General features: G+C 37.7%; 1 long non-coding RNA gene and 1 pseudogene across 1 annotated transcript; both read left to right on the top strand.

The window, feature by feature from the left end:
- Positions 1-42,419: 42,419 nt before the first annotated feature.
- Positions 42,420-49,520, top strand: LOC127492978 (uncharacterized). Its single transcript, XR_007922849.2, has 4 exons — positions 42,420-48,034; positions 48,470-48,588; positions 48,676-48,762; positions 49,463-49,520. It is a non-coding gene; the product is annotated as an uncharacterized lncRNA (long non-coding RNA).
- Positions 49,521-61,297: 11,777 nt separating this feature from the next.
- Positions 61,298-67,706, top strand: LOC127492976 (large ribosomal subunit protein eL19-like; annotated as a pseudogene).
- The last annotated feature ends 4,383 nt before the right edge of the window (positions 67,707-72,089 follow it).

Here is a 72,089-nt window from a genome sequence, read left to right as displayed (position 1 = left end):
CTGTCTCTCTCTCTCTTTCACTGTCTATAACTCTACCTGTCAAATAAAAAAAAAGGACACTAAAAGCTACTCATAACCAAAAAAGAACAAGGTGGGTGGGTGCATTGGTAAGGATACAGATGTTTCTGGTTGACTAATTTGGGAGTTAAGGGATAAAAGAAGTGTTGGTGCTATGGCATAGTAGGCTAACCCTTTGCCTGTGTCACTAGCATCCCATTTGGGCAGTAGTTCAAGTCCCAGCTGCTCCTCTTCCAATCCAGTTCTCTGATTATGGCCTGGGAAAGCAGTGGAAGATGGTGCAAGTGCTTGGGACCCTGCACCCACATGGAAGACCTGGAGGAATCTCCTCGCTCCTGGCTTCAGATCACCTCAGTCCCAGCCATTGTAGAGATCTGGGGAGTGAGACACCGGATAGAAGTTCTTTCTCTCTGTATAATTCTACCTGTCAAATAAATAAATATAATCATTTTGAAAAAGATAAAAGAGTTCAGGATCTTGAGCTGGGGTTGTGAAAAACAGAAGAGTGAAGGAGTTGAGGATTTTAAAATGAAGTATGAAATGGCTAAAAGAGAAGGAATAAATTTTTACTTATGATGCTTAAGTATTTATAGCTATATTTAAAGTTCCAATAACTACATTGTGAGAGAAACAACCAAAGATACAACTGACATTAACAAAATCATTTGAAATTACCCGATTCCTGAGATCCTTATCACAGATGTTTATCAGAAATATATGCAACCTTCAAAATTTTTTAATCACATTTATATGGATGAGTATAGTTCTAAATTCTTTATTGGATGAAGACATTTCAAATTTTCAAAGAGATAAAGAAAATGAAAAACTTAATAAATATTATATTTTAGAATTCTAGCTATCAAGTTAAATTTCCAAAGGAAATTAAAAGCTCTAACAGGAACATTTCCCAAGCTAGGAACCAGAAAGGAAGATGATCTTCACATGGTAAATAAGATATTTTCATTTCTGCACTAAAATAAGTACCTTTCTCAAAATTACAAAGAAGATTTAAACAGTTACATCTAGATATTTCTATGGCATGCACACAAATATGCTTAATTTTTATTTTGAATTGTCTTTGCATTAGTTTAATAAAAAAATGAATAAAATCAGAGTCTTCATGGACTTTAGACTTTGACAAGGGTCTTATAAGCATGGAATAGTAAAATACATTCTCTGGAGTGTAGTTCTCTGCTCCTAAAATCCATCTTACATATTATCCTATTTTAAAAAAAAAAACTAAATTTCATCCAAATATCTTTGGCCAGGCATATCTATATCTATCAGTGCTTTGTCTTACTCCAACATCTTCCTATAACTTTCCCTTACAAATGAACTTAGAATTGTCATATTGCAGACTTACCTTATCTCATATTTATTTTGCTCTCTGTGATCTGACCCATCACACATGCCTCCCAGATACAATTACTAGCCTGTATGTGACCTACCACAATATAGTACCACCTTGATAGCAAATATAAAAGGCATTACATGGTTATATTGACTAATTATTCACTACATTATGCTCAGTGTTATTTCAAAAATTATGTTCTATCTTTCAGATAAATTTGATGCTATTTGGAATACCAGGATTTCTTTTTTTTTAAGATTTATTTATTTATTTATTAGGTAGAGTTACAGACAGAGAGGAGAGACAGAAAGAAAGGTCTTCCTTCCATTGGTTCACCCCTGAAATGACCGCTACAGCTAGCGCTGCGCTGATCTGAAGCCAGGAGCCAGATGCTTCCTCCTGGTCTCCCATGCAGGTGCAGGGGCCCAAGCACTTGGGCCATCCTCCACTGCCTTCCTGGGCCACAGTAGAGAGCTGGACTGGAAGAGGAGCAACTGGGACTAGAATCCGGCACCCATATGGGAGGTGGAGGATTAACCAAGTGAACCACAGCGCCAGGCCCCAGAATACCAGGATTTCAAAGTAATTCAGTTTCCATAAATAGGTAAAAAGTAACAAAATAATATTTTGATAGTCCTCAATAAGAATTGCATTATATAGCTCAAAACTAATATATCTGTTTGAGTTTATGTATTACTACTCTAAATAAATAATAGCATTATAATGAAAACATACCAGCGTACCCCACCTATTTAAAATATAGATGAAATCTATACGCCAATGTCACTTTTTTTTAAAAGATTTATTTATTCATTTGAATGTCAGTGTTAGGAAGTGAAAATCTCTCTAAAGAGAGAGAGAGAGAGTGCAAGAGATTTTCACTTCCCAGATAGCCTCAATGGCCTTTGCTGAGTCAGGACAAAACCATCAGCCAGGAGCTTCATCTGGATCTCCCACATGACTGGTAGTGGCTCAAGCACTTGGGACATCTTCTGCTGCTTTTTCCAGGTCATTAGTAGGGAGCTGGATCAGAAATAATCAGCTGGGATACCAACCAGCACCCATACGGGATGCCAGTTTGCAGGCAGCACCTTCACCTGCTATGCTACAAAGCTGGCCACCAATGATGCTTATTGACTACTTTTTCCCACTTTGTTTAAATTTTTAAATTTTTAGTTAAATCTTCCTCTGGAATTGCATTCCTATAATTCTCTGTCCTCCATCGTTGTTTGGTATCTAGCAGGTCTTGTCACATTGGAAATATTATTGATAATATCCACAGTCAGCCCTAAATATTTATGGGTGGTGGATCATTGGATTCAATCAATTATGGATCAGAAATGTTTTATAAAATTGAATCTGTGTTATAAATTTTCAGAATTTTGTTCTTTTCTTTATTTCCATAAACAATATACTCTAGCAGTAATTTGTGTATCATTTGCATTGTACTAGGGATTATATGTAATCTAAAGACAATTCAAAATAAATAACAAGGTAAGCATAGGTTACATGTGCAAATAGCATGTCATTTTATATAAGGGATTTGAGCATTCATAACTTTTGATGTCTGCAATGGGATCTTGGAACTGATTCCCCATAGACACTGAAGAACAACTTTATTTGATTTTTAATGTTAATGATTAAATTGTTGGGATCAGAATATTTCTGAGCCCATAATATGTGGTCAGTAAGTGTTATTTGATAAATTAATGAATCCTCAAATATGTTAATTTTTTTAAATTTTTCTCCAAATTTGATATACATTTCTTCAATCTGTATCTCTTATACTAACTTGTAGACTTACCACTTTTACAAAGTTTTTTTCAAATTTTGAAATGCTTCTAAAAATATGCACTTAATACACTTGTGCTCTCTTTTGGTTCCATGTTAATTGGCATGACTTGATCTGTTAAAAATCTTTGTCTTCCTTACACAGACTAACATGTCTTCAGAATATGATCAAAGAAATAACTGACATCTACTAGTAAAGTTTATAAGAGTGACACACAAAGAGGAAATAATATAGGATACTTTTGATTACTACCCAGACATTCTCTAAAAATATCACTCAGTTAAAAAAATGATTATGATAAATAATTCAATTGCTTACAAAGATGTGCTCAACTTATGATAAGGTTACATTCAAATAAACCACTCATAAAGTGAAAATATACGTTTAAAATGGATTTAATATAATCACAGCTTATCAATGCCATATGGTAATTAAATTGTTTACTTAACCTTGTGTTTACATGACTGGAGTAGCAGCTTGCTATCATTGCCCATCATACAAGAATGTATTATACTACATATTGCTAACCTTGAAAAGGAGAAAATTTAAAAATTAGAAGTATGGTTTCTAATGAATGCACATCATTTTTATTCCCTAGGAAATTTGAACAATCATAAACTAAACCATTGTAAGTCAGGGGCCATTAGTAATTTCATTACCCTAACATACTCTGACAAATAGAGAAATTGTATTATTAATGGAAATGGAAATGAATAAAAGACACTATTCTTTAGCATTCATGTTGACAAAAAAGAAGCAAAACTCTATATGCTCTCAGCTTGGCCTTTCGATGTCTTCCTATATTTCAAAAGAATTGTTTACATGTAAACTGTAGCAGCAAGGATCAAGAATATTTAATACTTGCAATTTTTTTTTTACATTTGAGACCAGATTAAAATTAGAAATTTGAGACCAGCTTAAAATCAGAAACCAGAATTGTTTTGCTCACCTTCATCAACTGTAACAGAAGGAAATACTATGTTAGGCACATTCTGGGACATTAATGGCATTAAATCTGTATTGGTCCAGTGACAATATAATTTAAAACAATAAAATTCAAAAGTATGTTTCTTTTTTTAAAGATTTATTTATTCATTTGAAAGTCAGAGTTACACAGAGAGAAGGAGAGGCAGAGAGAGAGAGAGGTCTTCCATCCTTTGGTTTACTCCCCAGTTGGCCACAGCAGCTGGAGCTGTGCCAATCCAAAGCCAGGAGGGAGAAGCTTCTTCCAGGTCGCCCATTTGAGTGCAGGGGCCCAAGCACTTAGGCCATCCTCCACTGCTTTCCCAGGCCACAGCTGGATCCAAAGTGGAGCAGCTGGGACATGAAGCGGCACCCATATGGGATGCTGACACTGCAGGCGGCAGCTTTACCTGATACACCACAGAGCTGGCCCTAAGTATGTTTCTAAATCACAGAAAAATATCCCTTATACAAGAAAACAGCACACACTTAAGCATTGAAATCTTCTCACTGTTCTATATATCCATATCCAGGTGCTTCAATCTTTAGTCTGGGTGATTCCTTACTGAGTTGAAGCCACTAGTACACATTTCACCGTCGGAAGGCAGTAAGAAAGCAACAGAGAACTTCCTTTGAACTGAAATCTTGACTATGTGTGTGTGATCTTTGCACTGGTTATTGAATAATGATGTAAAATGAGGAAAACTTAAATCGTCAACTCCTATAGTAACTTATGATCATTGTTTTGATTTCTTTTTCAGGCATTTCATCAATCTCTTTGTCTTCACATCCTAATCTTGAATGTTGTATTCCTTTTGAGGGGTCATGCTGTCTTCCTTATTTTTTCTTATGTTTCTGTGTTTATTTCCAGGCACTCATGGAAACAATTGTTGATTTTCCACTCTGATGGATTTTATCTTCGAATTATACTTCTGTGTTTTCACGGAGTTTCTGTTTCTTCAGTGGATAGCCAGAGGCATGTGCTGGGTGGAGCAGGAAGCTCTGGTCAGTGCTCAAGGTGGGGATGAGAATCCAGGGCGATTGCACCCAACTTGAGCATTGTAGATCTCCTCCACTGTGAGCAGTGGGGAGGATTTGATCACATCTGCTGGCATAATCACAACCTCAGCTCTTCTCTTCCTAGATGATCAATGCCCTGGTTAGCCCACAATGGATACAACCCCTACCCATTCAGATGCATGAACGAAACAGAAGATCCGTGCAGTTTTTGTTATCACCGAACCTCTGCGATGATCCACCACAGTCAGTCGGGAAGCTCTGAGAATCTGAAGCCAGGCACAGTGATCACCTAGCTATGCCCCATGCCCTTTCATGAGTCACAGAGTTCCCACAGTCACAGTACACAATGTTCCTGCACTGATGGGGTGCAGAGGATCCGCTCTCATCTCTGAAAGCAGAGACATTCCAAGAACCAGCCTCCTGTGGGTGTTCTGCTAGGCAATTTGAGACTTGGAGCCTGCAATAGATTGAAGGGATGGGAGCACCTCATGGACCAAAGTGGGTGCTCAGCCCCGTGTCAATCTCTCTACCCTAGCCAGACTCAAAATTGGTGGGGAACATAAATTTTTCCCTCTCACAAATCCCCTCGTCATGTGCACAAGAGAGCCTCTGTAGCCTGTACTGCCATTAAGATGGTGTTTCTCCCTGCTGGTCACTGGGCACCCTTGTGAGGTGATGGAGAGAAATGTTCTTTTCTTTTTCTGGATTAGGTCAGCACCCTGCCCTCCCTGCCAAAGATCCCATCAAAGTCACTGTGGTCACAAGGTTCTCCCTCAGAAAATACCACCAGTGACATGGGCTGCCACAGTCTGCTCTCACCTTGCTCCAAAAGCCAGGCATGGCCTCCAGCCCCCTGCTGCGAGAGGCGAGGCATTGGTTGTGTCCCCACATGCTGCTGATGTCTGTACTTTCCACACAGCTCCACAGCATCGCACTGCTTTGTGTAGAATTTCCGCTCTACACATCTCTCCACCCCTCCCTTGGAAATGGACTTCCTCCACTGTTCCTCTGTTATCTTCCCCTGGTCAAAATCAGCACGTCTTCTTCCTATTCTGTCATCTTGGAATCTCTTCTTATAGTCTGTTCTAATTTAAAAGTGAGAAGTATACTCAATATTAATTTGAATTTTGATACAAACAACATTTTGCTTTTGAAAATGAAAGGCAATATATTAACATTTGTTTTAAAAATTATTAAATTGATTTCTTAAAATTTTATGGAAAGTAAGACTGGCATTGTGGCATAGCAGGTTAAGATGCCACCTACAGCAACAGCTTCCTGGCTACTCCACTTCAGATCCAGCTTCCTGCTAATGCACCAGAGAAAGTAGTGGGCTTCTGCACCCATGTGGAAAACCTGGAAGAAGCTCCTGGTTCCTGGTTCCTGGTTCTGGCCTGACGCACCTCTGGCAACTGAGACCATTTGGGGAAGGGAACAAGCTTATGGAAGACCTCTCTCTCTTTCTCCCCCCCCCCCATAATTCTGCCTTTAAAATAAATAATATAATTCTTATTAAAAATAAAATAAAAATAAAGTTATATGAAAAAGAGGCAAACAGTCTTAGACACAGAAGCAAATTCATTAATTCAACGGAAAAATAAGTCGTATAATTCCAATTTTTTGAAGGTGAACCTAATTGGAAAAAAAAAAAACAGAAAATAGGATAGATAGTACAAGTATACATCTCAGTAAGAATTTCAAAATTTTATCTCTTTTTATTCAAACATGGAAGTTGGAAATAAAACTGACACATAAGTTAGTTCTGTTAGACATGTTTTCATTGCAAGCTATAGAATGACTAAAATTGTTTCAACATTAGGGGGTTATTACTGAATCTTACCTATTAATCTTCTGGAGAGAGAGGACTCTCATCCCTGTTGGGTTTTCTAAATCTCTCTCTCAGGGCCAGCATTGTCATATAGTGAGTAAAGCAGCCACCCACAACACTCAGCATCCTATATAGCAACCAGTTCTTTTCCTGCCTGCTCCACTTACAGTCCAAATCCCTGTTAGTGGCCAGGGAAAAGCAGTGGAAAATGGCACAAGTGATTGGGGCCCTACCACTCATGTGGGAGGCCAGATGAACCTCCTGGCTCCTAGCTTCAGCCTGGCCCAGCCCTAGATGTTACAGGTTTCACCTGTCTGGGGAGGGAGTCAACCAGCAGATGAAAGATCTCTCTCTCTCTCTCTCTCTCTTTCTCTCTTTCTCTCTCTCTTTCTTTCTCCCCCTGCTCAACTCTGCCTTTAAAATAAATAAGTAAATTTTTAAATATGTGTGTATATACATATATATATATATTTAAAAATACTTTTTGGAACTCATGAAACAGGTTGGAAAAGTGGCAGGATATAAAACTAACACAAAAATAATTGCCTTTAGAAACACAGACAATGCCATCACTGAGAAAGAACTTCCAAGATCAATCCCATTCATAATAGCTTCAAAAATTTCAATACTTTGGTATACATTTAACTAAGGAGGTCAAAGATCTCTATAATGAAAATTACAAAACATTAAAGAAATGGAAGAAGACATAAAAAAAGAAAAATCTTTTATGTTCATGGATTGGAACAATTAGTGTCAAAAAATAGTCTTTTGAATCCTTTATATATAGAATCATGTCATCTGCAAATAGGGATTGTTTGACTTTCCCCTTTCCAATGTGTATCCTTTTGATTTCTTTTACTTTCCTAGTTGCTCTGGCTAAAACTTCCAAGACTATATTGAATAGCAACAGTGAGACTGGGCACCTTCTCTGGTTCTGGATCTTAGTGGAAATGCTTCCAACTTTCCCCATTCAGTAAGATGCTGGATGTGGATTTGTCATATATTGCCTTGATTGTGTTAAGGAATTCTGCATCCAATCTGCTTAAGGTTTTAATCATGAAGGAAGGTTATATTTTATTAAATGCTTTCTATGATTCTTTTGAGATAATCATATGGTTTTACTCTTCAGTTTGCTAATATGATGTATCACATGCATTGATTTGTGCATATTGAAGCATCCCTGCATACCATGGAAAAATCCCACATCACCTAGGTGAATGACCTTTCTGATATCTTGTTGAATTTGTTGAATTTGAATATATAATATTTTGTTGAGGATTTTTGCATGTATGTCCATCAGGGATATTGGACTATAATTCTCTTTGTTGTATCTTTTTCTGGTTTGGAATTCAGGTGATTCTGGCCTTATGGAAGGAGTTTTGGATGATTCCCTCCCTTCCAATTGTTTTCAATAGATTGAGAGGAATTGGAATTAGTTCTTCTTTAAATGTCTGATAGAATTCAGCAGTGAAGCCATCTGGTCCGGGGCATTCCTTTGTGGGTAGGTTCTTTATTGCTGACTCAATCTCTGTCTTGGTTATCGCTCTGCTTAGGTTTCAGATTTTTAGTCACAGCCTAAACAGTAGTTTTCTAGTTGAATTTGCCTGACATTTACTTTTCTGAATAACAGGATCAAAGTGTGGTATGGTTAACAGAAATAATGAAACAGAAACACATGCACCTTGAATAATATCTTTATATAATGGTATTTACTATAATCTTTTTCTATTTACCAAATTCAACATCATTCTAACATAAGTTCTTTTGAATTAAATGTGTTTGAAAATATTTTAATAAATGTTATGAGAATTTAAATGAACATCTTAGGTCCGGCGCTGTGGACAGTGGGTTAATGCCCTGGCCTGAAACACTGGCACCCCACATGGGCGCCAGTTTGAGACCCTGGCTGTTTCACTTCCAGTCCAGCTCTCTGCTGTGGCCTGGGAAGGCAGTAGAGGATGGCCCAAGTGCTTGGGCCCCTGCACCTGTGTGGGAGACCCAGAAGAAGCTCCTGGCTCCTGGCTTTGGATCGTCGCAGCTCCAGCCATTGCAGCCATCTGGGGAGTGAACCAGAGGAAGGAAGAATTCTCTCTCTCTGCCTCTCCTCTCTGTCTAACTTTGACTTTCAAATAAATAAATAAAATAAATAAACATCTTTGACATAGATATAGAAGTCCTTTGCTAGCTTAACGTAGCTTCTGGTATCTTTGGTGTAATAAATGTAGAATTTGGGGTACTATTTTGAGATCCTGGGGGAGTTTATATGGTATTACTGAAATTATGGAAATATAGGGAATAACAATATAAAATTAATTTAAGATAAAAAAGTAGGGATGTACATTGCACAAAACGTTAGATCTTTTGTGCATGTTAGAATCATAGTAGGTAGAGATTTCTATTAAAAATCACATTTGATTTATAGCAATACCACTGATTGGAAAATGAAGTGAAAATCTGACCTATTTCAAATGACTTGAGTTCATAAAGTTACACATTAGAAAATATAGATTTACTTTTATTGCTTAGCATAGGAAATATAAAAATTATTTATTATGTTAAATGACATTTAGTTTCAGGTCACAATTATATAAAATAATAAGAATATGCTTTAAAAGCAACAAAATAGCATTCAAAATATAATATTGTTTAAAATGGAGAGGAGGAGAAATTATACACAAAATGAGGAATAATGGTAGAAGTGCTAACCTGGCACAGAAAGATTTAGCAGTCATTCCAGATTGTAGTCAGCAGAATTGATAAGAAAGAAAATATATTGCATGGATTAGAGAAACTGCATGGTAATTCTCTAACTGTACTATTCATCTAAAGCTCGGCACAAATGCTGAATTTTGAAAATGTTTATAAAGAGAACATTTAGGAAATGATAAGCACGCTTAGCTTATGTAGCACAATGAAAAGAACACGAGACAGCAAAGAGAGGAGTGCATGTTCTTGGGGTTACAACAATGTCACTGCTGCACCAGAGGCCATAGCATCTGGTCATCTCATTTGTTTCAGCCAAGCTGTCGTCATTTGTCAGATAAAAACCTTTGCAAAATTTTATCACAGTTCTCTGGCAGTCTCAGAAATTATGGTGAATTGAATTAGAAGTACATGGACAACAGACAGACTACTAAAATCCACTGTAATATGTTTTAAATGTGAGTAAAGGTTTTCTACAAAAATTGATAAACTATTCACTGCATCTGCTGATGATATATTGAGGGGAGGAGGAAGGGATTAATCAGAAGAAAGAGGTTAAGTTAGGCTAATGATTCGCAGTCATCACTGCTTTAGAACCAACTGGAGGCCTCTTACAAAATGCAATCCTTTGGCCTTCACCCCAGGATTCCTTTTCATATACTCTGGGATTTATTCAGGCATCAGTGTATCTTAACAGTCTTCCAAAGAAAGGGCCATCAAAAGAGATACTTTTCTCTGAAGGAAGGAGAGAACTTGCACTTTGCTTATGGTCCAGTCTAAATAGTGACGGAGTTTGTGGACTCAAACGGCTTCTGTAGTCTTAGCAGCTCATGTCAAGTGCCTCAGGTGATCACTGACATCATAAATAAGAGTGTCAATTGTTGATTTAACAACAGGAGTCACTGTGTACTTACTCCTCATGTAGGACCTCTGTCCTTAATGAGTTGTACTATGAGAATTAACAGTAAAATTTGTCTTCAAACAGTACTTTATCCTTTGTGTGTTTGTGTGGGTGCAAACTGTTTAAATCTTTACTTAGTATACAGTTGATCTTCTGTATATAAAGAAACTTAAAAATGAATCTTAATGAAGATTGGGATGGGAAAGCGAGTAAAAGGTGTGACGGGAATAGAGGTGGGAGGGTGGGTTTAGGTGGAAGAACTGCTATAGTCCAAAAGCTGTACCTATGAAATTTATATTTATTAGATTAAAACTTTCTTTAAAAAAACAGTCTTCTTAAATGCTTCTAATATTGATATATTCATGGAAATCTCTGGATTAGTCATATTAAAATATTACTTACCAAAAAATATTACTTACCAATAAGGTTATAAATAATCTTTCACTGATCTAAAAATATTAAAAAATCAATTAACTATATTATGAACATTATAACCTCAATAAATGTTAATATCTATGGAAACCCTGATATATTTACTAAATATTGTTATGGGTGCCTTAACACATTCCCTTAATTAATCTCTCAGCTGGGATGCATTGACTTTATTTTTCCATGTTTAAGTAAGGAAAATCCAACCTCAAAGATTTCATAAATTGCAGGGTTCTGTACCAACAGTGCTCTATTCTATTTGATTTTACTTTCAGTTACAAAATGCATTTGCCTCCACTTCAGTATCATCCTGATGTAGTTATGATGAAAAAAAAAAAAAAAGTAATGGAACAATGTCAGTTATTTTACTATATCCTATTATCAGCCAGGATTATATTAATATAAAATGACTACTTAGTGAATCCAATTTAAAATATGGTTTCACAAGTTGTAATATCTATGCCACAATTAAGTTCTTGGGAAAGTTTGCTTTTTCTGAGAAATATATCTGTATTTTTAATTGCTACTATAATACCTTAGAATTCCCATTGAGTTTGCTGTTCTGGGAACTAGAACATAAAACCACTATGTTCTTTTTCAAACTTTCTATTGGAGCCAACATTATGGCTTTAGCTATATCAGAAACTCTCCTCTGTATTGTTTCATGCAGTCCCTGTGCTATAGGCATTTTATGACTCTTTGAGATTAAGATATTTCAAACTTCAGTGACTATATGTTTCCACCGGGATATTGGAAACAGACTGCAGAATCTCCACACACAATTCAATTTTTAAAATAAAATTCCATAAATTAAGGTTCTCATAAACCTGTGGAAATGCTGCTGTTCTGAGCAGCTGCCTTCTTGCATTTGATCCACATGCTAGGCAGACTTCATAGGGATATGGCATTTAAACCTGGATGCCCTTAATTAGCATGAAGGTTGCGAAAAGATCATGCCTTGGCAAAGAGATTATGCCTATTAAAAAATTCAGACAGAAGATCAATATGTAATCACAACTTGAAGTATACTAATCAGAATACACTACCTTGAAGAAAATATCAACTAAATCTATTTACTATATAGCACAGCTAGAGTCCTGTCTTTAGAAGGAGGCTACAGACTGAATTGAGATCATGGAGTAATTCAACCTTCAGCTTCCATTTCACACACACACACACAAAATACACTGTAAAGAAAAGTCCTTTCACAGGACATTCATTGTAAAATCAGAATTAGTTGAACCTAGGGTGATGGGTTATGTAAATTTCCACTTGAGCCTCGAGTGTTTAAATGGACATGAACGCACGTTAATTGATTCATTTCAACTATATGCCTTCAGTAAGAAAAGGGAAGCCCAGAGGAGACCTTCTAGAAACCAAGAATTAGACAAAGACAATGATGACTTAGGGATGATCCTGAGAGAAAATGTGTTTTTATGGTTGTTTTGTTTTCCTGTAGGGATCAAAAATACTACTTTCAGCCGGCACCATGGCTCACTAGGCTAATCCTCCATCTAGCGGTGCTGGCACCCTTGGTTCTAGTCCCGGTCGGGACTCCGGATTCTGTCCCGGTTGCCCCTCTTCCAGTCCAGCTCTCTGCTGTGGCCTAATAAGGCAGTGGAGGATGGCCCAAGTGCTTGGGCCCTGCACCCGGCATGGGAGACCAGGAGGAAGCGCCTGGTTCCTGGCTTCAGATCAGCGCAATGCGCCGGCCATATAGGCCATTTGTGGGGTGAACCAACGGAAGGAAGGCCGTTCTCTCTGTCTCTCTCACTGTCTAACTCTGCCTATAATATATATATATATAACTTTCAAATAATTTTAAGTACCATCAGAAAGAAGGCCCTCACCAGACCTTGAATCTTCTGTAACTTGATCTTAGCCTACATAATCTCCAGAACTGTGTTTAAAAAGTTTTTGTTGCTTGTAAATCGCCAGTTTACATCACTTTGCTGCAGAACTGAAAATGGACTAAGATACTGAGCCACACCAAAAGCAGGCACACTTTTTCTGCAGGATTTTGCATCTACTGCTTCCTTTACCTAAATTGTTCTTTCCTTTCTCCCTCTTTCATGTTCTATTACAGTGTTTTCTCATGGATGTCTTTCCAAGTCATCATAAATTGCCAATCTACTGTAATGACATGTAAACATAATGTACCCCTTCCTCCTATTTATTTTTGTTCCTATCATATAATAATTTAAAATAACTGTCCTCTTTTGGAAATGTAATTTTGATTTGGATAAAGTATTTGGTTTGTTGTCCACTGCAATATCACCAGGATCTAGAACAGTACCACTCATAATAGACACTCATTAAATATTTTTGAATGAATAAATGCATGATAGAACGTTTGTGCTTTTTCTTATTTTGGGAGGGATAGGGATAGCAAAAAAGATCAATGTTGGAGAGTTCATGATTAATTAGTCTACAGGGGAAAAACTTTAAGAAAAAAAAGAGTCAAAAAGAAGAAGGAAGAAGAAAAAGTTAGGCTGAGTCCTTCACTTTTCAGCCAACTGAGCTGCCCTAAGATATTCATATAGAGTAAGGGTGAACTCAGATTTTCTTCGCTCCTTCCTAACTCTCTCCACTTTTAGTGAAGTCTATTCCCTAGACTCGAGCTCGACCAATTTTCTATTCCTGAACCTGTGCAGTTTCTTAAGATCTTGCTTTACTGTGTATTACATGAGCTCTGGACATCAGTTATTATTTTTCCAATACTTATTACTGTAATTTATTGCTTCTGGTGATCTTAGTATAATCACATTTTACAGGGTACAGTTCCTAGTCGTTTTATGGGGGCTCATGAAACAAGATTTCTATTCATTTGTGTGATTATGAGTTGGAAAGCCAACCAATAAGATGGAAGTTCTACTTGTAGTAGCATTTTCTCCTTTCTATTTTTGTTGTCTTTGTTTAATATTGAAATATTAAATCAATCAATATTGAAATCAGGAATCTGCAACTGCAAACTTAGGACAAAGACGTTTTCCTGTCTATACTTCCCTCATGCTTACCAATAGAATGTGCTTTCTACTCCAAATTTAAAATAAATAAAACTACTATTATATCGGGGCACAAGAAAATGATTAACAAAACTCTCAAACCTCAACAGTGGAGATGGTATTTCAGAAAAATGTGATATTTGGATTTGAAAGTTGCTTTATTGTCTCTTTCATATGAGATGTAAACAATCAGTCAGAAATTCTCCAGGAAGGAATGAGTGAACCCTCTAGGGTCATACACCATGACATATGCTTTATTAAAGGAAAATTATTTTTTAAATTCCCTGGAAAATTCAAAGGAAAGCATATATAATTATTTTATCCATTAAAGAATTACTGTCTATTCACATCTTATTTTATTTTCCCATTATCAGTATACAATATCGGGACTAAGTTAACACCTACTAATCTTATGTTGAACAGCAAACATTTTGTAAAACACATATCATTCTAGTTAATCTTCTTAAAAGATGTGTCATATAGATTATATTGTCCCATTTAGAACTAATATAGTCCAAGTAATTAACCCAAGATTACAAACTTAAGTGGAGAGGCAGGACTTTAAATCAATCAGTTTAAACTGCAGAACCTCCAGACCAACTAACTAGTGTACAAAATTACAGACTTGAGTGAAATTTCACTTACCTACATTAAATATTAGGTCATACATGTGTAAAGACAGATGTAATTTGAAACTTCAGCTGATTGTTAAGGAGTATGTTTCCTGTTCCTGATAGGTGCACTTGTTTTAAAAACATGCACCAAGGCTCTGCATTACCACAAACGGAGCCATCATCCTATCCCCAGAGTTGACCTTGTTCTAAATTCTACCCATGCTTCTTTTTGTCTCCACAGAAAATCAAAGAGAGCTTATTAACGTGAGAATTAAAAACTTTCTTGTCCCTTTCTTAAAACTCTTCAATCACATGCAAAAACAGTGGAAACCTATCATGGCCACAAATATGGCATAAATTGAATCCTTGTTGTATCTATCACACTCTTTGTGACACTCCTCTCTCCTGCAGCCCCAATTACAAATTTTGTATCTTCTTTCAACTTCCAAATGGTTTAACTTCCTCATTGCTTCCATATGCTGTTACATTTCCCTAGAATTTCTCTTTGGATACCACATCTCTTCAGATTACGTGACTGATTTACTGACTCCAGATTTCAGTTTAGATATCAGCTCTCCAGAAGGCCTCCCATGTCTTCTCTGTCTAAAACATACATCCTATTTCCCTTCTGCTCCTGATCATTTGCATCTTTATACTAAGTTTATTTTTTCATGATACTTATTATAATTCATAATCATTTTGCTTATTTTTTAATTTATTAATCTAATAACTGCATGAGAATAGTTATTGTGTCCCAGAAAAGTGGAGTTCTTACTGAGAATTAAAATTATGCTCATCTCTTACCTACACATCTTCAGTGGCATCAAGAAACATGTGGACTTTTAGAATGGCTACAATGCCAACTCCATGAGAATAGTGAACATGTCATTTTTTGCTTGTGCCTCCAATATTTATCATGGGATCTAGTACACAGTAGTAGCTCAGTAATCATTTGATACATATATCACATTTCTCCCCAAGTTAAAAGAAAAATGTCTTTCAATTTCAAATAAGACAAATTTCAAATTGTTTATCCCAGTCTTCAAGATGTATCCAAGTTTTTATAGGTACCCAGTTTCTTTTTCTCCTAAACCCATTCTAAATAGTTTAAAAAGCCAACACCAAGCATCTCCGTCTGTTCCTATCTTGACATCTTCATTTAAATCATTCTATTTTGCTTAAACGCCCTCTACTTTCCAAAATTAGTCAAATTTTAGGTACATCTGCCCTGACTTTATTTTATGTAAGGTATTTATTTATTTATTTATTTGATATGCAGAGTGACAGACACAGAAAAGGAGTGTCTTCCCTCTGCTGGTTCACTCCCCAAATGGCAGCAATGGCCAGGGGTGACCAGGTCTCAAAACCAGGAACCTGTAACTCTGTCTAGGCATCCTGCATGGGTGTCAGGGGCTCAAGTACTTGGGCCACCCTTTGCTGCAGATGCAACTCAAACTGGTGTGCTCATGTGGAATGTAGGCATCACAGGCAGCAGCTTCACCTGCTATGCCACAAGGCCAGCCCCTACTCCGGCTTTTGGAAGATTTTCTTCTTTCTTCATTATCTCCTGTTTCTTCCAAGAAGATTAATTGACTCTAATGGAACTTGGACTTCAAAATATCTATTTTAATACAGAGGTGATTAAAAGCAGTGAAGCTAGAGAAAACATTGTTCTACCTAACACTCCCATTTACTACCTGGGGATTTTTATTTTCTCATCAACAATAATGAAAATTATAACTTTTCCTACTTCACATATTTAAAATAAACTTATAATACATGTAGCATTCAGGATCATGATCATTAGGGAATGGTAAGTACTCAAAAATACACATATTTAAAGTTTTAACACAACTTGCATTCATTTAACATTACATTTATTTGGCTATATGCCTTACAGCTACCAAAGGATTGCAAATTTCCTAAAAATCTAGGAAAATTAATTATTCTGATCATTTCCCCCAGTTTCTTGTGTAAAGAAGGCATTCAATTAATAATTGTTGACTAGACTGATTGCATTGATTAAAGAACACTTTTTCAAAATGAAGTTTTGTCTGTAAGTGCGCTTCTTGCAGAAACAGGAAAAACTATAATTAGCTCTTATCTTGCACAAGATTCATAAACCTAAATTGCTACACAGTTCTTTTTCTTCTACCAGTGTATGCTGTATATAATGTTTTAAAATAATTAGAAGCTCTTGGAGGTAATCAGCTTTTCTTCATGCTCAATCTAGAATATTTCAAACAGCATTTAACTGAGTGTTGTGGGTGGGATTTTGCATGATGTGAGTCCTTACTGGAAGTTCTTATCTGATGGATTTTCAGTTAGAACAGTGGCTCCTACATACCACAGACTGGCTAAACGAGAATCACCTAAGGCGATTATTAACATCACAGCTTGCTGGGCCCCTTGCTGGACCCACTCATCAGAATCTCTGGGAGCAATGGCCACAGAAATTACACTTACTACCCCAGGAGTTTCTAATGTGTAGCCAGTAGTAGAAACTCTCCTCTGGAAAGCAATTTAATGGAATCATCATGTACAAAATAAAAGATGGTAGACCTTTGTAAGATTTATTTATTTATTTGAAAGTCAAAGTTGCAGAAGGCGGCGGGGGGGCATAGACATACAGAGAGGACTTCCATTCACTCACCAGATGGTCTCAAAGGCTGAGGTTGGGCCAAGACAAAGCCAGGAGCCAGGAGCTTCTTGCCAGTCTCAATTAAATGATAAATTCAAACCCATGGTTTTCCATTTTAAAATTGATAAAGCCTTTTAAAATCCTTGTAAAGATAAATAATTAAAATATGTAATTTATAGGTGCAGGTATCGTGGTGCAGAGGGATCAGCTGCAATCTGGGATGCACATATCAGGTTCTAGTCCTTGCTACTACTAACTGAAGGGCCAGTATGCACAAGAAAAGTTGTCAACGTTATCAGCGAGTAGAGAAATGAAATTCAAAATCACACCAAGATACCACTATATAAACATCAGGCTTGCTTTTTTTTTATTTTTTTAAGATTATATTTATTTATTTTAGAGGTAGAGTTACAGAAAGTGAGAGGAAGAAACAGAGAAAGGTCTTCCGTCCATTGGTTCACTCCCCAAATGTCCACAATGGCCGGAGCTGCGCCAGTCTGAAGCCAGGAGCCATGTGCCTCCTCCCAGTCTCCCTTATGGGTACAGGGACCCAAGGACTTGGGCCATCTTCTACTGATTTCCTAGGCCAGAGAGCTGGATTGGAAGAGGAGCAGCCGGGACTAGAACCAGCGCCCGTATGGGATGCCAGCACTGCAGGTGGAGGATTAACCTACTTAGCCACAGTGCCGGCCCCAGCTATGTTATTTTTAAATGTGGAAAGTAACAAGTGATAGGGCTGCAAACAACTGTAATGGGTGAAAGTTATGTCATTGTAGAATATCAAGTTTTTTCAGTAGTTGGGAGAGAGGTGAGGTGCTTTATTTTCTAAATCCTTGGTTATTTCCACCAATATTGTATCTTTCTAAAAATTATCTTTAAAAGTTTGGGTTTTAGAATGACATTATTTCATCCAGATACTAGTTTCATTTGATTTTCCAGGTCACTGGAAATATTATAGTTTTACATCACCTTAATATTATTCCTGGAATTGAGACCTCTGGGCCTACTCAGATGACATAAAATTGAGCTGCATTCTGTGTGATGTATTGATTTCTACATGCCTTGGGTAAAACCTAAGGCACAAGGTAAATGGTGGTAGTTATATCACCAGAACCAGAATATTAATTTTTATCCACCTAACCCAGGATAAAATAGTCACAAATACTATGCTCAGTTTTCTAGATTTTTGTAATTATGCCTTATCTGACATCTCGGTCTGATAATTTTCACCATCTTATTCAGCATCACAGTTCTTTAAATCAAATTTTTTTGAATTCCAATCTTCTTGCTGTCCTTAAACAGAGTCTTAGTTTAACTTGGGCTTTTAATTATTTATTATTTCAATTTATGCTAAATCATCAAAGGTTAAATAAATTGCTTAGCCCATGTATGCAGATGAAAATAATATAAAATGATATGGTCATGCAAAAGTGAGTCATCTCATACCTGCTAGTTTTCCATATAAAGCCGTCACTGAGTGCTATTTTGAGAATTTTATTCTATTAATCAGAAATGAATATATATTACGGAAGTATCTTTTGCTTGCTCTTTAGTTGTGCTTGCTCACGGGTTTGTGTGCATGTGTGTGTGTGTGTGTTGGTAATTTTGCTGTTATTTTTTTCTATTAATGGTCAACCCACAAGGGTTTATCTCAACACCTGTTGGTCTCCTTGAAGGTTATTTTAATGTTTAGCATTTCTACTTTAATACATGAACATCTGGTAATGGTTTGCTTTAGAAATCCTCTAGCCAGAGTTCATTTATTTGTAATGTTTTACTTTCTAAATTCACATCAACCTCCTGAAGTATAGATTAGCTATATTTTAACTTAAGAAACAATTCTGATGAATCTATACTATTCAAGATGATAATCAATCAACAGGATTCATTTGGTATTTATTACATGCTCAATATTCTGATGGGCACGCAGGCAGAGAAAGATACATCATTTAATCCACGTCCTAGAGAAGTTTACAACCTGGGTGGGAAAAAACACTTAAACCCAGAGTGAACAATACAAGATAGTACATCATTTAAAAGTTTATGTATGGTGCTAAAGAAAGGGAAAAAAGTGAGAATTAAAGAACAGAGAAAAGATCTCAAGCAGTATAACTTGAATTTCGTATAGGTTTTCAGAAGGTGAAAGTTAAATTATGTATCATGACAGTCAAGGAAAATCAAAGTATGTCATCTCAAGACACTATAACTTATTTTTTTGCACAAATTTATACCAATTGCTAGCGCACAACCTTATGTAGAAAAACTGGGCAGTGTTATGTCTTCTAGGTCAAAAACATGGAATTTGAATTTTCTTAAGCTAGAATAATGTCCTATAAACATTTTTAAACTTTATTTCATTTGTTTGATTTGCAAGAATTAGGTAAAAATATCTGACCCATTAAATGTAAGCCTCAATTTTTCTTTCAACGTGCTAATAAAATTTCATCCTATAAAATGTTTACCATTTTAATACAAAATAATAATATCTCATTTCATTTAGCATTTCCCATAAATAAATTTAAATAGATTAATTAAAATATAGGATACAAATTTATTTTTAAGTTGGTAATTAATTTGCCCTTCTTCTTCTTTTTCTTTTAAAGATTTATTTTAATTATTTGAAAGACAGAGTTAAGGGAGAGGTAGAGACAGAGAGGTCTTCCATCCATTGGTTCACTCCCCAGATGGCCGCAGCGGCTGGAGCTGCGCCCATCCAAAGCCAGGAGCCAGGAGCTTCCTCAGGGTCTCCCATGCAGGTGCAGCTACCCAAGGACTTGGGCCATCTTCTACAGCTATCCCAGACCACAGCATAGAGCTGGATCAGAAAAGGAGAGGCTAGCAGTAGAACCCGCGCCCATATGGAATGCTGGCATTGTAGGCCAGGGCTTTAACCCTCTGAGCCACAGCACTGCCCCCCCCACCCCCCGCTTCTTCTTGATGCTGTTTGATTTTCATATGACTAGTGCTGAAAATAGAGGTTAATCAGTAAAGTGCTTAGGTAAGCTAATTCCATGGCATTTTCTTCATCTAACCAATAATTTACTATTTACACGTATCTGAGCTCATATTTAAATTTAAGTAGACATTTAAATTACTTTGTTTAGAAGCTAACATTTTGCCACAGCAGGTTATGCAACTGCAGATGGGTTAAGTTACCATTTGCCTCACAGGCATCCCATATCTGAGTGTTGGTTCAAGTCCAGGCTACTGTTTTCTGATCTGGTTTTCTAATGTGCCTGGAAAGGGTACTTGGACCCCTTCTTCCCATGTGAGAACTCAGAATGGAGTTCCTGGTCTTGGCTTTGCATTTGGAAAGTAAATAGCAGATGGAAGATTCTTTCTTTCTCTCTCTCTCTCTCTCTCTCTCTCTCTCTCTCCCCCTCCTCTTTCCCCCCTCTCTCCCTCTCTCTCTCTTTCTCTATCTATTTGTTGCTCTGCCTTTCAAATAAATAAAGATATCTTTTGAATATTTCTTGTTTAATAAGGAAGGATAGTAGGAGAGTAATTTAAGGAGATTCAGTCCTCTTTCATCTGAAAATTATATTTTAAAATATATTTGAAAAAATCATCCTCTTGCTCTAAAAAAATAATATTGTCACAAAATATTAAGCTAGAGAAAAATATAAAAGTTAAAGGCTTCCAGGATATGAAATAGACCCATATTCCAGTGTTCCATTAAAAAAAATCCTATGATGCCTGGCACTCTGAATTTTCAGTATACTATATCCAAGACTCAGAATCTGCAGAAGAAAATTGAGGAGTGGAGTCAGTTCTCATAAATAAATTTATTAAAAAAAAACCTAAAACTTGAGGCTGTAATTTAAGAAGGATATCCATTCAATCACTAGCAAAGTGATATATGTGTTTTCTATTTGATAGAACCTATTCTACAGTGAATTCACAATGGCACATTGTAAATATGTGTATATTTCCTAACCTTTGGGAATATAGTTTGAAAGCTGAAACCCAGACCACCTCTCCAGCAGCCTGCAGTCATGGCATTTTACGATGGAGTGATAGCATAAACTCACCGCAATTCTGTATCTTGATATATGAAAGCACAGAAACTAGATTTCACCAGTGTAACAAAGCTGATATACTTTTCGACAAACGATTCATTTCAGCTACTCTCAACGGCATAGCCCAGAATTACAGTTCATTAATTTGTGATGGGAGTTATGTCTTTTTAGTGAGGAGACTTCACATATCTTTCGCCCAGAGTGATCTCTTTCTGGAACAAATTAAAAATAAAAATGTGTTCACTGAACATAAAATCAGGAAGATAAAAACATGTAAATAATCTGAGGGCATTCCAACCAAAACTTCTCAGCTGTCTGCTGTAGCACGAATGGAATACTGCAGCCCCTTCACAGATATGTCATTGAATTTTGATAAACATATGCAATTTCACTGAATATTGAGTATGAAATTTGTTTTGCTAGTCAGACACAGAGGGAATGTCTACTGGAACAGAACTTCATGATCATCAAGATACAATGTGGTAAAGTAAATCCCAAAGAAAAAAATTGTTTGTGTATAGCAATGTGGTAGAAATTTGCTTCGTGATTGTATGTCCTGAAAGAACACCAAGTGAGCAGTGCAATTAATACAAATTCAATCTAGTCAGTTGAAATATACCATCCAAATTCCACAATTCAAATCATTCTACAGAGAAAAATATTTTGGATCACTGATTTCAGTCATAAAAATAGCTCTTGATTATGCTTGTTCTCAAATTTGCCCTTTCTTTTTTAGATATTCTATTCTCCATTAATTTCTGTGATCTCAGTTCAGTGAGCTGCTTGAAAGCAAGGACCGTGTCTTTATATCCAGAGTTTAGCACATTGCCCAGCTCAAAACAGAATCTCAACATCGTTACACTGGATAAGTGAATGAAACCATGACCTTCACTGATATTAGCCCAAGCCTCTCCTTCCTGTATTCTTTGTTCTTATGTTCTTTATTACAGAACCACCCATTTCTAAAACATGTAACAGAAATTGCAGATGACTTCTTCAGAATCCATACTAGGTGAGTTGCTCAATTGCACTGGTTTTGCATCTTAAGTACTTTAAATCTATTATCTTGGAAACTAGGCTTTCATTATGGCCTTAGTTTACCCATAAATCACTTTCTGCCACAGACTATGGGCATAAGGAAATTATCCTAAAAAGGAGCATAATTGCATAGTGTTCTGGCAATATATAGAATGTATAGCTGAATGTAATTCCATAGACAAATACAGGAATAGGGTATCTATCTATCTATCTATCTATAAATCACCTATGTATACAAACACACGTGCACACACACACACACACTTGTATTTACAAAAATTCAAATATGAGTTTGAGTGTATTTTATGAATATGTGCTAAACATGATTTACCACTTTGCTAATTTCAGTGGTAATGAAGGCTCAGTGTTAGTCAAAATCCTTTTCTTTCTTTGTACTGGATATATATTCCCTCTAATCCATTACCTGTTTCTTCTCTCTGTACTTGGCCATACTTCCTTATGTCAACATCAGAAAGAGTGTTCTAACTGCACAGACACTCTGAAACTGATTCATGTCTAGTCTTTCTAATTTAGAGACTATATCTTGAATACAGTTTTTGATCAGTTATATTTTATGGCTTTAGCTGTTATTTTCTAATTTTACTATTTCACCTGCAGCAAATTAAAATCTCAAGATATGCAAAATCGACCTTACATTCAAATGTGCTATGCAAAATCCTGTCTGCCTTTGAATAACTTTTTCAAATATCTTTTGTCCTGCAGGTGAAATGGAAGGAATATTAAACACTTTCTTTCACTTAGAAGAAATCATCTTCCAAGTTGAGCATGCCTAGAAAAACCTTGGCACGATTCTTAAGCTTTTTTCTTTATGTTTCCTTGAATTGCTTTCTGTACTCCCATTACACTTAACATTCTAGTTCCCCATACTAATAGTTCATATGTATCATCATAAATAATAAAAGTTTTTAAGACTGATCATTTAACACCACTCCTAACAATTTTAAGGTAAGAGTTCTTTGCATTGAAGGCAAAGGCTTAATGTATTGTTTTATTTTTATTTAATATAAATTTCATTGAGTACTATGATTAATCAGCCTTCCAGTTTTCATCTTCTTTCCTTTAATTACAAATATTGTGTATGAGAGTGTAATTATGATGCATCCATATCGCAAATATTTAAAATGGCAGAAGGTAAATACATGGACTCCTGAAAATTACAAGCAGAGGAACAGCAGGCTAAGCCTCTGCCTGGACACCAGCATCATATATTAGCACTGATTCTAGTCCCTGCTGCTCGTCTTCTGATCCAGCTCTCTATTATGACCTGGGAAAGTAGTAGAAGATGGCCCCTGTACCCATGTGAAAGAACTGGGAGAAGCTACTGGCTCCTGATTTCAGATTGGCACAGCTCCAGCTGTTGTGGCCATTTAGGGAGTGAACCAGTGGATGGAAGACCTTTCCCTCTGTCTCTCCCTCTCCCTGTCTGTAACCCTGCTTTTCAAATAAATAAATAAAATATTAGAAAAAAAAGAAAATGACTGTAGCTCCCCCTCTTCATGGAGGAACGACACAGGACCCTGCGTTGTTCTTTTGTCTGCTTGGCCCTCCCCGGGTTTGCTGCTGGTTCTTCCCGGGTAGGCTACCGTCCCTCCCACCTCCGTGGAATGGCGGTTCCCCCTAGCCACTTTCCCCACTTCCGCGGGGGAGCGGCACACCGCCGGCCGGCTCTCTCGGAGGCTGCACAGGTGTTCCTTCAGATAGATGTTCCCCTTAGATGTTCCTGGTGCATGTTGTCTCTCTCCTCCTTTATAGTCCTCTTCCACCAATCCCAACTCTGCTACCCACACGCCAAGTACGCTGCTCTCCTCCAATCAGGAGCAGGTCCTGCTGTTTATTGGTTGAACTGGAGGCAGCTGTGTAGAAGCTGTTTCTCCCTTCTCAGCGCCATATTGTGGGAAAGCAGATGCATAGAATAAGTCTTAATTCCAGTAACTTAGTCTAGTCCGAGTTGCTCCCAGTTGCTCCCCACAGATCCCCCTTTTTTTTTATTTTTGACGTTGATACGTGCCTGTCTTCGGTGCCCCGCGGCACACACTTTGCTCTGCTTGCTAGAGTTGCCCACAGGTGCTTACAAGTCCTATCAATCAGGCAAACCGAATCTGGGTCCTCTCTTCGCCATGTTGTGAGGAGGTTTTTAGGCGCTGATGCATGCCTGTGTTCGGTGCCCTGCAGCGCATGCTCTGCTCTGCTAGAACTGCCTGCAGGTGCTTACAAGCCCTACCAATCAGGCAAACCGAATCCAAGCCTTCTCATTGCCATCTTGTGGGGAGACTTATTGGTGTTGATAACGTGCCTGTCTTCGGTGACCTGCAGCCGCCCACAGGTGCTTATCGTCTTACTAATCAGGCAGACCGAATCCAAGCTCTCTCATTGCCGTGTTGTGGGGAGGCCTTATTTTTCTTTATTTCTCTACCTCTGGGCATTCCTATCTCTCCTATTTTACGTCTATCTGCCAGCATTCCTATTTCTCTCATTTTACTTCTAAACGTCCCGCGGCTTCCCGGCGCCTGCCCCGAGGCTGCTTCTTGGTGCCTCGCCCCACAGCGGCGGCTTCCCAGCTCTGAGCCGCTTCCTGGCTTCGCGCACTCTCTGCGGTCTCCACGCCCCTTCGCGCCCACACCACGGCCTTCGCGCCAGCCCCGCGTTCCCTATCTATTCACGCCCCGTGCTCTCTCTGCACGCGGCAGCTTCCGCGAATCACACAGCCTAGCTCACGTTTCCGCCACCGGTATTCAGTCTAAGTTCCCCGGGCTAACCTGGCGAATTCAACCCAGCTCACGTCTGCGCCCTTCGGCTTGGCTTCCCGTCCTTTGCTCCCCGGGCTAATCTGACGGATTCCAACCTGGCGGCCCACGTCTCTGCCTCTGGTTCCAGATTTTCGCCTTTCTCCCCGGGCTGACTTGAAGAATTCCAAGCTAGCTTACGTCTCCGCCTCGGCCTGCCCCCGCAGCTTCATCCTCCCTAACATATTTCTCTACCAGGTATGTTTCCTAACTTTTCTTCCAACAATATTCCTCCCTCATTTCTTCTGGCTTCTCCCCACAGTCCGTATCCAAGTCTGAGTTTCTTCTAGGTTTCACTTTCACTTTCAACCTGCAGTCCGTATCTGAGTCTAAGTTTCTTCTTGCTTTCACTTTAAATCCTAACTTCTTTCCCACAGTCCGTATCCGAGTCTATGCCTAGGCTTTCGACAGCTTCTTCCGGCACCTTTTCCGTCCGGCTTTTCCCTAGGCTCTTTGCTAGTCTCTCTCTCCGGTATTTTCCCACTTCTTCCCGTTTCTTCCCTCCTAAGTTTCCTATCCGAGTCACGGCCCCATTATGTCGCTCCCCCTCTTCATGGAGGAACGACACAGGACCCTGCGTTGTTCTTTTGTCTGCTCGGCCCTCCCCGGGTTTGCTGCTGGTTCTTCCCGTGTTGGCTACCGTCCCTCCCACCTCTGTGGAAGGGCGGTTCCCCCTAGCCACTTTCCCCCTTCTGCGGGGGAGCGGCACACCGCCGGCCAGCTCTCTCGGGGGCTGCACAGGTGTTCCTTCAGATAGATGTTCCTGGTGCATGTTGTCTCTCTCCTCCTTTATAGTCCTCTTCCACCAATCCCAACTCTGCTACCCACACGCCAAGTACGCTGCTCTCCTCCAATCAGGAGCAGGTCCTACAGTTTTGGTTGAACTGGAGGCAGCTGTGTAGAAGCTGTTTCCTCCTCTCCCAGCACCATATTGTGGGAGAGCAGATGCATAAAATAAGTCTTAATTCCAGTAACTTAGTCTAGTCCGAGTTGCTCCCAGTTGCTCCCCACAATGACAAATAAAATATCATCCCTTACAATCCATGACCCTGGCATAATCTTTATTCACATTTGTATATTCATCCTTTTAAGGTCCTTTACTCATCCTATCCCCACTCTCATTTGTAAATGGAACCAAATTGCAGTGACTATGACCTCACTAGATTTGCCCTCATATTTTTAGCTATTTAGATGTTTTCTATGATTGTTTTTATTAACATCCTTTGTCAAATTCTATCTATTTATTAAAAAATCAGTACTTACATACCTAGATATTTTAGACAACAATGTAAAAAAGTGACAATATTCAGCAAAAGCACAATTTTTGTGTTTACTGAATGGAAATTACAGCCTTTTATTTTATTCCATAGATGTTTGCTGAATAATAGTTTCAGTCAACACTGAAATGCTAAACTGGACCTCAGGCTCAAAGGTCCAGTTTTTTGTAGGAGTGGTAATAAAAATGAAACACAGTCACAGAAAATAGAGATAGGAAATAATTTTCCCCTAGTATTCCACATTTCCTCATTTGTCTGAAATTCATTTTTTGGGGGGATAGAGGGCAGACAGAAAAAAAGGGAACCAAATGTATATAAATGCAAATTACCTAAGAAGAAATCAACACTTACAAATGCAAAATTGCTAGCTACAATTTATCAAAGCAACACATTATTGCAAATATAAGAAAAGACATTACTATTGATATGAATATAAAATGTATACTTAACATACAATATCAAACTATATTTTAATATACAGAAAATATTCTCAGTATTCTACTGTGCCAATTGGAAGTGTAGGAATGACCAAGAACTATTAGATAGACCTGAATGAAATGGGCCAAAACATTAAAACATGAGAAACAGTCACAGGTACAGAGGCAGAAGCTTACATAAGAAAAATTATAATAGCCCAATATACAGAGTAGTATGTAGTATGTAGTACTGACAGTGATAATATAAATAATTAAGCAAGAGTAAGATAATCAATAGCCAGGAAATCTGAACTCAATCCTGAAAATAATGTAAAACTTTTGAAAAGATTTAAATGTCAACTGACATACCCAAACTGCAGAGAGAATAGATTTGTGCAGGTAAAGGTAGAGGACAGGGATGCCTTTATCCAGTAGAGTGGGAATGTTCCCCTCATTTCACAATGGAAATGACCTCTTATGTGGAATAGGTCAGCTATGGAAAGGATCAACTACCTTTCCAGTGGAATCTTGGGGTGAGCATTAGGCAGGCCCTCACCACATAAAACAATTGCTCTCCATAGGAAAGACAGGCTTTTCTGGAAAAAGTCAGCTACAGCCTATGTTGACTGGGTATTTTCTCAGACTTGCTTAACAATTCCACTTATAGGATAGTAGACCACCTGAATTAAATTCACATATATGTTTTCTGTCTCTGGGAAACTTAGGTAACTCCTCTATATCTCAATCTTATCATTTGGAAAAGAGAGCCAACAATAGTTCGTGCCCTGTGGTGTACTTGGAAAATGTTTAGCAACCGTTTGAGAAAAACAAAAAGCCCTTTTTTAGTAGTATTTATTATTTTTCAATGTGTTAATAATTCTCTCATGGCTAAATTCAAACTACCAACATGGCATCAACCAACTTACAAAAGTCCTGAAAATTTTAACTATAGGCTCTCAAAACCCAGTACTAATCAGTCTAGCACATCTCTGTATGTAAGAAAGCCATGAGACAATCATTAAGAATAAATTTGCAAATATATGCAAAGCCCTTACTACAATGCCTAGTACATACTGAGTTCATAGTATACTAATTATTATAACATTGGTGTGATTCATCTGATTATATAAGCAAATATTATTTCATTGCTGTATCTAAATTTTTTAGAAAATTCTCATTTTATTAATTTCTAAATAACTAATTTTCATAAAATTATTATTCCCTTTGACATTGCAAGTTTGCACAATTTTATTCCAATAAAATCTGGTAAAGAATTTCTGATTATTTAGGAGATTTCATTTTCCTGATTTATTTACTGAATTTAAATCAGGTTATCAGAGAAAATTGAACATTTAATTCTTTTGTGAATGTTTCTGAACTTTTCAACACTGCCAATAGAATTAAGTGGATACATGAAATACATAGCATTATTACTTATGTCACTATTCTCCTTCAAATTAAAATTATGTGTCTTTATGCTTCTTTTTTAAAACATCTTTATTTAAAAGCGTTATCATTGAGAAATTCACAGTTTGCTGAGTACGATGACAATTACATCAAGTAGTCACAATTGTACATTCATTTGTTGACTTCTAGTTTGCATATTCCTTGCTGTTCCATCATACTATCTATTTATTTTCAAAGATATATTTTCTGGACATATGGATATTTTCTTAACATCCTTAGCTCTCAAAACAGTGTTGGACATGCACTGTGTGCTCAATATATGTGACCTAGGGGCCGGCGTCATGGCTCACTTAGTTAATCCTCCACCTGCGGCATCCCATATGGGTGCCTGGTTCTAGTCCCAGTTGCTCCTCTTCCAGTCCAGCTCTCTGCTGTGACCCGGGAGGACAGTGGAGGATGGCCCAAGTGGTTGGGCCCCTGCACCTGCATGGGAGACCAGGAGAAAGCACCTGGCTCCTGGCTTCAGATTGGCACAGTGCGCTGGCCATAGCGGCCATTTAGGGGGTGAACCAACGGAAGGAAGACCTTTCTCTCTGTCTCTTTCTCTCACTGTCTAACTCTGTCAAATAAATAAATATATGTGACCTAAATTATATACATCTTCCTATCATCCAGCTATAAAGGACTTGTTGTGCTTCTTGTGTTTCTACAGACATAAGAATTATATAAATAATTTATCTTCCCAAACTCTTTTCTGTTATAGATGACAAATATATTTTTACATTGTGGTTGATAAAGTACCAGAAATTTTTCTTCTAACATCATGTAATAAATAATATGAAATTCCACAATAAAAACTCTCACCGTAAAAGTCCTAAAATTTCATTTTAAAGCCATTTAGGGGGCTGACATTGTGGTAGAGCAGGTAAAGCTGCCACCTGCAAGCTGGAATCCCTTATGCACGCCTGATCATGTCCTGGCTGCTCTGCTTCCAATCCAGCTCCCTGCTAGTGGCCTTGGAAAAGAGGTAGAAAATGGCCGAGGTGTTTAGGCACCTACTACTCATGTAGGATACCCAGATGAAGCACCTGGCTCTTCGCTCCTAGCCTGGTGCTGCCCTTTGTGGCCATCTGAGGAGTCAATCAGTGGATGGAAGATATCTCTCTTTCTGTGTCTCTCCCTCTCTCTCTCTCTAACTTTGACGTTTAAAACAGAAAAACAGATTCTTTTAAGAAGCCATTTAAATGCATAACCAAGTGTCAAAGAAATAGAGATTCATAAACATATATGTGAGAAAGTGATGGTATTCATGATATAAAAGCAATTCTTACAATTTAATAGTAAAATAGGCAAGCAATATGTTAAAAATTTCCAAATGCAATACATAGAGCAACTAAGCATATAACAGAAGCACATAATCAGTAATTAGAAAAATGAAAATTACAACCACAAATATATTGGCATCCAAATGGCTAAAAGTGGGATAGACATTTGACCCAGAGGTTAAGACACTAGTTAAGATGCCCTTGTGGGGGCTGGCACTGTGGCACAGTGGGTTAATGCCCTGGCCTGAAGCGCTGGCATCCCATATGGGTGCTGGTTCGAAGCCTGGCTGGGAAAGCAGTAGAAGATGGCTGAGGCCCTTGGGCCCCTGGACCCACGTGGGAGACCCGGAAGAAGCTTCTGGCTCCTGGCTTCAGATCGGCACAGCTATGGCCGTTGTGGCCATCTGGGGAGTGAACCATTGGATGTAAGACCTCTCTCTGCCTCTTCTCTCTCTGTGTAACTCTGACTTTCAAATAAATAAATAAATACTTTAAAAAGATGCCCTTGTCCCATATAGGGATACCTGGATTTAAGTCCTGGTTGCATCTCATAATTCTAGTTTCCTGCCAGTGCAGACTCTGGCAGACAACAGGTGATGCCACATAGCTGGGTCTCTTGGGACATTGTGGTACAGTAGCTGAGCCACTGTTTGTGACACTGGCACCTAGAATCAGAATGCTCTTTGGAATCCTGGCCATTCTCTTTCTCTCACTCGCTCCTCTCTTCCACTCTTTCTCTCTCTGGTTCTCATAAAAATGTTAATGACTACAGTTGAAAATACTCTTAAGTAGCCGGCGCCGTGGCTCAATAGGCTAATCCTCCACCTTGCGGCGCCGGCACACCGGGTTCTAGTCCCGGTTGGGGCGCCGGATTCTGTCCCGGTTGCCCCTCTTCCAGGCCAGCTCTCTGCTATGGCCAGGGAGTGCAGTGCAGGATGGCCCAGGTGCTTGGGCCCTGCACCCCATGGGAGACCAGGAAAAGCACCTGGATCCTGGCTCCTGCCATCAGATCAGCACGGTGCGCCGGCTGCAGCGGCGGCCATTGGAGGGTGAACCAACGGCAAAGGAAGACCTTTCTCTCTCTGTCTCTCTCTCTCACTGTCCACTCTGCCTGTCAAAAATAAAAAAAAAAAAAAAAGAAAATACTCTTAAGAGTAAGTACTGGTGAGGATGTAAAGCATGCTCTTTGGGTAGAATTGTGATTGATAAAACACTTTGAAATCCTCTTGTGGCTTCTTATGAATTAAATATACCTATTATCATTACCCAACAATTCAAATCTTAAGAGTTTTCTTAAGAAAATTGAAAGAAAAAACTTTACACACTTAAGCAAGTGAACTTTGGGCCACTATTTTTGATTATTTAGCAGAATTATTTCATTTTTCTTACTAGCTTTATTTATTTTAAATTAAGATATCAGAAAAATTCAACAGTGAATTCTTAGGAAGTTCTTCTTCTTCTTCTTCTTCTTCTTCTTCTTCTTCTTTTTGACAGTGAGAGAGAGAGAGAGAGAGAGAGAGAGAGAGAGAGGTCTTCCTTTTCTGTTGGTTCACTCCCCAAATGGCCGCTGCGGTCGGTGTGCTGCAGCCAGTGCATTGCGCTGATGTGAGGCCAGGAGCCAGGTGCTTCCTCCTGGTCTCCCACGTGGGTGCAGGGCCCAAGAACCTGGGCCATCCTCCACTGTACTCCCGGGCCACAGCAGAGAGCTGGACAGGAAGAGGAGCAACTGGGACAGAATTTGGCACCCCAACTGGGACTAGAACCCGGAGTGCCGGCACCACAGGTGGAGGATTAGCCAAGTGAGCTGCGGCGCCGTCCAGGAAGTTTAATATGCCTAACACTGAAGATAAAATGCGTTACTGGTAGAAAGTCATCCTGAAAATTTTTGGTACTATTTCTTATATACCTGAAGCTGAACTCCTGATATACAGATCCTAACTACCAGTGAAAAGAGCAAGTTACTTTCCTTCCTCAAAGAAAGTGGTGAATTTTTGCTTCTCTTAAATTATAAAAAATCATTTATATAAAATTGTTATGACTGTGAAATTCATACTTTAGAAATTAGTGCACATATCAACAACTATAATGAAATTCAGAAAGGGAATGAAAATTATTTTGTTTCAGTTATTATTGCCTTATATCCATAATCTTCTATAGTAGGATTTGCAAAATTTTCCATATGGTGTAATTTTTGCGAAGAATATCTTGTGTAAAAATAATATGATATCTAAGGAGTAGACATTTGGCACAATGGTTAATAACAATTTGAAATACCATATAAGACTGAATCAATTTGAATCTCAGTTCCAATCTTCATTTCAGCCTCTTGCTAATGCATATACTGGGAAAAGCAGGTGAGTTCTCAAATAGTTGGATCCCCAGCTCCGTTACGAGTTATCTGGATTGAGTTTCCAGTGTCTAGTTTTGGACTCATCCAGCCCTAGTTACTCTCAGGACATTTGGAGAGTAAATCAGAAGATAGAAGATATCATTCTCTCTCTCTCTCTCTCTCTCTCTCTCTCTCTCTCTCTCTCTTTCTCTCTCTCTCTCTCCCCCACCCCATTTTCAAATAGCATAATTAATTAATGAATAAAAGATCCTTCTAGAATTCAGTTTTACCTCCAAGCTAGGATATGTGGACAAGCAGAGATGAGTAAATTCATGGAAATGCCACAATGAAATGCCTGGAATCAGAAGCTTTGATAGTATGACCAGTTTTTCAAGGGGTTCACATGTATTTATTGAATTCAGATTCAAAACAGAGAAATCCTAAGGAATTTATCCAAACTGTAGATATATGGAATTACCACATCCGACACTGTATATTTCACCTTAGATTTTAAATTAAATCATTTGTTATCAAATTAAGTGCTAAACAGACCTTAAAAATTGCTTTTTAATACTAGCTTATTTTGCTTAAAGATTAGTTAGCTTAAATATGAGACTGCTTCTGAGGCTGGTGCCATGGCTCACTTGGTTAACCTCCGCCTGCGGTGCCTGCATCCCATGTGGCCATTGGGTTCTAGTTCCTGTTGCTCCTTTTCCAATCCAGCTCTCTGCTGTGGCCAGGGAGGGCAGTGGAGGATGGCCCAAGTGCTTGGGCTCCTACACCTGCATGGAAGACCGGGAGGAGGCACCTGGCTCCTGGCTTCGGATCGGCACAGCTCCGGCCGTAGCAGCCATTTGGGGAGTGAACCAATGGAAGGAAGACCTTTATCTCTGTCTCTCTCTCTCTCTCTCACTGTCTAACTCTATCTGTCAAATAAAAAAAAAATAAAAAAATTAGACTGCTTCTAAAAGTTCATGGAAAGGTGGGATTTATAGAGAAGTTTGGGTACAAAAAATAATGTGCATTTTTCTAAAACTTTTAGCAGAAGACTATTTCTTTCCTTATTTATTTGAAAGGCAGAGATACAAACAGAGGGAAGGTGGGAGGGAGAGAGGGAGGGAGAGGGAGAGGGAGAGAGAAAGAGAGAAAGTGAAAGAGAGAAAGAGAGGGAGAAACAGTTTCAATCTGCTAGTTCATTCCCCAAATTGCAGGAATGGCCAAGACTGGGCCAGTCTGAAGCCAGCTGAGTCTCTGACATGGGTGTCAAGGACACATGTGCTAGGGGCATAACCCACTGCTTTTCAAAGTCCATTAGCAGAAAGCTGTATCAGAAGCAGTGCAACTAAGACTTAAACTGGTACTCTGATATGGTATGATGGCATTGTAAGCAGTGGCTTAAGCTGCTGTATCATAAGGCTAGCCTTTCTATGAACTTTTTGAAAAATGCATGGCATGGATTTAAAAAAAATTTGCACATATTTTTATTCTATTTTTCCACAAACATTTTGAAGTGCTCTCATATATCATTAGGCTGATATATGCTCTGAAAATAGTGACATATATGGTTTGCTTATCATTGTTATCACCATAATCCAAAGAGCTACATATTTTCCTTTCTGAGGTCTTAGTTTATCCTATGAGAGATGGAGTCAGTTAGTCCATGTAGTGAAGAGGCCATCTCCCATATCAACGACCAGTAAAACCTCCAAGAAGTGGAAATGATTCACCGGATTGCCATTAATCTACATTGTTTTGGCACTTATTTTTATGGCATTGAAACAAATCACACAAGGCAGTGTGCAACTGAGTATAATCAGTTTGAATAGTCTTAACTCATGGGGTGTAAACATGGAGCAATTTTATGTTTCTAATAACTTCTCCCCACTGTGATCTCTTATCCACCCACACCTACCCCTTTTTTGCTAGATGGCAAGCATATTTAGTGACAGCTCAGTATGATTTTAGCTACTTTTATGTCACATTTAGTTATTAAATGTCTTTCCTGCTCTTAAGATACAGTTCTCTTCATTTTAAAACCAAGTATCACAATGGTTATTGAACCCCAAGCAATCATTTATGGTATTTACCAGGAGCATAGAAAATGCATAAATTTTCCCATGCTGCCTAAGCACTTTTTTTTACCACTGTCATCTCATTTCAGCACCTTTACCCTTGATCCCAGCAGGATGGAGCACAGTGGTTCAGTGGCTTTCATACAGTAGACAGTAACCCACCAATCTTTAGTTAAAACGAGGGAAAGCAATTGACCAGCTCCAGTTTGGTAAGTGTGGTTTGTCTCTTTGGAAGACAATTACCTAGGTTTGAAACACAGCCATGTAGGCCCTGGGAGAAGTGGTGAGGCCTCAAGTAATTGACCTTCTGCCATGCTCTTTGGAGACTTGGATTGAATTCTTGGCTCCTGGTCTCAGCCCAGGCTAGTCCCAGTGCTTGTAGTTATTTAGAGAGGGAGACCTCCCATTTTCCTCTCTTTTTCATTCCTCTCCCTTTCCACTCTCTTCTCACCTTCTCAAATAATGATTGAGGTTGAGAGAAAATCCAGAAAAATTTCCAGTAAATGTGAAAATCAAAGTGGCATTTTGTTAATCATTATACTCCAATCATTTCTAATAATTAAAGTTTGTATTACATTCTATTGAGAATTAAAAAGCAATATAAAATATAATTTCTCAATGCCAAAAGCTGCCAGTAAATACATAGGACACCCAGAGCACCCCCTTTGAACAAATTAGGTTCATTGATTGCACTCACATCCACCAAGGTTGAGTTAACAAGAAAGAAGTAAAGTGATATTAGCAATCTCTCCCAGCAGTTCCACCCAAGATAATAATTAACTTTCCACATGTTAAAGATCCAACTTGATTTCATATCACCATTGATGACTGAGGACATAATAGTAGGTAGTGATGGTCTGAGATAAAGAATCCTATCCCGGGACTATTGGAAAGAATTTATGATGGAGGCTGATGTTTTGAGTGGTAAAAGATGAAACTAAGGGGCACAAAAAATGTTTTGAGTTTTCAAAAAGTGAGGAAGAAATTAGTGAAGTTTATCCTGTAATTGTAATTTAAGCATTTTACTCCTGAATTTCTAATATCCATCCAGCTTTGTATAATTAACTTTCTTGCTATTATAATACATATAACTGTGTATGATTGTTAGAGCTTTAAAATTCTATGCATTATCCAATTCTCACATAAAATAAGTAAATTTAAACCTCTCCCAAAGTAAAACAACATTTACTCTTCTCTAGAATCTGCAGTTTCAGGGAGACTTCATAGGGATAGCTCAACTCTGCTCCACTTAGCATTGTCTGAACTTTCCGGAAGGCTGGTAGCTGAATTCTTTTGAAAGCTTACTTATCAACCTACTTATTGATGCTTTCAAGTTGATATTTGGAAAACTCAAAGAAGAAGCCCTCCTCAGGTGCCTTTCTCTTCACTATGGGAATTCTCCACATGGTCTCTCTAGCATAGCTGATTGAGAGCAGTTGAACCTTTTATTTTGATAGGTACAAATTGCAAAACAGAAAGAGAGGTCAAGAAAAAGTAACATGACTTTTTATGAAGCAACCTGAAAAACCACATAGTGACACTTTCCACCCATTCTAAGAGTTATAAACATGTTTCTAGCATTGGCCTACATTCCCACATTCATAAGAGGGGGCATCATTCTCCAATATTTTTTGTAATTTTATTTAGTTAGTTATTTGAAAGGCAGTTTGGGGGGAACTCTTTGTTAGCTTATTTTCTTGCCAAATGCCAACAACAGCTTGTGCTAGGTCAGAACAAATTCAGGAACCCTGAAATTCCCTCCCTCATGGTTCACAAAGACCCAACTTTGAGGCATCAACTGCTGCCTCTCAGGGTACATATTAGAATGAAGCTGGGAGAGGAAGAGAGCATGCCTCAAACCCAGGGTTTGTTCAATATAGGTTAATCACTGCCCCAAACAGCAATCCCTTTTTTCCACTTTTTAATGCCAAACAACTACAGAAATATTTTTGAACCCTCCATAGCTTATAGGATGGTAATAATGATGATGATGATTGTATTCTAGAAATACCACAATCTATGCCTAGGTACTTTAAAACTACAGACTTAAACTTTCTTTGTCTCAGGGAAAATTGCATTCATTATATGCTTAATTATTATCTCTTACCCTGTGTCCTTTATTTCTATCTTTTAAGAACTCTAGTCTCCTCAATCCACTACATGGATTTCTTTTTTTTCCCACTGTGATTCTTATCTTTTTATATTTTTGGTTCAGTACTTAAAGATAAGCACATTTTTGTACTTGACATTTTAGGCCTCTCATTGGGATTCAAAATTAACTGTTTAGCAGAGAATTATGTTTTAGGTTCCAGAAAGTCTTTTTCATATTACACTTGGAATTGAATCACTGAAATGATTGTAATACATTTTTTATTCAGATTTTCATGCTTCCCACAAAATCTTTATTTTACTGGATGTGTATATTTTATTCTACCTAAATCTCCTCATTCTATTAGACAGAACTGATATATTGCCTTTCTTCTCCATAGGCATAAAAAAAATCTGTTAGTTACATATTGGTTGCCATCTACCAGATTTGGAAAAGCAAGGTGTTCTGTAACCTGGAGACTGACAGTGTTGATGTAGCAGACTGTTCTCCTGCTAAGACATCTGCAGCCAGATATATTGTACCCTTGTCTCTCTGTCCCCTGCACATTTGGACAATGAAGACATTCAGCCATCTAGAAGAAATTCAGTCTCTTGGGAGCAAAATATATATGCCACTTTGTCATGAAAAAGTAGAAAGCAATGTCAATTTTCCTTATCAAGGGTCCTAACTCTTCCTGAGATTGAATTCTCTGTGTTCTCATCTAGAATATTCTCAAAGCTTATCTTCATGTGTTTACACTATACTCAAACTACTCATTTTCTTCTTCTATTTCTTTCTTGGTTTTGTTTTTTTTTTTGGCTGATTTTGAGGTTTTAGCATTTAAAAAGACTAAGAAAAAGTATTATCTTTGGACCTAAAGGTTTTTTTTTAACTTTTATTTAATGAATATAAATTTCCAAAGTACAGCTTATGGATTACAATGGCTTCCCCCCCATAATGTCCCTCCCACCCGCAACCCTCCCCTTTCCCACTCCCTCTCCTTTTCCATTCACATTAAGATTCATTTTCGTTTCTCTTTATATACAGAACATCAGTTTAGCATACATTAAGTAAAGATTTCAACAGTTTGCTCCCACACAGAAACATAAAGTGAAAAATACTGTTTGAGTACTGGTTATAGCATTAAATCTCAATGTACAGCACACTAAGGACAGAGAGCCTACATGAGGAGTAGGTGCACAGTGACTCCTGTTGTTGACTTAACAAATTGACACTCTTGTTTATGGCCTCAGTAATCACCCTAGGCTCTTGTCATGAGCTGCCAAGGCTATGGAAGCCCCCTGAGTTCACCGACTCTGATCATATTTAGACAAGGCCATGGTCAAAGTGGAAGTTCTCTCCTCCCTTCAGAGAAAGGTACCTCCTTCTTTGATGACCCATTCTTTCCACTGGGATCTCACTCGCAGAGATCTTTCATTTAGTTTTTTTTTTTTTTTTTTTTCCATTTTTTCATTTTGCCAGAGTGTCTTGGCTTTCCATGCCTAAAATACTCTCATGGGCTCTTCAGCCAGATCCGCATGCCTTAAGGGATGATTCTGAGGCCAGAGTGCTGTTTAGGACATCTGCCATTGACCTAAACTTTTTTTAAAGATTTATTTTATTTATATGAAACACAGATTTATGGGGGGTGGGGAGACAGAAGTTTTCCATCACTGATTCACTACCCAGATGGCTGCAACATCCAGGATTGGGCCAGGCCAAAGCCAGGAGCTAGAAGTTTCATCCAGTGCTCCCATGTGGGTGCAGGGACCCAAGGACTTGTAAAATCTTCCGTTGCTTTCCCAGGTGCATTAGCAATGAGCTGGATCAGAGGTAGAACAGCCAAAATAGATATCAACATTGCAGGCAGTTGCTCAACCCATTATACCACAATGTTGTCCCCAGATATAAACTTTTTTTATATTCATATTCATAAGAAAACATTCCTCAAACTGCTTAACTTCTTTTCTAATCATAATGCCAGAAAACTTAACTTCCATCTATGAACAAGCTACCTTGGAGTTCTAGTTGCCACCTATAATAAAGTCACATATTTGTGACTGGTCAATTCCTTTCAACTGTCCACATTCCTAATTCAACCAACTTTCTAATCATTATGTTTGTTAGTTTTAAGTAATTGCCAGCCTAGAAACTTTGCCCTTTTTTCAACTGGGTTTTTTTCACTGGTACACTGGGTTTCATAAAACCAAAGCTTTTCTTTTGATGATTTAAAATCACTTGTATACAGCATATTTTTAAAAAACAGTAATTTCATCACTACTTTTTTTTGTTTCCTTGTTTTTTTTAATTTATTTTTTATTTAGTAAATATAAATTTCCAAAGTACAGTTAATGGATTACAATGGCTTCCCACCACCATAATTTCCCTCCCAGTCACACCACTCCCATCTCCAACTCCCTCTCCCATTCCATTCACATCAAGATTCATTTTCAATTCTCTTTATATACAGAAGATCAATTCAGTATATATTAAGTAAAGATTTCATCAGTTTACACCCACACAGAAACACAAAGTGTAAAAGACTGTTCCAGTACTAGTTATAGCATTACTTCACATTGGACAACACACTAAGGACAGATCCCACATGAGAAGTAAGTACACAGTGACTCCTGTTGTTGACTTAACAATTTGACACTCTTGTTTATGGCGTCAGTAATCTCTGTAGGCTCTAGTCATGAGTTGCCAAGGCTATGGAAGCCTTTTGAGTTCACCGACTTCGATCTTATTCTGACAGGGTCATAGTCAAAGTGAAAGTTCTCTCCTCCCTTCAGAGAAAGGTACCTCCTTCTTTGATGACCCGTTCTTTCCACTGGGATCTCACTCACGGAGATCTTTCATTTAGGTCTTCTTTTTTTTTTTCCAGAGTGTCTTGGCTTTCCATGCCTAAAATACTCCCATGGGCTCTTCAACCATATCCAAAAGCCTTAAGGGCTGATTCTGAGGCCAGAGTGCTGTTTAAAGCACCTGTCATTCTATGAGTCTGCTGTGTATCCCACTTCCCATGATGGATCGTTCTCTCCCTTTTTTATTCTATCAGTTAGTATTGGCAGACACTAGTCTTGTTTGTGTGATCCCTTTGACTCTTAGACCTATCAGTGTGATCAATTGTGAACTGAAATTGATCACTTGGACTAGTGAGATGGCATTGGTACATGCCACCTTGATGGGATTGTATTGGGATCCACTGGCACAATTCTAACTCCACTATTTGGGGCAAGTCCGATTGAGCATGTCCCAGATTGTACATCTCCTCCCTCTCTTATTCCCACTCTTATATTTAACAGGGATCACTTTTCAGTTAAATTTAAACACCTAAGAATAATTGTGTGTTAATTACAGAGTTCAACCAATGGTACTAGAACAAAACAAAGAGAAAATACTAAAATGGATCAAGTATTACATTGTACATCAACAGTCAGGACAAGAGCTGATCAAGTCACTGTTTCTCATAGTGTCCATTTCACTTCAACACGTTTCTCCTTTGGTGCTCAGTTAGTTGTCGCTGAAAAGGGAGAACATATCATATTTGTCCCTTTGGGACTGGCTTATTTCACTCAGCATAATGTTTTCCAGATTCCTCCATCTTGTTGCAAATGACTGGATTTCATTGTTTTGAATACTGTATAGTATTCTATAGAGTACATGTCCCATAATTTCTTTATCCAGTCTACTGTTGACGGGCATTTGGGTCGGTTCCAGGTTAGCTATTGTGAATTGAGCTGCAATAAACATTAATGTGCAGAAGGCTTGTTTCTTTGCCAATTTCATTTCCTTTGGGTAAATTCCAAGTAGTGGGATGGCTGGGTTGAATGGTAGGGTAGTATTCAGGTTTCTGAGGAATCTCCAGACTGACTTCCATAGAGGCTTAACCAGTTTGCATTCCCACCAACAGTGAGTGGGCTAGTGTCCCTTTTTCCCCACATCCTCTCCAGCATCTATTGTTTGTAGATTTCTGAATGTGAGCCATTCTAACTGGGGTGAGGTGAAACCTCATTGTGGTTTTGATTTGCATTTCCCTGATTGCTAGTGATCTTGAACATTTTTTCATGTGTCTGTTGGCCATTTGGATTTCCTGTTTGGAAAAATGTCTATTGAGGTCCTTAGCCCATCTCTTAAGTGGGTTGTTTGCTTTGATGTTGTGGAGTTTCTTGATTTCTTTTTAGATTCTGGTTATCAACCCTTTATCAGTTGCATAGTTTGCAAGTGTTTTTTCCCGTTCTGTCAGTTGTCTCTTTGCTCTCCTGATTGTTTCTTTTGCAGTACAGAAACTTCTCAATTTAATACAATCCCAATAGTTAATTTTGGCTTGGAATGCCTGTGGCTCCAGGGTCTTTTCTAGGAAGTCTTTGCCAGTACCTATATCTTGCAGGGTTTTTCCAATGCTCTCTAATAATTTGATGGTGTCAGGTCGTAGATGTAAGTCTTTAATCCATGTTGAGTGGATTTTTGTGTAAGGTGAAAGGTAGGGGTCTTGCTTCATGATTCTGCACGTGGAAATCCAGTTTTCCCAGCACCATTAATTGAATAGACTGTCCTTGCTCCAGGAATTGGTTTTAGATCCTTGATCAAATATAAGTTGGCTGTAGATGTTTGGGTTGATTTCTGGTGTTTCAATTCTGTTCCATTGGTCTATCCATCTGTTTCTGTACCAGTATCATGCTGTTTTGATAAGAACTGCCCTATAGCATGCCCAAAAACCGGTATTGTGATGCCTCCGGCTTTGTTTTTGTTGTACAAGATGGCTTTAGCTATTCGAGGTCTCTTGTGCCTCCATATGAATTTCAGCATCATTTTTCCAGATCTGAGAAGAAGGTCTTTGGTATTTTGATTGGTATTGCATTGAATCTATAAATTGCTTTTGGGAGAATGGACATTTTGATGATATTGATTCTTCCAATCCATGAGCATGGAAGATTTTTCCATTTCTTGGTATCCTCTTCTATTTCTTTCTTTAAGGTTTTGTAATTTTCATCGCAGATCCTTAATGTCCTTGGTTTAGTTTATTCCAAGGTATTTGATTGTTTTTGTAGCTATTTAAATGGGATTGATCTTAGAAGTTCTTCGTCAGCCATGGCATTGCCTGTGTATACAAAGGCTGTTGATTTTTTTGCATTGATTTTATATCCTGCTACTTTGCCGAACTCTTCTATGAGTTCCAGTAGTCCTTTAGTAGAGTTCTTTGGGTCCCCTAAATAAAGAATCATATCATCTACAAACAGGGATAGTTTCAGTTCTTCCTTCCCAATTCGTACCCCTTAAATTTTTTTTTCTTGCCTAATAGATCTGGCTAGAACTTCCAGAACTATATTGAATAGCAGTGGTGAGAGTGGACATCCCTGTCTGGTACCAGATCTCCGTGGAAATGCTTCCAACTTTTCCCCATTCAATAGGATGTTGGCTGTGGGTTTTTCATAAATTGCTTTGATTATATTGAGGAATGTCCTTCCATACCCAGTTTGCTTAGAGTTTTCATCATGAATGGTTGATGTATTTTATTAAATACTTTCTCTGCATCTACTGAGATAATCATATGGTTTTTCTTCTGCAGTCTGTTAATGTGGTGTATCACGGTGATTGTTTTGTACACATTGAACCATCCCTGCATGCCAGGAATAAATCCCACTTGGTCTGGGTGGATGATCTTTCTGATGTGTTGTTGCATTCTATTGGCGAGAATTTTATTAAGGATTTTTGCATCTATGTTTATCAGGGATATTGGTCTGTAATTCTCTTTCAATGCTGCATCTTTTTCTGGCTTAGGAATTAAGGTGATGCTGGCTTCATACAAAGAATTTGTGAGGATTCTCTCTTTTTCGATTGTTTTGAATAGTTTGAGAAGAATTGGATTCAGTTCTTCTTTAAATGTCTGGTAGAATTCAGCAGTGAATCCATCTGGTCCTGGGCTTTTCTTTGTTGGGAGGGCCTTTATTACTGTTTCAATTTTTGTCTCAGTTATGGGTCTGTTTAGGTTTTTGATGTCTTCCTGGTTCAATTTAGGTAGGTTGCATGTGTCCAGGAATCTATCCTTTCTAATAGATTTCCCTGTTTGCTGGCATACAAGTCCTTGTAGTAATTTCTGATGATTCTTTTTATTTCTGTGGTGTCTGTTATTACGTTTCCTTTTTCATCTGTGCTTTTATTGATTTGGGTCTTTTCTCTTCTTTTTTTAGTTAGTTGGGCCAATGGGGTGTCCATTTTGTTTATTTTTTCAAAAAACCAGCTCCTCGTTTGGCTGATTTTTTGTAATTTTTTTTGGATTCAATCCTGTTGATTTCTTCTCTGATTTTAATTATTTCTTTTCTCCTACTAGATTTGGGTCTGGTTTGCTGCAGATTTTCTAGATCCTTGAGATGAACTGAAAGCTAATCTATTTGGTGCCTTTCCAATTTCTTAATGTAGGCACCTATTGATATAAACTTTCCTCTTAACACTACTTTTGCTGCGTCCCATAAGTTTTGGTATGTTGTACTGTTATCCTCATTTACTTCCAGAAAATTTTTGATTTCTCTTTTAATTTCTTCTATGACCCATTGTTCATTCAGGAGCATGTTGTTCAATCTCCATGTGTTTGCGTATGCTCTAGGGATTCCTGAGTTGCTAATTTCCAACTTCATTCCTTTATGGTCTGAGAAGTTACATGATTCTAACTCTTTTGAATTTGCTGAGACTTGCTTTTTGGCCTAGTATGCGGTCAGTCCTAGAGAAGGTTCCATGTACTGCTGAGAAGAATGTAAATGCTTTCTGTGTAGGAGGTAAAGTTCTGTAGATGTCTGTTAGATCCATTTGGGCTACAGTGTCGTTTAAATCTACTGTCTCCTTGTTGATCTTCAGTTCTGTTGATCTGTCTATTTCTGAGAGTGGATCATTGAAGTCCCCCAGTACTATTGTATTGGGGTCTAAGTCTCCCTTTAAGTCCCTTAACAAATCTTTTAATAAGGCAGTGCCCTGTAATTAGGTGCATATACATTGATAATCATCATATCTTCCTGTTGAATTGATCCCTCAATCATTATATAGTGCCCCTCTTTGTCTCTCTTAACAGTTTTTGTGGTAATGTTTATGTTGTCTGATATTAAGATGACTACGCCTGCTCTTTTTTCATTTCTGTTGGCATGGTATATCTTTTTCCAGTCTTTCAGTTTCAGTCTGCATGCACCTTTGTTGGAAAGATGTGCTTCTTGTAAGCAGCAAATAGATGGGTTTTCTTCCTTAACCCAATCAGCCAATCTGTGTCTTTTAACTGGACAGTTCAGGCCATTATCATTCAATGTGACTATTGATAAGTGGTAACTTTGCCCTGCCATTTGCCAAAGATATTTTCTAATATATGCTTGAATTCCCTGTGATCTTTTGCTGTGAGGTTTCCTTCGTTTACCTTCTTTCATATTGATGACCATGTTTCTGTGTTTCTGTGTGCAACTCATCTTTAAGAATCTTTTGCAGGGCTGGACGAGTGGCCACAAATTCTTTCAATTTCAGTTTGCTATGAAAGGTGTTTTTTTCACCTTCATTCACAAATGATAGCTTTGCAGGATATAATATTCTGGGCTGGCAGTTTTTCTCTCTTAGTACCTGGGCTATGTCTCACCATTCCCTCCTAGCTTGTAGGGTTTCTGATGAGAAGTCAGCTGTGAGTCTGATTGGAGATCCTCTGAGAGTAATCTGACGTTTCTCTCTTGCACATTTTAGGATCTTTTCTTTATGTTTCACTGTGGAGAGTTTAATTACAACGTGTCGTGGTGAGGATCTCTTTTGGTCGTGTTTATTAGGGGTTCTGTGAGCTTCCTGTACTAGGATTTCTCTGTCCTTCTCCAAACCTGGGACATTTTCTGCTAATATCTCACTAAAAAGGCCTTCTAATCCTTTCTCCCTCTCCATGCCTTCAGGAACTCCTAGAACCCGAATGTTGGTTTTTTTAATAGTATCCTGAAGATTCCCAACAATATGTTTTAGATTTCTAATTTCCTCTTCTTTTCTTTGGTCTGACTGTATCCTTTCCTGTTCTCTGTCTTCTAAGTCTGATATTCTCTCTTCTGCTTCACCCATTCTGTTTGTAAGGCTCTCTAATGTGTTCTTCATTTGATCTATTGAATTCTCTTCATTATGATTTCTCGTCACTATCACAGTTTCCTGTTCTACTGGTTGTTTCATTTCATTTTGATTCCTCCTTAATATTTCATTTTCACGAGAGAGATTTTCTATCTTGTCCATTAAGGATTTCTGTAGTTCAAGAATTTGTTTTTGAGAACTTCTTAATGTTCTTATCAATTTTTTGAGATCTGCTTCTTGCATTTCTTCTATCTCATCATCTTCATAATCTTGAATTGGGGTGTCTTTTTCATTTGGGGGCATCATAGTGACTTCCTTGTTTTTATTTCCTCGGTTTTTGTGTTTGTTATTTGGCATATTGGAGATATTTGGTTTCTTCACTGTGGTTCTTTTTCTTGTTATACTATGACTCTAGATTAAGTGGACTGTCTGTTTTTGATGGAGCCTTCGAGGCTTGAGATGGGTGTGGCCTGAGAGCTCTGTTTGGTGTGCCAAAGGTGACACTCCCAGGTTAGGCGTGGTAGATCTCTCTCTTTCTTTTTTTGATTCAAAAGGGAAGGAATTCCGCACAGCTGAACGAAGTTGGAGGTAGTTAGCAGGCAAATGATATACCCACAGGAGCCAGAGATTGGAAGCTCTTTCCCAAGGACCACACAGGGAATCTGTTCTGCCCTCAGAGTGGGCTCAAATTCTCCTTCAGTCTCCCACTGGGTTGCCAAAGTTACGGAATTGTAGTGTCTCTGGAGAGTACTCACGTGAATTCTGTGAGTTCTCTCCCCCACCATCTCTTTTTTCACAGTCTCAGTTCAGTAGCACCACAAATTCACTAGGTCCTAATCTCCTGTTAATTCGCCCTGCCCAGAGTCAGGTTTTTCTGCTGGGCTCAGGGCCAGTGCAGACCTGAGGTCGCTCTGCTTCTGACATATGTCCAAGATGGCGCCTGCTCTTTGTCTTGCTCACCTTTGAGAGGTGAGCGGAGAGAGAGAAACCCGTGTCCATATCAGTCACTTTTTTTTTTCTCTCTCTCTCTCTTCTAGTTAGCCTGGTGAACTTTTCCCCCCAGGGTCGTTCCCTCTAGTCTCCTCTTTCCGCTTGCCTGCCGGTGTCTCGGGCTATTAAGGTTCGGCTCACCTCGTGTTCCAGTGCTGGTGTGTTGAGTCTGCCGCTGGTGTCCCGAACTATGGGCTCCCATGCTCTCCACGCAGGTCCACTGTGAATCCCGCGTTCCGGAAGAGTTTTCTCTGCTGTTTCTTCCCCTACTCTTCCTTGAACCTGCAGTATCTCCACTTTTATTAAACTGTCTCTCCCCGGACTATCAGTGTGCTCCCTTCCTATTCCACCACCTTGCCACTCCAATTTCATCATAACTACTTTTAAATATTTTTGTGAAAATACAAATTATTTCTGAGTTTTTACATTTCAAATTGTCTAAGAGTTGAATTGCAAATAGTTTTCAGAGAGGATTGAATATTTTAATGCTACTTTCATTTCACAAAGAATGAGCAAAGAAATAAATATGAGATTAAAAAATAAGAAAGGTTTGACAGAGATCCTATCAATCACCTTCCCCCAAAGTTCAGTTCATGTTTGTTTGAACAACAAAAATATCAGTGATGAAGGGTAGTATCTAGCTGTGGAGGCATTTCATGTTTGTTTCTTTTCTTTTTCTTCTATTCATAAAGAAAACAAGTCCAGATGAAAATTAAAATTCAAAACTTTACTTTTATTGCAAATCCATGACAGCTGAATCAAAGAAATCTGTTGGTTTATAAAGCCAATTCACAGGGAAGGATTTTAATATCAAGTTGCCCTGAGGCAAAGGCATCCTTCAATGGGATTCACTCCAAGAAAAGAATCATGGACAATTAGAAATAATCACTTCCTCCATGCCTAGAAGTAAATCTGTGATTACTATAGACTATAGAGGAAATTGTGCATATCTTTACTGCATGTCTTTAAATCTTGCTCTGAGATTTTATGTTGACTTCTAAACTATTCAATACTATTTTGCTAAGCTCACTATCCTAAAGACTTCTGTGTGTATTTGAAACAGTAAATCAAGTGAAAGAGTGCAATTTGTGCCCTATAGTGAACTATGCAAATGAAGTCCAGTGATCCAGATTATGTGAGCATTGACAGGTAAACAGACTCTGTGCTAAATCTGCAATTTGATCAGAAACCAAACATGACTCATTTATTCAAAGAACAATTATTTATGTTGCAACATTAGCAATTCAAAACATTGTCTCCTTCTTTGAATGTCAATACTGTCTATTCTGAAGGTGAAGTTACTGGTAAGTATCTGAAGCCTAAAATTTTAGGCAAGCTTATATATTTAATAGTGATAATATTATCTTTTAATAATAAAATTTAATCTTAAAATTATTTTTAATTATAGAGAAGTTTCAAAAATAGTGCAAAGTTCCCATGTCCCCTTCAGCCAGCTTCCCTTAACGTTAATCTATTACATCACCAAAAATAATTCATTTGTCAAAACTAAGAAATTAGTATTAGCAGAATATCTAACTAAATCATAAAATTCATCAGTTTTCTTCTTTTTCTGCTCCAGGATTTAATCCAGAGTACTGCGTTGGCATTTAGTCATTATGTCTGGTCTGCAACAGTTACCCAACACTCCAGATTTTCAGGCCCTTGTTACACTTTTGTTCAACTTATATCATAATGTGCTCATCAGTTTCAATTTGTGTGATATTTCTTATGATGACATGAGGTAGAGATGAGGTGCCCTCCTCATATATTATAGAAAAGTAAATAATAGTCAACATTACTTATACTGGTAATATGATCTGTGGTCATTGATTCAGGTGATTTCTGCTGAAGTTTTTTTTTTTTTTATCACATTTGATTTGTTTTAAGTTAGTTACTAAGTGCAGCTTGTGCTTATGAGGAATTGAATTCAGCTCCATCTCATGGAGGGGGTGGTTAAAATTTATATTTGCATAAAAAATGATAGACCATACACAGAAAATTTTTTTGAAAAGTTTATTGTTTTACCCAGAAAGCATAGTGTTTGACTTATGCCTACAATATAAGGAGAGACTGCCAACTCAAATCCCTTTCCTAAAAATATAGTTTTATTGTTTATGTTCCAAGCAAAGATCAATTGGGCTTCACACTATATACTCTGAACACTGATAATACCAACTAACTAACTTAATCAAGCCTGTAAGCAATTAAATATAATTAAATGTTATTGTGTGGTGGTTGTACCAATAATCACATATAGATTGGTAATTATATGATTATCTTCTTATTATTTATAATCACTTTGAAATGAGAAATATAAATTAAGATATATTTTCTCCCTTGAAAAAAATTTATAATTGAGTGGCAAACCTTTCAAAAAGTTGCTTTATAATTAAACAAGAAGATTTGTGTCAATAAAGAACAAAAAACGGGCTCATGGGAACAGGCCAAGCACATGCCAGGAAACTCAAGAGCGTGGATGATTTTGAGGCACGTGAGCCAAAGACCATACTGAGACACATGGGTCAGGGAAGATCAATGTTGGTTTTCAAATGTCATGCTCTACTGAGCCCACTGATGTGTTGTGTTTAGCCATTAGAGTTCAAAACCCACTGTACTTATAAATAATGTTTCAACAACTGAAAATCTTCCCATAAAAATCTGAGTTCCTGACATATCTTGGAAAACTAAAATATCTGGCGATGCTAAGCTGTCAGCCCACATAGTGAGGGTCAGTGAATGCTGAGTGGTTAGTGCCCCTTTTTGTCATTTCCAGCATGCTCCAGCTCCCAAAGCTCCTCTACAGGAACTGCGACTCAGGCTAATTGCCTGTCTGTTTACTCATGGGCTGCTTGCTTACTGATTTTCCCAAATGGCTTCCGTAGGTGTTTGAGTTTCTGATCTTCATCTGGCATTCTTGTATGAACATCATGAAGGTAAGAAAGTTTGGGGTGAGCTTGTGAATTACTCTTATTCATTCCCCTCATGGACATGATATCAGTGCTAAATCTGAGGAAAGAAGATACCACTTAGGTATATCAGATACTTGGCAGTCTGTAATTTGAGTTATGTATACTTGTAGAAGTCCACCCAGGAAAAGGTATTTTCCCATCCCATAGACATATGTTATCAGTTTACTCATTCTCTCCACTTTTATTTTCACTTAGAACATTGTTTCTAAACCTTAAATCTACATTAAGGTCACTCAGAGAGGTTTATTAAAAGTACCGATTCTGGAGTCCATTAACAAATTAATTAAGCCTAAATATTTGCAGTAGAGTCTAAACAGCGAGAGTCTTTAAAAAGCCTCAGTTTGATGGAATATGCACCTGGTGTGGAAACCCACTGATTTAGATGCCTTTGCATTTCAGAAAATGAAGAAACAATCTTCTAGAAAAATTTTTGATTGATAGATCCACCACATCTCCAAACAAAGCAGCTTTCCCCACTCCTGGTCTGAAAGAAAAAACTAAGAAGTCAGCATTGATACGTATGTACTTTCACATCTGACATTTTGTCCATTGTCATTTCTGCACAATAATTCCAAGATCTTTCCCATTTTCCCCCCATTTCTCAGGTCATCCTGTCCACCTGCAATTCGCTCTGCAAACTCCTCATGACCTCTACACCCCATTCTATTCCTGGATGTGATGGCCAATCCTAAGTAATCCTGTGCTCTATTTGATTTCCTACCCTAATCTGTGAAGTGACCTTTTGTTGTCCTCAGCATAATGAAACACACAGCTTCCAAGCTTTCTAGATCTCTCAGGATTAACATCTCTTTTCTGTAAATCTGAATTTCCTATCTATTCAAAAACTTTTATTTACCAGTTACAGTAAACTATTGTAGAAAAAAAGATCTTGCCAAAATTTGACTATTTTAAGTATCCTTCTATTTAAATATTGCAACAGTGTCTAGGGTAAATACTATAATCAAATCTTAAGAGTTTTGCACTTTAGTGCCCCATTCAATTGCAGAATAGCTGTATTATACCGCATGGCCTCTGCTCTTTAATACATGAATAGATTCTCCCAGCCTCTAGATTCCTAGGATATATATATGTAGATATAGATATAGATATATAGATATAGATGAAAGACATGGAATATCATTTTCTTTCATCTCAAAGACTTGGAGAATTATAGGGCCTAGCAGAGGATTAACACCTCTGGTGGAGGTCATACATAAAAATTAAAATATCATTTTTCATTGTGCTGTGCTATACATTGCTACTGAAGCTGCAGAGAAGTTCTCATTACCTCTCTTCAAAAACATTGTAAATTTTGTTAATGCCAGCATCCTGCCATGAATGCCAATTGTATTATTTGATATTTTTTTTACTGTTTTTTTTTCCCTTTCCTAGAACAAAGGGCAAATGAATCAAGGCTTGTCCTTGTCCTACACATTATGACCCCATGTAAGTATCTGTTTTAAGAAAATTTTCTGTTTATTGTAAACAGTAATCTGTAAAATATCTTTTCATCATTATTTTTACAAAAGCCACTCATTCAAAAATGAGTGAGGACATGTACCTACACTGTATTTCACTAAATCTTGAATCAGTGAATAGCAATCTGTCTTGTACCCAAGGACATTGTCTCAGTTGATAATTTGTGCTCAAAGATATTGGAATTGTTAATAAATTTAACTTGACCACAACTTTTATCTACCAATTCTAAGAATGTCAAAGAACTCAAATAAATACACTTGAATCAGTTTAGACTTTGGCTTCAGTCTCTGGTCCATTCAAGACTCCCAAGGGAACAAAAGGTGACCCTCCCACAGCCAGAGCAAGCTGCTGATCTGAGACTTGCAAAGAACATTCCAAATGATATTCTTGCATTTTCCCTTATCATATTAGCGGTCTAAAGGTTTGAGTTAAGATGATGAGGTTCATGTTAAGTCCCACATGACAAATGGAAGCTGAAATTGCTTTTCCTTATCTCAGGCAAGGGAAAAGGGTCTCAATATTACCATAAGAAAAGCTTGGGTTGTTTATTTATTTATTTATTTATTGACAGGCTTAGTGGACAGTGAGAGAGAGAGAGACAGAGAGAAAGGTCTTCCTTTTCCGTTGGTTCACCCCCTAATGGCCACTGAGGCCAGCGCACCACGCTGACCCAAAGCCAGGAGCCAGGAGCCAGGTGCTTCTCCTGGTCTCCCATGTGGGTGCAGGGCCCAAGGACTTGGGTGATCCTCCACTGCTCTCCTGGGCCACAGCAGAGAGCTGGACTGAAAGAGGAGAAACCGGGACAGAATCCAGTGCTCCAACCAGGACTAGAACCCCCGCAAGTGGAGGATTATCCTATTGAGCTGCAGCGCCTGCCTAGCTTGGATTGTGATCCTTAGAGCTGAATATCAGAGTAGAACTCCACTGATTCACGCATGGGAATGAAAGGAACAATCATTGAGACTACTGACAATTGAACTTTCTTTTGGAGCCAAAGTCAGAGATACAAACATGTGAGAATTAGACCGATATAAATGTTCCTCAGGGATAAACTAAGCCTATAGCATGATGAAATATTGCCCGTGTCCATTGCTCTTCAAAGATCCACCTGGGATGATATGATAGAAAAAACTCAACAGATTGCCATTGGGAGTGACTATATCTTGTCTAGCGCTAGAGGTAGATAAAAAAAAAAAAAAAAAAAACTGAATGAGTAGAGTCCCCCATGACTAGAGGAGCCTCAGATTAGAAATTCATATCAAGAGCAGAGTCTCCAAAGTGTTGTTTAAGACAGATATAAGAATTGCCAAAATGAGAGGGCCAAGTGCAGACCATATATAAACAGAAAATTTATAAATGTTTCATTTCTACCTCTTTCTCTTTCCTGCACTGCTCATCCTCTGTGCATGATTAAACCAAAGATGCTGGGGACAACTTATGGAATGAGAAAGAGTGGGCAAATAGAAGCCACCTAATCTATTCTCTTTTGGGAATCGAAGTCGTCAGAGGATCTATGTTCAAAAGAAATAAGACACAAATTTAAAATTGTAGGTATTTGTATGCTGTTCTAGATTAGACATGATAATTATTGAATTGAGAGTATTTTAGTGAGTAAAAGTAATAAAAATCCTTACAGTTATCTAAAAACAACTAGAAATATTGTGAAACATGCACTAGGTTTCATCCAAGTTGCTAAAAAAGTAACTCAAGATGGATCTCAAGATGGGAATCATTTATATGAAATGGAAGTAAGGTGCTTTTTGAATACTATCATTTCCCCCGCATCTCTTCCATAAAAAACTAACAATCTGCAGTTGAAATGCTTTCTTCTGCAGCAAAATGTCCTGGTTGAGGTCTGCTATCCAACACCACATGGTTAACAAGGGCCCTGCTGGTAGAGTTGACAGATTAGGCAAATAAATAGAGGATTCTAGAAAAAAAATGAATTTGAGAAAAGTGTGGAGTACTGACTTTTAATATATCCCAAATATTGCACTGAATATATCTTCACTAAAAATTATGTTAATCTGTACCCCAAATTTAACCTGTGTCTTTTAATTTTATCTAGCATCCTTAGCAGGATATTTTGTGATACTTGGAGAAAAACAAAGAAGAGATTCCTACTGTAATAAAGGATTCTGAGTACCCAGGGTTCTATGAATTGTTTAGAAAGAGAAAGGGGAATAAGGACAGAAAAATAAATAGAAAGCAGGGAAATCATGAGAAATGCTTCAGGCAGGTTCCATATTCCCAAAATGCAAGAGGTAAATGTGGCATTAACTTAACATTTATTTAGAACAGGTCATCAAAGAAGGAGGTACCTTTCTCTGAAGGGAGGAGAGAACTTCCACTTTGACCATGGCCTTGTCTAAACATGATCAGAGTCAGTGAACTCAGGGGGCTTCCATAGCCTTGGCAGCTCATGACAAGAGCCTAGGGTGATTACTGATGCCATAAACAAGAGTGTCAATTTGTTAAGTCAACAACAGGAGTCACTGTGCACTTACTCCTCATGTAGGATCTCTGTCCTTAGTGTGCTGTACATTGTGATTTAATGCTATAACTAGTACTCAAACAGTATTTTTCACTTTATGTTTCTGTGTGGGAGCAAACTGTTGAAATCTTTACTTAATGTATGCTAAACTGATCTTCTGTATATAGAGAATTGAAAATGAATCTTGATGTGAATGGAAGGGGAGAGGGAAAGGGGAGGATTGCGGGTGGGAGGGACGTTATGGGGGGGAAGCCATTGTAATCCATAAGCTGTACTTTGGAAATTTATATTCATTAAATAAAAGTTTTAAAAAAATAAATAAATAAATAAAATAAAATAAAATGGTAAAGGACTTGGATCACAAAAAAAAAAAAAAAAAAAATGTGGTAAAGGCCTGAAATCATAAGGAAACTTTGTTCTACATTTTGTTTTAAAAATCATTCTGCGGCTGGCACCGTGGCTCCCTGGGCTAATCCTCCGCTTTGCGGGGCCGGCACACTGGGTTCTAGTCCTGGTCAGGGCGCCGGATTCTCTCCCGGTTGCCCCTCTTCCAGGCCAGCTCTCTGCTGTGGCCAGGGAGTGCAGTGGAGGATGGCCCAAAGGCTTGGGCCCTGCACCCCATGGGAGACCAGGAGAAGCACCTGGCTCCCGGTTTCGGATCAGTGCAGTGCGCCGGCCGCAGCGCGCCGGCCGCAGCGGCCATTGAAGGGTGAACCAACAGTAAAAGGAAGACCTTTCTCTCTGTCTCTCTCTCTCTCACTGTCCACTCTGCCTGTCAAAAATAAAATAAAAAAAAAAATCATTCTACCCACAGAACTCGTAGAAACAGAGGTTTTGATAGGGCTTTGACAGATGGGTCCTGTCAGTGTTCTGTTTTTCACTGTCTCTCAGTGCCATGCTTACTTTTTCTTGCTTTTCAACAGTGATTTTTGTGTGGCTAAAGTTCAGTTGATTCACTATAAAATCTATTTTATGTGATTCTGAAGGGTCTTATACAGACAACTATTTCCCCAACAGTTTTTAGCTCATTTAAATATTTGTTCCTATGCACATCTCTTTAAACTTATCTATCTTGAACTTTATAAAATCCCAGGCACGCTGCCATCTTGCAAATTACATGTTTCTATTAAATAAGTAAAACTACCAGAAAATAAACTTGCAATCAAAAATGAAATTTAATGCTTAAATCATGTGTTACTTTGATTTATATTCAGGCATATATTTCCTTATCAGTACTCTTGTAAATCAACATTATGGAGACAGGCATCCAAGTATAAGAACAAATGAATATGTATAAACCAATTTGTGTTTGTAAATATGTAGATTGAGTTAGTAAACACCTTAATATCAGTTAGAAATCTGTCCTTGATTATACATAGGAAAGAAGGCAAGCACCAAGGTTTTAGTACATAGCTTAAGAATCTTGATAATATGAGTGGTCCAACTAAAGGTTGCGATGCATACTGATAAGCTGGGTATATTTGTTTATTGCAAATATAAGTGCATGTATGCAGAATATAAGCTCAAAGTCTTTTTTACAACATATTATAAGTTTGGAGTAACTGTTATTTTTACTTAAGAAACTAGCATATTAATGTTATTTAATAACTTTGAGACTATTCATTTAAGAACATTGTCCTTTTTATTATTTCTTATCGCAAATAAAAATCACTGGGATCATCAGGTTAAATGTATTTTCAGTGACAATATTTCAGCTTGTTGATTTTGTTTCATGATACCATGATCTTAGCCAGGTTGTTCTGTGCTGAAAAGGTGTTGTTTTGTGTTGCTTTGCTTTTTTTTTTTTTTTTTTTTTTTTTGGATAGGGGAACTGAAGATAGAAAAGATACAAATGAAGCCCACAACAACCTTTCCTACATCATGTTCAGACCCGTCTTTACTAGCCAGGCTCACTGGCGTTTTCTACTAACCAAACCCAAACTGCTACTTTTGCAAGAGATTTGATTAACTCTAGTTCAATGCCATGGGGAGAGGTGTTTCGTGTAGTGCTAAGTCACCACTTCGGTCACCCCCAACCCATTTCTTAGTGTCTGGGTTCAGATCTTAGCTTTACTATACACTCTGAAGGTAGCTGATAATGGTTTAAGTAGCTAAGTCCGTGCCACCCACTTCACAAACCTGAATCTGGTTCCTGGCTCCAGCCTTCAGCCTGGCTCTGAATGCTGCAGGCATTTGGGAAGTGAAGCATTGAATGGGAGAGCTCATCACTCTCTCACTCATTCTCTCTCTCAAATATAAATAAAATAAATTTGTTAAAAAATCAATTCTCAGGTCAAGAAACAATCATGAATAAATAAATATATAAATAAATAAATAGACAAATGTCATGGTTCATAATCTCACAAAGATAAATTCTTCCCTCTTCTCAAAGAAACACCAGAAGAGATCTTCTTCCTTGTTTTGAGCTATTTGCTATAAGACAGCAATCGCCTACACTAAATAAAATCAAAGTAAAATAAAGGACTTTATCTTGTCCAAGTTGTTGAGCATGTTATATGTTTGAGTAGGAGAGTAGAATCAAAGTATACACCACAAACTACTAGCCATGGTTACTTAAGACAATGCAGGATCATGAAGAGAGGAGGAGAGATCTTTCTGTTTCTTAATATGCCCTTAGATTGTTTTGTTTATTTTAATTAGCATATTTTACCTTTTAATTAAATAATTAATCAAGAAAATTAGACAGAAAGAAGCACAGAGCAAAATAAAAGAAGCAGAGAATTTACTCCAGGCCATGAGTCCTCTATCACTATAAAACTAAAAGACAAAGTGAAAGACAAGTCTTTCAGAAACAAATTATAGAAACAACTTCCAGAGGACCTTGCTAAGGTAGAAGGGTAAAGATATAAGGGCATCTTTTCTTTATATTAATTGTACTTATAAACTGTTTTCTTATAAAGAAAAATATTTTCATTGTAATGGTGGGAACAAATGATGTCTATTTTGCTTTTATAAAACTGTGTCTTAACCTGGGTCACAGATAATACTCATGTATGTAACCCTTCCCTCTTCATACTGTGCTTTGGCATGAACAAAGAATTTCAGAACAAATTTCCAAAAACATAGCATGCCTTTTATCTTAATGCATCACTGCCTAGATAACTGAATATGAGACATATTTTCATATATACTGCATATCATACTATAGCAGTTTTGTCAATGAAATTCAATCCTGATTCAATGCATGCCAATTAATGTTTAACCTGAAAAACTAGCTTGTATAAATATGCAATGAAGAAAAGGAAAATTGTGAAGTTAGTATTTCACAGAACCCCTTAAAGTACAACTGTCATCCACATCAAAAAGTTGATTGATTTTTTAAAACAAGAAATTGATTCTCATATGGACAGTTCACTTCCCAGCTGATTCTAAGTGGGCAACAGCGAGTAATGTAAAAAAAGGAGTTGCTTGGGTGCAGGTTCTAGTCCCGGCTGCTCCTCTTCTGATTCAGCTCACTGCCAGGGCCTGGGAAAGCAGTGGAAGATGGCCTATGAGCTTGGGCCCCTGTACCCATGTGGGAGACCGGGAAGAAGACCCTGGCTCCAGACTTCGGATCGGCTCAGCTCCGGCTGTTTCAGCCATTTGGGGAGTGAACCAGTGGATGGAAAGCCTCTCTGTCTCTTCCTCTCACTTTCTGTATTTCTACCTCTCAAATAAATAAATAAGATTTAAAAGAAAAAAAAAGGAGCTGCCAAGAGCAAATTAATAAATATAAGTAAACAAACCATAAAACAAACAAAGGCTAATAAGTTACCTTTTTTTGTTACTGTACTGAATCTTTCCATTGCATTGAAATTTGCTTAGTGTTCCCTCAATCAAATTTCAAACTTCATGATGGTGCAGTAGGGGAGTTAGCTTAAGCTTAATCTGTGACACAGAAACCTAGCTGAGGAACAAAATATGTCTGAGAAGAAATTATTTCTTTGAAGGTGAGAGATGTTCATAAGAAAAAGAAATTCTTAAGACAAGTAGATTTAGGTAAGTGAATTCAGATCAAGGACAACACATCAGTGACTAAGGGAGACTCATTGTAAGTACAACATGAGAGCCTTTGAAATAGTCCCAGTGATGTTCAACCCAATCAGGAGAGAAAGGGGACTACATTTAAATAATAAGGAAGCTAATGGCCTAAGAGATACAGCATACAAAAAAACATATTTTCAGACTTTGGGCAGTGTCACTTTTTTAGGGAAGTCTACTCCATTAGAATAAAAGTAAAGCAATTTGTCAACATTTTATCTTATTTAGTTTTATCTTCTATTAGTTTTTATATTTTTGGACTCATTTTCCAGTGTCCTCCCCTATTGTCTCACAATCTTCCATATTAGAATTTAAACTCCATAGGAGTAGGGACACTACTTCATTTACTGTTTCATTTCTAAGCTCCAGAATATAACCTAGAGTATGGGAGGCACTCACAAAATAATTTTTGAATATTAAGTAAATTCACCCAAGGTGAAATGAGTCACCTACATTTTCAAAAACTATCTAAGAGATTCTAATTATATTTATTCTTTATTCTGTATTTATATAGATTCTGACAGTATATTTAGAAATCAGAGTCAAAAATGTTCTCATGTAGTATCACGTGTCTCTTTCACTTTGGGAAAAGTTTCCTGTTGGAATACACAGCAGTTCTTGAGGTCAATGAAATTCCCCTGAGCCACCAATCCCACAGAATCCTCATCTCGGTACCTGAGGCAATCCTAGTATTGTATAAGCAGGCAGCCATCAAGACCAAGAATCATTCCTATGCTTGACTGTAAAATAAATATGTACTGGGCGTGGGCAGGTGGACAATCTAGCTGACAAAAGCAGCCTCCCAGTTAGCTCAAGAGAGGCACTTCCTCTTCCACTGTAACAGAGTTCTGACCTGTAATTAAAAATAAGGTTTTCATAAGAATAAGGTTAACTCCACTTTTCTCAAGTTCATTAATCATCTGGACTTTTTAGATGCATTATTTGTATTTTGCTTTATATTCTTAGAAAATGAAAATCTAACTGTAGGTAATCAAATTTAGAAAACCAGTACTATTCTTTGTAACAGAATAATATTCAATATATGCTATATAATAATATAATTTTAATGTATTTAAATTCACTAAGTTTTCCATCTGAAGAAATACCCTATTCTCAGCCTACAAATATCATGTATACCTCAGTTTGTCAAAGTATTTGTATTATTTACCAAGCTTCAATTTAAACATTTCTTGTATCAATAAAATATTCTATATAGTGCTTATTTAAGAAACAAAATGACGAAATTAGCAAATCACTTCCCATTTGATATTAAAACCTATAAGAATATTAAAATAATAGGATTTTAATTTTCATTAATATTCAAATAATTTAAAATAGTCATGTCAATATTAATATTAGTAGTGTATAAAATTTATACAGTAACTTTCATGGAGCAAATAAGATTTATATATTCAACTAACTTAACAAATACAATATGAGTATTATTATTTTCCTCAAATTATGATGTTTTACAAAAAAATACTGTGAGACAAATAGGTTGAACAATTTGCTCTGATCACAAAGCTATAATTGATACACTTAGGACTCAAGTCCAAGGGTAATTCCTCCAAGTCCTGTGCTCATTCCTTGAAGTTATATATAGCTAATTATGACCTATAATATGAATCATTCCCAAATAAAAATATTCTCTTTTCAAAATGTAGTGATCAAAATATAATGTACACTTTTACATAAAGATATTGTTCTGAAAAAACAACAGACTGTAAAACAGCATCTTTATACACAAACACAGAAAAAATCCATTTCTTAATTATTTCAATAGAATACTAAGAATTTTTAGGTGCATTCTATGTTTACCCGAGCTGCTTTACATAAACATGATCATTGCCACAGCAGAGCTTAATATTCAAAGAGGGTTACATCCTGAGAGGTGCAATGAGGTGAGAGGAAGTTTAAGAATATTTAAGACACTTTGGTTTCTGCTTGTGAGATTATGGAAATTACTATCAGCTGTGAAGTGTGACTCATATCTTAGCATTGCAAACAGTATTTTTTTTCCAAAAGAAATCTATTTAGCAAGAGTGAACTGAAGTATATAACTACTTGAACATGATATTCTTTTTTCATTCCAATGCCTTTGATCTCTGGCTCTAGATCTGAGGACGATGGTTACTTTTAAATAGAAGATTAGATGATGAGCTTGTAGCAAAAACAAATGTTCTGCAAGGAAATAGATTGCATTTCTGGTGGTAAACAAATTAAAGAAAGTGACATGGTCCTGGACAACCACCCCTACCAGTAGGAAACAGACAAATAAATACCAATTTCCTTTATAGTCACTGTACTTTACCTTTGAGGACTAGTTGGTTTCCAGAGAGAGAACTGACTGGCCAATGAGTGCCCCTACTATAATCCCGGGATCATCCCCTTCTGTCCTTGGCTGTACCGTATTGAGTTGCAGAATTGATGGGTGGAAAGAAATGCTTCACTCGTTTATTTTTGTTGAGAAAATATGTTTTCCAAAGAGGAACTAAAGCTAATTAGGATTCAGGCTTTGTGTATTTTTTCTTTGCTTTCACATAATACCTTAAATTTCTATGTTTATTCATACCATATATACTCACATCATCACTACCTTATTACATTTCCTCTGTGGCTGATACGTGGGAATTTTATTCCTGAAAACTCATTCTTCAAATCACATTTAGTGGAAGAATTGGTAAAAAATAGGGATAAGTATAGTAATCTTTCATTTTTATAATGACAGACAACCCTCTGCTTCTGATCTTATAATTGTCTAAGAGAATTGATTGCACTGTGATTTTCATTTCATCATATCTCAACCTTCCCAAAAGAATGTGTGCTACTTGAGGACAGGAGTTATGTTATGAATTTTGTCTTACTTTAAATATTATTCAGGGAAGAGGGCATTTGCAGCTACAGTTAAGTAGCTGCTTGATTGCTGTGTTCATGTCTGAGTTTTCATGTTTGAGTCCCAGCTCCACATTCAATTGCAACTTCACGTTGATGCACACCCTGCAATGCAGCAAGTGTTGGCTCCAGCAGTTGGTTCACTTGTTGCCTTTATGCAAGGAATGAATTGGGAGATAGGAAATCCACTCTCTCTCTCTCTCTCTCTCTCTCTCTCTCTCTTGCTCTTTCTCTCTCTCTTTCCCATTCTCTCTCTCTCTTACTCTCTTTCACTCTCACACGCACAAAGAAATTTTTAAATTTCATAATGTTGGCCAGCGCCGCAGCTCACTAGGCTAATCCTCCGCCTTGCCACGCCAGCACACCAGGTTCTAGTCGCAGTCGGGGCTCTGGATTCTGTCCCAGTTGCCACTCTTCCAGGCCAGCTCTCTGCTGTGGCCAGGGAGTGCAGTGGAGGATGGCCCAAGTACTTGGGCCCTGCACTCCATGGGAGACCAGGAGAAGTACCTGGCTCCTGCCATCGGATTAGCGCGATGCGCCGGCCACAGCGTGCTGGCCGCGGCGGCCATTGGAGGGTGAACCAATGACAAAGGAAGACCTTTCTCTCTGTCGCTCTCTCTCACTGTCCACTCTTCCTGTCAAAAAAAAAATTTCATAATGTTTAGCATATTTCAAGCACAAAAAATAGATGAATAACATAAATAAGAAAAGAATGAATAAAATGTTTAAAAATAGAAATCTGTAAAATTGTGCTTTAAAAATATGCTAAAACATTCTGATATGTGTCTCTAGGTCTCATTTACTATGCACTTTTATCTTGTTGTATGATTTATACCCTTGGTACAGTTTCTATTCTCTATTTTAATTTTCTGTTTATTTCAGATAGAAATTCTTTTTTACTATTAACAAAATCTACTGGGAACAATCAAATATATTCTTCTCTCCTCAAGGCTGAGAAGCAGCTTGATTTAAGAGCCAAACAAAAACTTCATCAAAATCTTGTATAGCAATGTTCATTTCTTACTAGCTAGCTTTTCATAACCAAAGTACCTGAGGAGAGTTCATTTATAAAGGAAAGATTTATTTTGATGAATAGTTTGGAGGCTCATAGTAAACAATTGCTTGGGCTCCATTGGTTAGGCATCTGAAGAACTTAGAGGATGATAGGATACTGATCACAAGGCAAGCCCGAAAGCAGAGAGAACCTTCTACTTGGTGTGTCATAGTAATGCCATCAAGATCTAATTGTTATACTCCACCCTAGAAACTAATACCATCTGATAATTTCCCATAGGCTACTCCTTCAGACACTGTAAGTAGAGCAAGACTTCACCAAAATCATATTATATGACTTGGGAATAAATCATGTACATGAACTTAAGACCCCAAATATTGTTTATATCATAACATAAACTAAGTGACTTTGGCATCTTAGTTAAGCTTCCTAATTCTCAGTTTCTATATCTGCAAATGGAAAACATTACTTGCTTCATAAAGCCACTTTAAGGCTTCAGTTAAAGACGCGTATGTAACACAACAATGCTTGAAACACTGTATAGACCTTCAACTACTAGTACTAATTAACATTAACATTGGCTTTGGTTATTATTAGTATATGAAGGTTTATAACATATAACTTATTAGAATTAATTAGTGGTAATGCATCAGTAAACTCCTCAATACACTGAAGTAGTAAATTTCACTTCCTTCATAATACAAATACCAATAACCAATAATAATAATAATTATCAAAAACAACAAGAAATATACAACATAAATACAAGGTAAAGACAAAATGAATCCTGAAATGTTGGTTTCTTGGTGGGAAGGAGGAATTTTATCTATGTGTCATCCAACATAAAACTAGAGATAACTATTTTTAAATTTTTTGGTTTGGCCATTGAGTCATAGGAATTCCTTATACAGAATATTTTCCTTTGCTGTGAGGAAGACCTTGCAATATTTGGATGTAGTTTAACTTGTTTTTGTTTTTGTTACCTTGTTTTTGGTGTCATTTCCTTGAAATCATTGCCAAGACAAATGTAATGAAGCTTTTCCTATAAGTTTTCTTCCCTAAGGTTTATAGTTTACAGTCATTAATTAAATTTCAGTAAAATTTAGTAGGTAAGAGTCACACTGCATTCTTTTAGATGGCAACTAGCAATCTAAATAACAGCTTATTTGAAAGTGTTCAGTGGACAAGTTTCCAATAAACACTATTTAAAGTGGTATTATTGAAGATTATTCATTACCACTTGCTCAGTTTTTTTTTTTTTTTCCAAGAAAACTAACAGACTTGATGACAACTTCAAGTTTTGTTTGTTCAGAGTTGCTCTAGTGATCTGGAGCAAAAATACAGTCTTAATAATATAAATATTGAGCCTTATTAACTTGATAGACATGTACTTTATTTTGTAATTTTTGCCTCCCCATGAAAATAAACTATTTTTGTTATCAAAAGAAAGACAATAATTCCAATTTCAAATATGAACCAAGTATGCTGAAAACAAGAAAAATGTCTTAAGTGTTATTTAATTAAATTTAAGAATTATATTCTCTGTACTTAAACAGTGATAATTTGGTGTTGTAATACTTATTTCTCAAAATAGTTCACACTCCAAATCTCTTTTGATTGTTTCTTTATAAATAACCTGTTATCAAAATATTACCTTACAACCAAGGAGAAAAATAAAAGACTATTTACTTTACCAAACTTCTTTCTTCCTACACATTTCCCTCATTCCTCAGTCTTCTGATGATTAAGCAGAATGAATTGAATTAAATGAGTTCTTGCCTACCATTGTTCATTAGATAATTTTTCTTGGACCTGGGTAAAACACTATTCAAGGCGCAAAATTGCAGCAATGCCTTGAAAATACACTGATATGCCAGGGGCCAGAGGCAAATGAAAATGGCGGTCATTTCCTAATGCCAGGTTTTAGAGGCTCCAAAATGACGTTTATTTCCAAAAGGCAGCCTGAAATATGCAAAATTTTTGTCAGTCCTGAATTCAATCTACTCCTGGTTGAAAATACAAGGACAGTTTGTTATTCTAGTAATTATCTGACTTAAAAATTGATTTGAGGAAATCTTTTTTTTTTTCTTTGAGAGCAAAGTAAGATTAGAAAGAAGCAAATAATATGCGGTAGACATTTTAGCCAAAATTCAGCTTCACTGGTTTTATTGCTATAAATTTTAACACGTTACATTAAAATGAACATTAAGATTGGGAGAAAACTAATGGTACCTCAAGGATCACAAAATGCATAAAGCAGTTGAAACTTGTAAAGAGAACTATCAGGACCCCACAATTGTGTCTAGGTCACTGTGTTGGTCTCAGTGTTGAAATGTGGCAGGTTGTTAAATAATAACCTTATTAAGTGAGTCTAACTGCCTCCCAAGTCTTCTGTTAGATAGGCATACATTACACCTCTCTAGAGAAATTTTCATGAGTACTTACAAGGGCCGTAATCAGAGCTTACAAGGACTAGAAAGTTGATTGGAAGAGAAGATACGAAAAGGTTAGAAGTGATTTTCAGGTCAATAAAAAAAGTTACAGCTGCTTTCGCCGCCTTGGCCGCAGCCATGAGCATGCTCAGGCTTCAGAAGAGGTTCGCCTCCAGCGTCCTCTGCTGTGGCAAGAGGAAGTTCTGGCTGGACCCCAATGAGAGCAACGAAATCGCCATTGCCAGCGCCATTCAGCAGATCTGGAAGCTGATCAAAGAGGAGATGATCATCCGCAAACCTGTGACTGTCCATTCCCAGGCTCGGTGCCAGAAAAACACCTTGGCACGCCGGAAGGACAGGCATATGGAGGTAAGCGAAAGGGTACAGCCCGGATGCCGGAGAAGGTGACCTGGCTGTGGAGGATGCGGATTTTGCGCAGGCTGCTCAGGAGATACCGTGAATCTAAGAGGACTGACCACCACATGTATCACAGCCTGTACCTGAAGGTGAAGGGAAACGTGTTCAAGAACAAGCAGCTCCTCATGGAGCACATCCACAAGCTGAAGGCCGACAAGGCCCGCAAGAAGCTCCTGGCTGACCAGGGGGAGGCCCGCAGGTCGAAGACCAAGGAAGCCCACAAGCGCCATGAAGAGAGCCTTCAGGCCAAGGAGGAAATCATCAAGATTCTGTCCAAGAAATGAAGAGAAACGACGCCCCCTCCTGTCTGTACATAGCGGCCTTGGGGATTGCCGTGGGTCAGGCATCAAATAAAACACGACTTTATCCGCTTTTAAAAAAAAAAGTTACAGCTAAGATTAGAACATTAAAACATAAGGAAAAGAAAAAATTATTTTCTATCAGTGAAAAGATTTTGCAAATAATCCAGTTTTTTGGGAAACAGAAAACCCCATAGAACAGGTACAACGTAAGTCTTAGATTTCTGCAAAGAGGAAAGAGATCAGCTTCATCAAAAGCATCGGAAAGGTCATGGCACTAAGCAAAGATACTTCTCACTTTCTCTGCCAGTTTGAGCAAAGGAAATGACTCACAGTACCTAGAGACACTCAGCAGAAAGTGTTAAAATGAGATTGGTGGCTTTGCTTAAGCGAATGTATTGGTGTTAGACATTATGTTTGATTAAATGTGTTAATTTAATACTCTTCCATTAAAACTCACATGAAATATTCATAAGAAAAGACACCAACTTGTTGAGTATAAATTTTTTTTTTTTTTTGGCAGGAAAAAAAAAAATCCAGTATAGCGCAGCAAGATGGCTAAATCGAAAAATCCAGGGTTTGCCTCCTCCTCCACCATGATACTACAAAGCAACTATATCTAAAGTGAGTGCTTTAGGAAGAGCACCAGAAGTTGTAGGAGAGAAGTAAGAAAGCAGCAGAGCTTCTGTAACAGACATAGCAGCTTAGGGGAGAAAGGGGATCAAAGCCAACATGGGTGCTGTCTGAGGTCCTGAACTAAAGCGCAGTCAGGGGATATCCTATTGCTATGGAGAGAGTAGCCAGATAGAGTTGACAGAGCCTACTTCCACAGGCCTCTATTGGGGTGTTGCCCTCCATGGAGGAATCTTGCTCCCATGGACAAGTAGCTTGGCACAAAGCTTCCCTGAAATACTAAGGGCTCCCAGATTTTAGAAAGAAAAACTGCACAGTTCCCTGTAGCATTTCTCAGAGTAGGGATTGTGGCAGGGGAATGCTACTTTGAGAGGAGAGTTACCCAAAAAACTTTCCTGACTATCTTCATTTCAGGACTCCCAGGGACATCCCTGCATTGTAGCAGACAAAGGACCAACTGATCCTAGCAACACAGCAGCACTCCTGGAGCTCAGATCAACGCAATGCTCTGCATTACCGCAGACAGCTGGGGCAGGTCAGTTGGGACAGCCTCTAGTACCACTCCTCTGACCACTTAAATTTTCGCATATTGTGTCTGGGTTTCCATCCAGCTGCTTTTTCTGACAGTGGGTGCACAGAGCTTTGGGAACAGTGGCAACTGTTCTCATAGTGAGGATATACATTATGAAGTCAGTGCTCTGGACTGTGTGTACAAAAGTAGTATAAACTGCACTAGCACTATGACTTCACTTTGAGCTGTGAATCAGATAATTCACATTGGCACAGGCTAAAGGTGAGACTCAACACATGAATTGGCTCCAACGTGCCCCTCCACACACACACTCACTGTAGCCAGAGAAACTCCACTACATACAACCCAGGTGTCACTCTGGACTCTTACCCCACCCAACAGTGGCCAGATATGCCTGGTTCCATCCAGTGCACATGTCTAGAGATCAAATCTAAGACAGGCGCTCCACCTAGCACAACAATACATCAATGTGCAGTACTCCCAGCAGGGTTGTTTGCACTGATCCTAACACAGTACAATACGATGGTTTGCAGGATCTCTAACCTCGAGAATTCACATTTAACCCAGGCACAACATGGTGCTCAAGGTTACCAGCGATAACTCTGTCCAAAGAAGCTGTCAGAATTTGGATACTGTTGCTCACTCAACTGTTGGGCCTGTGGAAGCTGTACCCAGCCCAAGCCAATAAGCAGCACACAGAGAGTGACATTAGATAGATTTTCCTGCTGATACAGTCCCAAAGTTACTCTCACAAATCCAACCATTGTTTCAGACAATATGAAGGGATCCTCCCTCCTCCATCCAGTATTAGTGCAACTATTGGAGCTCTAGATGGGGGAGTAACTAGGAGTCTGTGCACACACTCAGCTCGTTGAATCAGCACTTACTTCAGAATTCCACTGCATGATTTGGATACTGGCTATATTCCAGGAATATCCACAATACCAGCAAGGCCCTTCCCACCACCTGAGAAGCTCATCATTCTAGTCCATCTATAGTCAGAAGGCTAGAGCATGAATCTGTTAACCCACTGAACATCAGGAACAGTCCAGATCATTAATTAAATCTATTATTAACTACAAACAATAAAAGCATAGGGAGATTATACTACAATATCTAACTGAAACTAAAGATAAAACTGTCTACCAAACTAATACTCAGAGCACATCTCCAAGAACAAAGTTCACAATTGACATACACCATCCTCCAGAAGTGGTATAAACAAAATATCCCCCAGATATATAAAAAAATCAATGCAGAAAAACAAGAAATATAAACCAGGAAGGCAATATGACATCCTAAATAGAAAATAATAATGCATCACTATTTAACTGTGAAGAAAGATAAATTGATGCGGTGCCTGAAAAGAATTCAAAAGAATGATTGTAAAATAACTCAAAAACACAGTGAAATAGTTAAGTGAAATTGGGAAATTGGTATATGACATGGACAAGAAATTCAGCAAAGAGACAGATACTGAGAAAGAGCCAGAAAGAAATATTAGAATTGAAGTATTTAAAAAATCAAATAAAAATACAATGGAAAGACTTAACATTCTAGAGATGAGGAAAAAGAATAAGATCAAAGTCAGCGAACTCAAAAGGCTTCCATAGCCTTGGAAACTCATGACTAGAGCCTAGGGAGATTACTGACACCATAAACAAGAGTGTCAAATTGTTAAGTCAACAACAGGAGTTGTATAAAATTTTTAAGAAACAATAAATACCAATTCTTCTTGAACTAATAAAAAGAATTGAAAGGAAAGAAACCTTCCAGACTCGTTCTATGAGACCCACATTATCTGAATTCCAAAAGCAGAATAAGATACAACAAAACAAGAACTATAGACCAATATCCCTAATCAACATAGATGTGAAAATCCAAAACAAAATACTAACAAAAGAAATCTAACATCACATTAAAATATAATCAGCCATGACCAAGTGGGATTTATTCCAAGGATGCAGGGATTGTTCAACCTACACAAGTCAATAATCATCATGTATTACATCATCAAAATGAAGGATAAAAACCATATGATCATCTTAGTAAGTACAAGGGAAGCATTTAGTAAAATATTCTTTCATGATGATAATCCACAAAAAAATTTGATACAGAAGGGAACATATTGCAAAACAATCAGGATAGTATATGACAAACCCACAACCAGCATCATATTGAATGGGAGGAAGTTGGAAGCAGTTCCACTAAGATCCAGAAGCAGACCAGAATGTTCATTCTCACCATTACTATTTGATATAGTTTTTAGAAATTTTAGCTAGTGTCATTAGGCAAGAAAAAGAAATCATAAGGATACAAATTGGACAGAAAGATGTCAAATTATTCCTGTTTGTAGATGGCATGATCATTTATATACAGAAATAAAAGACTCCACAGGAAGATTACTAGAATTCATAAGAGAATTCAACAAAACTACAGGGTATAAAATCAACACACAAAAATCGGTAACATTCTTATACACATACAATGTGCTGGCTGACATCAGTCTTACAAGACCAGTTCAATTTACAATAACTACAAAAACATTCAAAGGTCTTGAGATAAATTTAAGTAAGACTGTAGAAGATCTCTACAATAAAAAAATTACAAAATATTAATGGTAAAATCAGAAGATGACACAAAATTATAGCAAACTCCTCCATGTTCATGGATTGAAAGAATTAATATCATCAAATATCCATACTACCAAAAGCAAATGAAACATTCAGTGCTATCCAGATGAAAATGACAGTCTTCACAGATGTAGAAAAAAAAAACAATAAAAATCATACGAGAATACAAAAGATCTTTCTTATTGGTTTATTTCATCTGAAAGGCAAAGAGACAGAGGCACAAAAATTTTTGCCAGGCCAAATCAGGAGCCTACAACTCAATCTCCATTAATATGGGTAGCAGGGACCCAAGTATTTGAACCATCACTTGCTGTTTCCCAGGGTGTAAATTAGCAGGAAATTAGAGTCAGACTTGAATCCAGGCATTCTGATAGTTATGCAGATCTTTTAATGCTGTTTTCTGCACTACTGCTGTTTTAAATTCTTTAAGATATTTTATTGAAAAACATTTAATATTTTGTGTGCTCAATGTTATTGTGATAAATTGAAATTAACATTTTATTCTTTTACACAATTGAATGCTCTGATTGTTTGTCATTATAAAATTGCATATGCTCTTTGGGAAAAAAAATTCAAGTAGATTTAAAAAATAGGCTCCCCCATATCCTACTTTGAGTGTGGTCATATTAAGATTATATTTTGCAACTTGCTTCACTTCAATATGGAGTGCTGTATTTCAAAACACCTATATCTACTTTAATTACATGTGATAATTTGCTATTGAAAAAAAAATAATAATCAGCCCAAGTGGCATCTTAACTGCTGAGACAAACAGCCCACTCAATCATGAATATCTGCTAACATCTTTTCTGAAGCAGTATACAACAGAATATATTTTATAAAATGATGTTTCATGATGATAGAATAAAAATACATAGAACCTACGAAGTAGGCAGAGATTACTCAGGTTATGTTAATTTGAACATTTTATTGTTAATTGGAAAATCAAATTAAATATTATAAAGCACTTTTTGCTTAGTTAATGGTTTCTTTTTCAAAAGATTTATTATTTGAAAGAGTTACGCAGAGAGAGGAGAGGCAGAGAGAGAGGTCTTCCGTCTGATGGTTCGCTCCCCAATGGGCCACAATGGCCAGAGTTGTGCCGATCCGAAGCCAGGAGCCAGGAGCTTCTTCCAGGTCTCCCAGGTGGGTGCAGGGGCCCAAAACTTGGGTCATCTTGTACTGCTTTCCCAGTCCATAGCAGAGTGCTGGATTGGAACTGGAACAGCCAGGGATAGAACCAGTGCCCAAATGGGATGCCAGCACTTCAGGCCAAGACATTAACCTGCTGAGCCATGGTGCTGGCTCCAGTTAATGGTTTTTTGAGAATAGAAAATGTGCTCATTTAGACAACTATAACGCAGATTTTGAGATACAGTTAAACTTTATTCTAATGAGTTATTAAATTTTTCATATCAACTGTTATTTTTAACATTTATTTTAAGATTTATTTTATTTACTTGAAAGTCAAAGTGACAGAGTGACAGAGAGAAAGATACCCTCCATCTACTGTTCATTTCCCAAATGGCCGCAATGATCAGGGCTGAGCCAGGCTGAAGGCAGAAACCAGAAAGTACATCCTGGTCTACCAAGTGGATTATCAAATACCAAGTACTCTGGCCATCTTTCACTGCTTTCCCAGGTGCATTAGCAAGGAGGTGAATCAGAAGCACAGCAGCACTCAAAGGGAATGCCAGCATTGCAGGTGCATCTTGACCTACTGTGCCACCACACCTGCCCTTCTTCATCTTTATTAGTGTTTTATAGTATCTTCCATATAATTATTGATTAGCTAAGTTCCCATATTTAAAATGCTGCCTGATTGAACTCAATGAACAGTTCATATTGATTTCACTTAGAATAGCTTTTATTATACTTTTTACCTTCTCTTTATAATCCAAATTTATCCATGCACCAAAGGAGTTAGTTACCTTGATTGTAAGAAAATCAGATACTAATTATCCACAAAGATAAGAGAAATAACGTGGGCTATTGAACCCCAAAATAGCATGAGATAGTCTATAGATCTATACCCACTAATCTGAATTATTCCTTAATAGAAATGCCAACAAGTGGGCTTGTATGCATTTCAGGAGCTCCTCCACCAATGGAAGGGAATTTATTGAAGAAAGTGACCTAAAATGCAGGTACTTATGTAAGTCTCCTGTCTGATACTCAGTTTAAGAATGGGAAAGAAAAGATAGGATTTTTAAAATTGTCTGGTTCGCATTATCCAGATTGCTCTATTTATAGTGAGAAATTACGACATTTTGCTTTCACATTTAAGAACTTCAGGAGAAGAGTAGTGAACGAATATAAATTGTTCTTCACTTAACCTATCTATAGAGCCAGCTGCTTTAATTTGAAATATTCATTGAATATGTGTGCAATAACCATGGCTAGCTTGGAATGTATTTCAGGAGATACAGCTTCTTATTAAGTGCATGGAGTTCTGCCAATCTATCCTGTTTGAAAAGTAGGTTATAATTAAAATGTAATCACTTAGTTTCATTGGAATTTCTACTTAAGCTTAAGAGCCAGAATTAGGGAAAATCACTTTAGGAGGTACTTCTTTTATAGCAGCAAGAGCAATTTGTCTTCCTTTTGAACTAGGATTTTAAGTTTACTATTCAGTGTTATTTTCTCTTTTTTTTTTTTAAATAAAAAGGTGGTGGATGAAGATGAAGGGACTACAACCACAAATTTCCATGACTTATTATAGGCACGGATATTGTCTTTGTCCATTTTCAGGTACTTTCCTATTACATTTGTCCCTTGTAAAAGTTAATGAATACTGGGCTGGTGCTGTGGGTAAAAACCCCAGCCTGCAGCTCCAGCATCCCATATAGGTGTCAGTTCGAGTCCCAGTTGTTCTACTTCCAATCCAGTTCCCTGCTAATGTGCCTGACAAGAAAGCAGAGAATGACCTAAATCCATTCTCCCACCTATGTGGGAGACCTGGAAGAGGCTCCTGGCTCCTGGCTTCAGATCAGCTCAGTTCCAGCCATTGTGACCATATGGGAAGTGAACCAGCGGATGGAAGACCTTTCTTTCTTTCACTCTCTCTGCCTCTGCCTCTCTGTAGCTCTGTCTTTCAAATAAATAAAATAATTTTTTAAAGTTAATGAATACCCCTTTAATCTAATTTACATTAATGATAGAAGACATTTAACCAGTGAGAATAGTGATCATATAAAGTTCTCGAGGGATTACTCTGAAAAAAATAAAATTTCAGAATATTCGAGTAAATCAACTCTTCAAATCATCTAAATAATAAGCAAATAACTTTAGTAGTTTTCTGTATAAAAAGATGCAAGATTAACTCAATTTGTAATAGAAATGCAAAAAACCATGAATTTTTTTAGTTTAGTTTTATTTGTGAAGCTGAAAGATAGTGAGAGAGAGAGAGAAATAGATACAGATATAGAGGTTGAGAGAGACAGAGGAGAAGAAAGAGCTGTCATCCAATTGTTCACCATTCAAATGCCTGTAACAGCTGGGATGGGGATGAGCCAAACTAGGAGACAGGAACTCAATCTGTGTGGAGGGCAGAAACCCAATTACTTCAGCAATCACCACAGCTTCCCAGGGTGAATATTAACCAGTAGCTGGAGTCAGGAGTTGAGCTAAGTTTCAAGCCCAGGAACTTCAATATGGAATGTAGTCATTTTAACTAACTGCCAGCCTCGGACTTTCGAATATTGAAGTCTCCTGTCTCAATATCAGGAAATCTATTTACAAAGAAAATGCAATTCATTTTATTTGATAAGAAATCTCTTCAATACATTACTAGAAGTACAATATCTACCAATATCAAATCTACAGTCATCAGCCAAAATGGAATAATAGGAATTGGCTTTTTTCTCCCTCCTATAAAAAACAGAAAAACAGGGAAAATAATACATACATACATACACACACACATACACACACACAAAGAGAACCACAACAGTTTTCAGACATCATAGGACTGTGATTCCTTGAAGGTATGGTTAAAAAAATACAAAGTGAAATATTTAATTGCACTTTTTCACTGCAGGTAATGAAAGCAAAGTCCAGGCTAAAGCTTGGGGTAAGCGAAATAAATTAGCAGCAAATGATCAAGCTGGGTAAAGAAGACAGAAACTAAAGAATAAACAGATAGGGGCGCCGTGGCTCACTTGGTTAATCCTCCACCTGTGGTGCCGACATCCCATATGGGCACCGGGTTCCATTCTCATTTACTCCTCTTTCAGTCCAGCTCTCTGCTGTGGCTCAGGAAGGCTGTAGAGGATGATCCAGGTGCTTGAGCCCCTGCACCCACATGGGAGACCAGGAGGAAGCACCTGGCTCCTGGCCTCGGATCAGCGTAGCTCTGGCCTTAGCGGCCATTTGGGGGCTGAACCAACAGAAGGAAGACCTTTCTGTCTCTTTCACTGTCTAACTCTATCTGTCAAAAAAATAAATAAATAAAAAACATAAAAAATGAGTCAATCAGATACTTCAGTTAAACAGCTCCCTTGAAAGCCTTTACTAAGATGGTTATTAGAATTATCAAGAGAGTAGTTTGTTATCCTCTGTGTGTAGTTAGATAGTTGCATTTGAGTTGACAGTTGGACTCACAATCTGTAACCCTTTCCACAGAAAGAACAACTTCATAGGAGGGACAAATGTTCAACCTATGGAACTGGCTTAAAAAGACAACCTATCATAGGGACACTACTTCAAGGAAAGGGGAACTACTCTCCTCTGTGGCATGGCAAGAAATTGAGCCTCTCCACTGAAGCAATAGGAATGTCTTAGATATTTGGCAGTAACTCAACTAAGTAGATCAGCTGAGGTCTGTGGTCATGCAACAGTCAAACAAGAGACCTTAGAAAATGAAAAATCCCCCTTTTAACTCCCCACCCATTTAGATCACTAATGAATGAAACTCTCCAAGTGTAAAACTTCACTGTTGAATAAAGATGAGTTATACAGGCTCTATTACTCTGCAGGGTCAACATAGAGTTGGAACACAGGAGATGACACAAATGTTTCATGGAAGCCTTTCTTCATGTTGTACTTGGAATGGGCACATGAAAATCCAGTATTGAAGACTGGAAAAATTAATCTATTTCTTTTTGATAGGCAGAGTTAGATAGTGAGAGAGAGAGACAGAGAGAAAGGTCTT

The sequence above is a fragment of the Oryctolagus cuniculus genome, chromosome 5 (assembly GCF_964237555.1).
Source record: "Oryctolagus cuniculus chromosome 5, mOryCun1.1, whole genome shotgun sequence".
Classification (NCBI taxonomy): Eukaryota; Metazoa; Chordata; class Mammalia; order Lagomorpha; family Leporidae; genus Oryctolagus; species Oryctolagus cuniculus.
The sequence above is the reverse complement of the archived record's forward strand: the minus strand, read 5'-3'. Positions and strand labels throughout refer to the sequence as shown.